Source organism: Phaethon aethereus (genome assembly GCF_964289735.1).
Source record: "Phaethon aethereus genome assembly, chromosome: 1".
Lineage (NCBI taxonomy): Eukaryota > Metazoa > Chordata > Aves > Phaethontiformes > Phaethontidae > Phaethon > Phaethon aethereus.
This window is the reverse complement of record NC_138575.1, coordinates 109,706,848-109,778,936: the sequence shown is the minus strand read 5'-3', so window position 1 is coordinate 109,778,936 and position 72,089 is coordinate 109,706,848. Positions and strand designations below refer to the sequence as shown.

The following is a 72,089-nucleotide window of genomic DNA, read 5'->3' as shown; positions in this document are numbered from 1 at the left end:
GCCAGGACATAACCATTGCAAACAAGCTCTTAGCTGCCATTGCGAAGGAGCTTCGAAACTGCCCGCCTGCCATGGGCAGCAAGCCGCCAGCTGCCAGGCCAGGCTGCCCGGCAGCTCCCATGCTGCCGGCCAGCCCTTGCAAAGCGGCCTCGCCCCTCAAATCTTCCGCACCAAGTGCCCAAAGAAAGGGCAGGAATGGTGCTCGAGCAAACCGTTCTCGGTATGTGCATGAAAACAAAAGAAAAACCCTTGCCTTGATAACCGTTTCTGAATTAAGATAAACACATCCCCCACTCGCTGCGTGTGACTGAAAACGTTAACACACTCTCCCTCCTCTGACCCTGTTTCTGTCACTGGCTGGTGGCAGCCACCCCCCCTCCCCAGACCCATCCTTCCCATCCGTGCGAGGCTCCCTGAGCAGGGCTCCAGAGCTGCAGTGGACTGGGGAAACCGGCGGCCAAGCTGCAAGGCTTGACTCCTGGCAGGCCAAAAGGGCAATGGTGAATCCTCACTAAAAATGGTGGGGTGCATCTCACCCGAAGGTGGGTCCTCGGCGGCGCTGCCCACGCACTGCTCTGTGACATGGGCTTGCGGCAGTCGACCTGGGTTTGGTAAAACCTTGGCACTTGGTTCTACCTGTGAAGTAATGTCGTGGTGACATGGGGAGACAGCGGTGAAATTGGCAGCCTCACACCTGCATGAGAAGGACAGCCCAGCTGAAACCTCCTTGCCAAGCCAAGCCCTCACAGCCCCAGGTCACGGCAACGCCCATTGCCATTACCGGCACACGGGGGCAGGGGCGAGGGGAAGGCATGGGAGGCCACAGGCCCTGGGCAGGCATGGGGAAAGGGAGCGTGAGGCCGTAGCGCGATCGTTTGTGGTGAAGAGCACCTGCGGGGCGGGGTGAGGGACCTCAGAGCCTCCTGGACCTCCCCAAGACCTGACAGCTCGGAGCCGGGTGCTCCTCCATGCTGTAAGAGGTTGGGGAGGGGAGTGCCTCTCCTTTGGAAAGGGGGATAATTAAGACATCAGGACTTAATTTATTTGTCTTTGCCCTAAAAATGTTGCATTAGAAAGTTCCTGTTTTCTGTGGAGTTGTAAAAGATAACAAATGGGCGGAGGCCAGAGGACCGAGCTCTGGCAGACAGGGCGAGAGCCACGCTGAGGAATACCTCATGTTACACAAGGAAGATAATTATTCTGCTCTACTTAGCATCGGCTAAGCCTTGTTCGGAAAACGACATTCATTTTGGGGCACTGTATTTTAAAACAGACAGAGAAACGGGAGAGAGTTCAGATGAGAGCAAGAAAAATGATTAAAGACTTAGTAAATAAGACCTCTGAGAAAAGGTTACGAGAGCAAGGCCCGCTCGGTCTAGAGGAAAGAGGACTGAGGGGAAGCATTACTGTCTACAAATATGCAAAGGGCTGTTATGGAGAGGATGTAGACCAATTATTTTCATTAGAGAACAAGGACGGAACAAGAAGTAATGAGTTTAAGATGCAGCAAGGGGGAATTTAGATTTAATATTAGGCAAATGTTATAACTACTGGAAAAGTTAGGCAACGGAACAAGTTTACGGAGAAGATTGAGGAATCGCCCTTACCAGAGAAATATGCAGCTGAGATTAGAGACTCCTCTGTCAGGGCTAGGCTAAGACTAATGAAACTTAGAATCTTTCTCCAATGCACAGGGATGTTCCTGAGCCCCTCAGGGGCAGACAGTGAGGGCTCCTAATAAACAGAAAGCTATCAATACAGAGGAAAATGAGAAGTTTGTGTATACGCACATGCACGTGCATGTATATGAATACAGCTGAAATTAACACAATACAACAAAAGAAATGTTATCGGTAGTGAAAGCCCTTATTGCTATCCCATGTTTTGTCCCAAAACGCTGTGCTTCCTCATCTGTCTTTCTCCGGCACTATGGAAACCATGGCTGGGACATCAGTAAAACTGTATATACATTTTTGGGTCCCAGTTCTGTGTTCTTTTTCCACAGGATGATGAGCTCAGTAGGAAGCTCACGGAGCTTGATTTACAACCAAAAGAACGCACCACGTGGAAGTTATCATGCTATTGCCATGGATGCTACTGTGACAGCTCCATCATTTTCACCCCTACGCCTAGTTCAGATACAACTGCACAACTAAAACCAGGTCCTTCCTACTCAATGACTACCTTAACTGCAAGCTAGAAATCATCAAAGGCACAAGCGGGGAACCACAGATGGTAATGGAAGCACTGAGTCACTCCTACTACTACCTGCACTGTTTGAACACTGTAGAGCCTGATAAAGGCCACTTTCTTGCTATGAAAACAGAGTGCAGAGAAATAGCAGTATCTGAAACTCAAACATTCCCTTATATTTATATTATCACTACCACTTCAGTGAAGTCCTAAATGCTTTGAAAATCAACATAAGCAACCACTGTGCTTTAGAAGTTTAATAGCTATCAATATGTTCAGTAAATTTTTTATAGAACAAGAATTTCACCTTTTGCCATTAAAAGAATGTCCAACACAAACCAAAAAGGCTCACACACTCAGTCCGCCCTGAATCTTCAAAGGCTATTCTGATAATTTTGAAAATTTTGGACTAAATAATACAATTCATTGCAGGCAGGCAATTTATGTATCATTAGCCTAGAGCGAGGTTTTATGCTGAAGCTATAAATTCATTTGAAACAGAAAAAAAATGAGGTGGAGCTATTATAAACAAAGTGTTAGTCCAACTGTGAAACACTGAAAAGGGTGACAGTGTCCAACTGTGAAACACTGGAAAGGGTGACAGCATAGTCAAGTGTAAGCACAAACTACTTATTTGCTAATATACTGTAGTCATCTGGAAACACTCCTCTCCCTGCTGTAGGTCAGTGCTCTGCAGAGGTTATCATCACTGACCAAGCTCTTTGTAACATTTTTTGAGGCTATCGTAAAGGCAAGCAAGAAGCATGTGTTGATAAAGAACTGATTTGAAATGTCAACCTTATGGGAAAAGGTGCCATCAGAGCTAGCTGGCCTTTTTTTCTTAATAAGTACAAGAGGATTAAAACCTTCCTGGTCGGGAAGCAAACCTGAGGAAAAGACGCCAAAAGTCTGACAGGGCTGTGAACCTCACAGCCATAGCAATAATTTTGCAAATGACTAATAATAAGGAGTCGATAATCCAAAGGATGATCTCTGAAGTGAAGAGCACCAAATTACTTCAGGAAGAAAATCAATTATCTCCAGTGCAGTTTTCTGGCTGCACAGCCTACGATATGGAAATGCACATAGTCACAGAAACCTGAATATCAAATTTAAAAGAAAAAAAATCCAAGGAATTTCACAAGAATCACTAAAAAACCATCCTCCTCACGAATGGATGCAGATCTGCTTTACTGACACAGCTACAGTGTTATTCTAATATTCATCACAATGGCTGACAGCTGTCTAGAGATGTCAGCATCTATGAAAGAGATGCTGCACTGTGGTGAACGCAGAACAGGGTGACTGGGTCTGGGAGTTAGTACAGAAATCAAATTATCATCAAATAGTGTGGGCAGATTTTTAACATCTTTTCTCTTGCTGAGTGGTGTCTTACTCCATAACTGGGTCACTGAAATTAATGGAACTACTTGCAAGTAAAACAGTACTCAACGTGCCTTAGAGCATCAGAGTCTGACCCACAGTACATATGCAAATGTCACCTTGTATTTTAATGTGTCTCAGACTTGAGGGTTTTTTTAAATTATTATTAATTTAGCAATAGATTCCTTATTGGAATCAGGCTCTTTTTTTCACTAGAAACACAAATGTCTTTAGAGGAGACGTATGAACATTTGTCCACTTGTTACTAAAAATCCCATTTCCATGCATGTGTAATCCACACTCCCTGAAGGTTTTGAGAGCAAGGAGCTTATTGTTGATGAAAAGGCAGAAGCACAGCCTAAGGGCTGCTTGAGAACTCCAGATGGACGGAGGCCTCCAAAGGGAGGGTGCATTCCTTCAGCATCTGCTGGTGAGCCAGGAAAACGACTGTATGGAACAGACCTCATTTATGTTGCAGTTAAGCATTGGGTTTGGGCACTTTGGTTAAAATGTATTTAACCTTTGGATTTAAGGGTAATAAAATACTGTTATCCCTGTTGGGGGATAATTGGCAAAAGGACTGTATCAATTGTGCTTGGATTTAAGAGTTTCCCTAATTGTAGGCACCGCCTTTACGACCACACATGGGAAACCTCTTGAAAAGGCTGGGGAAGAAATGAGACAAGAAAAGTTTCTTCCATTATTTTTACTATTATATATATAATATATAATATCCATTATATTATTATTCCTCCTTATTTAGGAGCAGGGATTTTTCTCAGCCTCGGTATATCACTGGTATTTTCTAAAAATGGGAACAGAATGGTGTCAATTCTGAGATATTGAAAAGAGATGAAAGTACTTGGACTGAAGCCATGGAGAGAGAGCAACCTAACTGAGGGACATGGATAAGGATCTCCTGGCCTTGTTACAAGATCTGAAAGAAGGGACAGACACTTCTCTTGTGGGTTTTTTTGTTTTTTTTTTTTAAAAGGCAGCAAGAGATCTTTATGCCCCACAGGTGAATTTCCCCAATTCTGGAAAATACATTTTTAGACATAACAGAGAAGGTGGAAAAAGTATTTGTGAATTGCCTCAGTACTTATGTCTGTGAGAGATGGACTGGGTTTAAGACTTCACTTGGCAAAGGAAATCTCACCTAATAACATTTCACTGTTTTTCAAGCTTATTCTCTGACCCCTTTTAACCTGCCAATAATGGGCTCTTCAGAGACACTCACTGCCAGTGAACATGTGGGGCTGAATAACACCTTCTGAGATAACTTCATTTAATGTCCTAAGCTGCTGGGATAGGGCACTAAGCTGGAATTATTTAAATAATAATAATAAAAAAAAGTAACTCCTAAAAGCTTGAATGCAGACCATAATATTACTTGTACTACTTTGCTGAAAGCATGGTGAGTTATAAGAAGCTGCAAACTTGTCCAGTCCAAGGTCTACTCAAGCACCCCAGGTGTTGTGGCTTAGCCTCAGCTGGCAACTAAGCACCACGCAGCCACTCACGGTGGGACGGGGGAGAGAATCGGAAGAGTAAAAGTGAGGAAATTAATGGTTTGAGATAAAGACAGTTTAACAGGTGAAGCAAAAGCCATGTACGCAAGCAAAGCAAAACAAGGAATCCATTCACCACTCCCCAGGGGCAGGCAGGTGTTCAGCCATCTCCAGGGAAGCAGGGCTCCATCACGTGTAATGGTTTCTTGGGAAGACAGATGCCATTGCTCTGAACATCCCTCCACCCCTTCCTTTTTCTTCGTCCCAGCTTTATATACTGAGCATGATGTCATATGGTATGGAATGTCTCTTTGGCCAGCCTGGGTCACCTGTCCTGGCTGTGTCCCCTCCTAGCTTCCCGTGCACCCCCAGCCTTCTTGCTAGCAGGCCAGCATGAGAAGCTGGACTGTCCTTGACTGCTCAGCAACAACTCAAAACATCAGCACGTTATCAGCATTTTCTCATCCCAAATCCAAAACATAGCCTTACACTGGCTTCTGTGAAGAAAATTAACTCTACCCTGGCTGAAACCAGGACACCAGGCCACATGCCATGAAATCAAAGATTGCCTCCACGGATGGTTTAGGTCAGCCTATGAAGTTCTGGGCTTTCAGACACCCTCCCTGCTGGGGTGTTGTTGCTGAGTTAATTTTCAGTCCTGAATTAACAGACACTGCACCAGCACAAGCATGAGCATGAAACGTCTACTGAGGGAACTCTTCTTTTTTCATCAGGTATAAAGTACGGCTGAGTGATCCTCAAAATAAGCATTCACGGAAAAAAAAGCAGTCAGTTGTGTCCAAGACAGCTGGTTGAGAACTACTGTGTAAGCAGTGCCTCAGCTCCACTCTTCACTGTTTTGGAGCAAAACTGAGTTATGCACACTTGCTTGCTATAGTATATGACATGTTCTAATATTGAAAATAGTTATATGGAAAGAAATACTAACAGCAAGATGTAGAGATGACATACCATACTCCATGCCACTGGGCATTCCCTTGCTCAGGCTCATTAGTAACAAGAATTACCATACTAGAGAAATACATTGGTCTGTCTAATATAGCAAGTGAAAAGAGCTGTCTCAGAGGAGGTGCTATGAAATACTGACATATATTAATTCTGTGAAGGCACTTATGGCATACATAGGCCTTAGAAAAGTTTTGCCCTAAGACTTATTTTGTACAGGTTGACCAATACTCTGCAACTTGAAAATCATTGTCCTTCCTACCAGCTTCTGTTCTTACTCTATTGTCAACCTGAAAGCCCAGTCTGCGGCACCCAAAACATTTAGCCTTTTAGAAGACAGAACTCATCAAGAATTCAGTTCACCAAACCTTGACAAGAACTTTTTTTTCAAGTAGCAGAGGGAGTATGTGTACATATATATATAAAGATAACATGGGAGTTGGTTGCCTTAGTAACAGGATGTTTCAGCCATTGTGTTTAGTATTTACTCAGCACTGGAAATGTACACTGTATTGAGAAGAAATGTGGTATTTTTATTAGTCTACCCCTGTGTATATGCCCATCAGAAGCAAATGCATGCTGCGTAGTTTGACTTTCCATTTCCGAGTTATGTGAAACCTCTGAGAAGAGAGCATGCAGAAATGAAACCAGGGCACCTGGTGCAATGTATTTTTTTTACAAGTACTTTGAGAGAAAAAACTGTTGTCAGAGTTTAAAGATATTCCTTGTCTCACAGTTGTATCTCCAGCAGCAGAGGAGTGTAAAGGCATTTCTATTCCATGGTTTCATATTCTGATGAACAAATCTACAGAAAATAGTTATGAAGGAGGATATTTCTACAGTGCCAGTTTCCACAACTGTATTAATGTGCAGTACAAATTAACAAGCGCTGTGAAATGCTGTTTTACCTGGCATTTGGGGTGGGGGTAGCAAGGGAATAGACATTTAAAGGGCTGCTTCAAAGCCTGCTTCAATCTGGGAGAAGCAAGGCATCAGTTACAGCTGCATCAATTAAAATGCATGAGAAATTAGACAGAACATATCCATTTAATTTTGGGTCCAGCCAGGGTGCCAAAAGGTTTATATCCCTTCTTTTGCAAACATGCCATGGGATTTTTCATCCTCCCAGCAAGACATCTGTGTTGCCTTCAGATGCTAAGCAAAAATCTACCACCTCCAGCTGCCCAGTGCCTCCTGCGAGGATGTGGGGACGGAGGCCAGGCTGACTGGGGACAGTGTGCCACCTACCGCAGCACCGAGCCCCCTCCTTCCCCCCGGGGCTGTGCAGAGCCTGGCATCAGTTTGCTATAAAATCACAGGCAAAACTCCCCTTGGCTTTGACGGATTTTGGTTTAAGCCCTTAAGGACTGAATCAGTCCCTTCCCACTGGGCTAGCAAGAGCCGACGGGATCACAGCGTGCTGTTGGTGGTGCAAGAGCTCATCACTTGAGCCTTTACAGTCCCAAATACACGGGGCTGTTGCTGGAGAAGACTTAATTGCATGAACTAACCCAGCATCCTGTTTCTTATAATAGTCTGGGCATTACCTCTTGCTCCTAGGATAACCCAGCTCTTGCAGCAACAAGCAAGTCACTCCTGGGCTGCTCTCCCTCATTATAATTTCAGATAGTGTAAAACACTTCTGTATTATATCAATTTAATATCTGATATGGCCTCTGTCACGGTATTATATCATACCCTTACAGGATGATGGACTCCAGTCTAATACGGCTTTTCTTTAACTACTGCAATTCTCTATCCATTTTGCTATTCAGATGGAACAGAGCCTGCTCAGATAGAAAAGCAGAATGTTATAGTCACATAGAATAACTTAAATGTAATGGCAGACAGAACATTTATTCTATACTGAAAGAATAAGAGCTGGAAAACAGACATGGAAAGGTGCTATGGTGGTGAGAGCAGGTTGAACATGACAGTTCAGCTGGTTAAAGCACTATCCAACAAATGCAGCCTTTTTCTTTCATCATGAACAGTTTTCTCCCCAATCCAGACCTTCTCAATTTTGTTTAGCTCTAAATATTATTGCATTGATTGGTTTGCAATGGACTTTTTGGTTAACTGCTGAAAATGAGCAGCAGTTAACTGCTTTTTTTCTTGATTTCTTTTGACGTCCTTTTGTGTATAGGGTAGAGTAAGCTTCATGTTTCTGTCAAAAGAGGAAAAAAGACAAATAATATACATTGTTTAGAAATGGTATAGAGATGGTAAACTGACTTTCCTGACAGGCCTTCCATGAACTATCTCATTAAGATTATCATAGTCTGCAAACTAAACCACATTTTTCTCAGGACTGCCTTTTACAGGAACAGCTCTGCTCCTAACTGTTTATCACACATTTGAGCTGTGGGAAAGGTTTCAGCTAGTGAAGTTTTTTGTCTAATGAACTTTCCAGAAAAAAAAAAATAGGCTTTGCTTGTCCTGATCAGATTTTACAGCCACGCAACTCAAAACTAAAATATATAAGCCAGTCACACAGAAACAGGCATATCTATAGCATCCTTACCCACATACAGAAATCAGAATGAAGAAATGGAATAGCAGTGAATTACCAGCCCTCAGTGACTGCAGGTAACAGTGAACTCAATGTTATTTTATGGGAGATCTACTGTACGAAACCAAATTACCAAAGAGGTTTAACTATTTGGCTCCTAGTCACATACCCTTTGGAACTCTCTGGACATGCCATGTTTTCTGTATATTGAGCCAAAATGTGTAATTCAACTTCAAAAAGCTGCATAATACTAACTGTGTCCATACACAGCATGATATACAACTACTGTTTTGCTTTAAATGAATGTAATAGCAACAAGTATGCAGCCATAGAACTTTCAATTTGGATTATTTATTACCACTGAAACTGCAAAACCTTTCTTTACCATTTGTTTTGTTGTTTATTTTGCTGATCTACAAATATGTGATGTGTAGCAGTTGCCTAACTACATTGTTTCTGAATAGCACATCGTTCTGTATCTGTATGTACCCTACAGTTCTTCTGTCATATCTAAGTGTTTTTGAAATGAAAGCATGGAAGATGGTTACTGTAGCATATGAAAGACAGAGAACAACAGGTAGCACATTGTATTGTTCCTTGGATCCTTTTCGGCAATGTGAAGGTAAAGTACTGATGTCGCATATATGAGCTGAATCTACGTCTCCTTGTGAGAGAGAGGACAGCTACAGTGGGAGTAAACAGGTAAGGAAAAAAAAGGAGTAAGTTTGTTGTTCCTGCAGCTGAAGCTGTCAAGGTGCTTAGAAAAGGCAAAATCTGCAAGAATCGACATCTGTCAGCTCTGCTCATTTTGGGACTGACTGACATCAAGAAGAGAGCTATTATACTGAGACTGGAAACACTTGGGGCTTCTCCAGAACATATGAAGAGACGCACTTTCTGTCCCAACAATTCAGCAGAAATTAATATAATTCTATTACACCTTCTTGAGATTGCAACATCCCTCTCTCGCACTGCTGTTTAATTCTTATTATTGGTATTGTGGGAGAACCTCAGCATGTTGACAGCGCCAGCCCCCTTTGTGCTATGTGCTAACAATAGGAAAAAAAATAAAAGCAGTCCTGCTCAACGAGACTGTTTGCAAGTAGTCAGAAATGTTTCTTAGAACCAAGACATAAACATACTGTTGAATTTTTATCAGTACATTAATATTTCAGTAGAAATATTCTGAAGCTTAAGGGCTCAGTGCCCACAAATATGCTGGCATGCAGATTTCACATATCTTGTACAGTCTGCTACTGTACTGGTGTGTGCATACACAGTAGCTGATTTTTCAAATAGGCAAAAGCACGCACTTGCATATCTGAGCAGCAGGAGTGAGCCAAAAACATGGCAACAAATTACTGGCTGCAAGAAGGTATTGATGCAGTCCAGCGGACCTGTACACAGCACAATTGTTCAAGAAAGAGAGAAAACTGGCATGGGACTTCTGTTTTATTGTGATTGCACAGGAAGACTCATTTCTGCTTCTGTGGATGGACCATTTTCCTTAGCGGTGCACACTTCCTCTAGAATGGCTCTAACTTTACAGTATCTGCTTCCAACAAACTTCTCTCCAGGCTAAACAGACACTTGCTACTCACAAGACAGTGCATGGGGGAGTGATGCTGAGAAAAGAAGACATGCTGTGACTAACATCTTTGCTTGTCTTGTAAGAGTAATCTGACTAATGTCGAAATGATTTCATCAATATTGTCAGAAATACGTTTAAGAGCCCTCCAGGTATGTTGCAAGCCTTGGCACAGGCAATGACTAATGCGAAGTGGATGCCAGTTGACCAGAGGTTCTGGGAAGGTACAAAGCAACACTAAGGACCTTGACTTAGGCTGATGAGCCCGAGTTTTCTTCTCTGTCTCAACATTTCTTACCCTATTTCAGACAGACTAGAGTATATAAGAGGCATTGTGGGATATACTGTCAAGTGCTATTGGTTTCATGCATCACACTCAGAAATAAAACCAAACCGAGTTTGTATAATGCTAGATGAGCTTGCTCACATCTTAGTCATATTTGAACTACATATCCATTAAACTGAAATATGCTGGATATGCATACAATAATGACAACTCTGGTTCCTGCAGGACAGATACATGCTATAAAGATCATTAGCAAATGCCACGACCACTTTGCCCAAATAGCAACTATAAATGAGGACACCTCTCTCCCGTCAGACTTTTGCTGACCCTCCTTAAGACAGATTCATTTCCCTCTAAGAATGGAAGAAGGTTGATGTTGTCAGGAGTTCTCTTGGAACAGTGTTTGAGACACCTTGCTTGAAACTGTATTTGCCTCCAGGCTTGTTGCTTGTTCTTGAGTCACTGAATTTCTGTGTTCCTCTGCTTCACACTGTGTAAAGAGGAATAATACCTTCTCTTACCTGTTATTTCTCCTGTATACTTGGATTAGAAATAATTTGGGTCAGGGACTAGCTCTTCTGTGAAAGAAGAGTTCTTCATGTGAAAGCATGGCATAGTTGCTCCTAGACTGCCGTAACACTATTTATAAGGAATAATTGAAATATATCTTCTGTGTCAGTGGAAAGATACACCGTAAAGGCACTAAAGTTCTCATTCAGTGTACAAAGCCGCTGATATACTCCAGGTGATATCTTCAGGAAAAGAACAACCGTAAACTAGACACTCTGAGACTTTAGCCTCAGTACCCCACAAAATGAAAAGCAGGACTTCTCTATCCAGACATATTGCAATACCTATTTTCCTCTGTCTGGGGAGCTAGCTGTTAAAGCAGCTATATTTGAGCGCATTCCCCTGTTTATCCTTTTGTTGTCATTCCTAATAGATAAAATTGACAAGCCTGACTGGCATCTGTATGGATTTCATATACACAGCAACAACGTGAATGAGAAAATGTCCTCCTGGGAGACTGCTGGGACTCTTGTTCATTATCATTATCACTATCGTGATTCATGCAGATGATGAGACTCCCAGCCATATCCTCCTCCTTGTGGTCTAGGCTGCACTTTGCAGCACCTTGTTGTCACCCAACGGTTGTACAGGCAATCAGTTTTCCTGTCACCCTTGGAGTTTCTGCAGTATCATTGTCCCTGCTTCCACACAGGACACCTGAGCTGAGCAGAAGGTGAATGATGTGCTCCAGACATCAGCAGGAATCCAAGCCAAGACACAATTCAGTCCCACTAACCCAGGCTGCTGGTGGCTGGGGAGAATTCAGCCAATCTCACAGCTGCCATTCAGCCGTTGGCCTTGCAACACCTACCCAAAATGGCACTACGGTGAAGGAGGAAGAGAAACTCTCAGTTACCAGTAAGTGCCAAACCTGCTCTGCCTCTTCAATAAAAGGTCTCTGCTTTCTTTTAAACACCACAGTAAGCTGTATCAGCATGCAGATAACTGAAATTCAAGTAGAGAAGTGGGAGAAAGATCTGTGAAAATCTCATTTCTCTTGCAGACTGTTTTTCCTGGACTTCTACTGGGTTACATTATACTGTTACCACTGCAACTGTATTCATGAAAGGGGAAATAGTAGTTTCATTGTTAACCTCAAAATGATTCAGCGAGGGTTCACTGAAATGGGTATGTTAAGGGAATTAAATAAACGGTAATGAAAAATGAGGCACCGTTTTCATGACTTACACTTTTACAAAAATTTGGATAGCGATTGCAAAAGGTTAATACGCTTTATATGAATCTGCAGGTATCTGTCAAACACCAAAAGCAGTTCAGGGAAGCAACACTGCATGGCAGAGACATCTGCTGGAAGCGTCTCACAGTTGTCTCACGCCTCATGGTTCAGCTCTTTGGGGCTACAAATCCTCCAAGCAGCCCCAAGCTGCTCCTGCTGCCTCCGGCTGGGGAGCGGGTCTCTGGCCAAAGAAGAATTCAGTGCACACCTCCCTGGCAATGGCCAGTCAGCCACTCAATGGGAGCCAGAAATCTTTAAGCTATACACTGAAATTTAAATGGAAACTTGCATCTAAATTGAAGGTTATTCTTCTCTTCTGACATTGAACTGCCCATCAGAGGAAGGCTGGGCACTGGTGAAGTCCTTCCCTTTCCCAACCATATACAGCAGAAGATGAATGTTTTAATTAGGGAAAGGATTTGTCAGTGAAGTTCTCTGTAATTTTGACAATGTGACTGCACTAAGGCTAAGAACCTACTTTTACCTACATTAAAAACTGAAAATGAGGTTTCAGATTTCAGCACCTAAATAAATTGCCTCCCTTCTCACAGAGACATTGACTACCGTCTCCACCTAAGAAGTGGATCCAAACCTCTCTCCCCCTTCCTCCTTCACAGTGGGAGAACACAGTTGGATCATACTGGGTCGCTGGGATCAAACTATGTTTTGACTTACATCCTGGCCCCCTGTCTTTCGGTTTCAGACACCAGCTTGAAAATTACTGAAACAGTGTGGAAAGCACTCAGTGAGCAAACCCTAGTAAAAGGAAGCCTTGTGTTGTACAACAGCAGAAAAGAGGACGCTTTGCTCAATTCCCTTTTCTCAAATTAAATCTCCAAGTGCGAGGATACAGCTGATGCAAAGCATTCTACAAATGAAAACTAGCTGTATTTGATTCCATGCACACCAAATGCTTGAACTGTGTTTAGCACACCACAGATCTATGGTTTGAGCGATACTCCCCAGTGCAGCAGCTTTTTTCCTGCAGACACCAGTTTACATCTGATGGGAGACCATTTTAAAACCAGCCTCTGCTCTTACATTGTAAGAACAGCTCTCTCCCTCAACCTACTTGCAGACAAAAACATGTTTACCTCCACCTATCAAAGCACCAGGGGAAAACAACAGCCCCTTGAAGGAAATTAATCCCCAAAAAAGCTTTTGAAATGTTATAAACAGCTTACTACCAGAGTGAACAGATGCACTAATAAGGATAAACAAGTACTTGGCCCAGACCCTCAGAGGGTATTCGCTGCATGCCCACCTTCCACCCAAGTCAGCGGCAGGCGAGTGTTGAGGGCCCGGTGGGTGGTCACCATGGGCTGGTCGATGCTGTGCAGCCAGCACAACCTGGCTATCCAAACCAGCAGATACCAGAAGCTGATCAGTCCTAGCAGCCCACGTCACCACAGCACCTCACTTACCCTAATTAAGCTACATCCTGTGAAGCTTTACCACAGTGATGGGCTTTTTAAAAGCAGCAATATGCGCCTTGCCTGCCATTACAGGGAAGTGGCTAAAGCACGTTGTTTCAGGAAAAAAAGGGCCACCTTCCAGTGTCTGCCCCTAATCACATTTACGTATTCCCCACGAGGCAGTCTATGCGGCAGGGGCTACTCATAGCTTTCCCCTCCCAGCCAAACAAGCCTCTCTCTGTAGACCCATGAATATTTAATTATGCTGTGCAAAATCAATCCATTTCCTCCAGAAACACTAAATCTTCCCTCTGCTCCTGAACAACCGGCTCTGGGTGTAGCACCCCCTCAGCTATGGGAAAAAAATTGAAACAGATCTCACTCCCCTGGACAAGAGCTCTGTGACGGTAGGTAAAAGAAGCTGATACAAAAGACACTCTGGTAATGCCCAAAAAACCAAGGGCAAGCTCACTAGGGTTAGTTCTGCCAATTTTGCAGATGCAAGACAAGTCAGACATCTCTGTGCAGAGCCCAGGAGTATCAATGAGCAGGTCCTGATAGGTCATGGAGAAGATGTGAGAAAAAATTAGGCACTTCTGGACTTCATCTGAATGTGGATGCTGAAGATCAAATGTTGCCTTCAAAGAAGTACAGAGTAGGTATGGTGGATCCAGCCTTCAAAGTACACAAAAGCCAAAAACAGCTACAGCGGGAAGGTGGCTTCTGATGGCTTCTGGCATGACACACCTTTGCCGCAGGGCAGAAAGCCTGCTGAGATGCTCTCCTTGATTTGACTCCCGGGCAGGTGGTCTGTGCTGTGTAATTCTGCAGGGAAGAGCCAGGCCCTCCAAGGAGTCAGATTTTGGTGGGGAGGCCTTGACTGATACACTGAATTCATCAGGCAGCTCTGTTTTGAGGAAATAGAATGGAAGCTATAGAGGAAAGGGCATTTGAAGTCCGTCCTTCAGCAGGTACGTTATCAAGTGATCCCAATGTCTTTTGGAGTTTTAACCTCAAGGACAAAAAACAGACCCTGGCCTAAGCTTTAGAAAAGGACGAACCTTTCCTGATATAAAACCGCTGAAATGAGGCTTTGTATCAGCATGTTTAAAAAACATCCCTATGTAGCTGCATTCTGCAGTGTGACATTTCAGGTGCTCCCTATGTATTAAAGCACCTAGTTGCTATCAAATATCAAAAGTATGAGCAAAACCCAGTTTAATCATATGCCCTTTTTCACTAAACCTTTTTTTTTCTGCTCACCATCAACTGACTTACATAACTGACTTGCATAAAATACAAAGTGCCTGCTCTTGAGTTATACAAGTGAAGAAACACTGTAAACAATGATTACAAGTTTTCCCCCACTTAAATAACATAAGAATGACCACAATTACAAAGGTGCCACCTCAAGAATCATGATTAAAATATTCAACTCTGATGTATGGAAAAGAAACTAGTTAGATACGTAATTAGAAAACAGTCAGATCATGAATCACTAAGAAGTCTGAATGGCTTAACCTTCTCTTCCCTTACCAAGGAATTTCCACCTTCTCATGCAGAGAATGAACCACATCACTATGTTAACAATAAATGGAGGACACATACATTTTTTACTATGAAGTTAAAGTGGTGCTGCCTTTTGCATATAAAAGTTTATAAGAAGTCCCTGGGAATTGCTTTTGGGTTATGTGTCTTTCCATCACTTAGGAGAAACAGAGGTGCTAGAGATTGTAACTGCAATAGAACTTACTCCTAACTTTTCCACCACTATACTAGTTACCAGCTACTAATTTATTAATATTGTCTATTTAAAAACATCTACCTTAAATTGCATTAACACTAGATTTTCACAATTAATTTCTGCCTGAAACAGAAACCTGATCTGCAAGAACCTGAATATATGTTACTCCTTATGACAGCAGAGCTTAGCAGAGGCACAGCTGACAAGAAGCAAATCCATATTGTACTTCACGTTGCATTTCTTGGATTAGTTACTACTTCTGCTCCTCTAGGATGCATTTGAGGGGCGGGCTGCATCTGCATTCGCCTTACTTGTCTAAATGTCAGATGGACAAGAAGGAAATCTCTCCTCACCATTGATATGAAGAGGTAAAAGTCTCACTGTTGAGCCATTACATTCGAAGAACACGAAGTTGCAAAATCGCATCAGAGCACTTCAGGGAGAGGAGAGGAAATGTTTTTAAAAGGGAAAGCGCAACCTCAGCACCGGAGACCCTGGTACTCTCTCCAGAGATAGCATGAGAGAGCAGATGAAACACGAGGACTCCGCTGCAGCTCAACACGTTGGATCAAAACTCCTTCCCAGGTCCCGGATGATCTCGGCCTGCTGCCAGGACTGGTGCTAGGAATTAATGTCGGGCCCTCGAGCAGGGGCTTTCCTCGTCCATGGTCAAGGTCACTTCACCACAGCGCCCAGCACTTTTCCAAGATGCCGCAGCTGCAGTATCGCCCTGTTGTGCCACAGCCGGGCTCACTGCTTTACCATTAGTTTCTGCCCCGAGGCTGACAGGGAGGGCAGTGGCCCACCCATCATTAGCAAAAGGTTCTGAAACACGAAAGCCAGTAATAGTATCTATTAAAACAAAGAGAAATAATAATTGTTATAATTATTTTTAAAGGCCTAACAGTTTTAATCTGTGCTAATCTGGCAGTTCTGGATCTACGGTCTCTTAACGCCTCACGCCGGTAGCAGAGTGCTGGCACGGCGGCGATGGCAGCGGTGCCTGCCCGGGCGGGGTCCCCGCGCCACGTCCCTGCCCAGCACCGCGGCGTGCCGCTTGCCCGTGCCCCCAGGGGGAAGAGGGCCCTGGCACCAAGCAGCTGGCATGGCGCCCAGCAGCGCCCCCACAGCGACGGCGGCCACGGCCGGCGGTGCCGTACCACTACCAACCGAACTACCGCTCCCAGCAGGCACCGCGACCCGGAAGGCGCATGCGCCGAGAAGGCATTGAGGCGCATCCTCTCTCGTTAACTACTCCTCTTCTGCGTGCCGAATGACACTCCTCTCAGCCCATTTGCTGGTGTCCGCCGGAAATAGGCGAGCCCCTGTGCCTCCTGGGAGTTGTGGTTTTCTTGCCCCCTATAGCAGACGAAGGTCATTGGGGTGGGCGTGCCGCGCGTACTACCAGTCCCGGCGTGCCGCGTGGCGCGGCCCGGAAGGAGCCGTCAAGCAGTCGGCGTTGGCGGGCGCTACTGGAGCCGGCGGGCAACGATGGCCGGGCAGATGGCGGTGCTGGGTGAGCGGGGGGCATGGGGCCTGGTACGCCCCTCGGACTGCTGAGGGGACGGTGCCCGGCGGGGCGGGCGGTGGTGGAGCCGGCGGAGCAGTGGGGATCCTCCGCCTGGCAGGGCCCAGGCGCGTCTCGTCACCCTGCCTCAGGCGGTGGCCGCTGACCGCGACGGCGTGGTTTTGCTGGGGCTCTCGCAGGCTTGCTGCCAGCGTTACCGCCACGGACAGGCTTTTAGGATGTCACGGGTTCCTGTGGCGTGTTTAGTGTGTGCCTCTGTTTGGAAAGCCGAAGTGCTCAGTGGCGTATTGCTAAGAAATGCCTTGGGGGATTCACGGCCAAAAGTAAACCTGTTCTTTCCCGCTCGTCTGTTTTGAAGCACAGCTGTGACCGTCCTTCCCTGCTGGGAAAAAGAGCTTATCCATTCTTGGAAATTTAAGCAATTCAGATTCTTTCTTGAGATTTTGTTTGTTGGTGCTTTTTTGCTCCTCTGAGGCATTGCTTTATGTTAGATTTTTTGGTTTCTTGCCTCGTCTGTTGATTATATGTAAAATTAAAAAAAAAACAGCAAACCTACTCTGCACTTTAACTAGTCTACCCCTTGATTTCAAGGCACAGAAGAGATTCAGAGGTGTGGGAAGATGCTTTTGGGGGGCTATGACTGGAATAAGAGGAGTTTGCATGGTTTCACATCTCCTTATTTTTAGACTTCCAGTGAAGTTGGAAGGAATATTTGCATTGGGAGTTTGTCATTTCACTGTGATTTTGTGCAGCCTCATTAACTAGATGTCCGTTAGGGGTCATTCATAGGCAATTCCCCCCAAAATGCTAATTAGCCTATATTTCTGAAGTACCTTGCAGAGAGAAAAAGAATTCTTAGAGAGTGGTGATATTTTTGGCTTTGTTGTACTTCTTGGGCTTTTTAAAATCAGTTTAATATTCAATGCCTAAGATTTTTTGACTCTTCTAACCACTCTTTGTTGAGTTAAGAGACCTGAACTTGGCTGGTGACCTTTGAAGAAATTGAAAACTAATTAGGTAGCTAAACAGGCTTCAGAGCATGAAATAAAACAGTATGAGGTGTCATGTGTAATACCCTGTAATTTGCATTGACTTCTAGGTTTGCAGCAGTAGATAACTCTAACGCTATATTTTAAAATACTGTTGTTTCAGGTTCGGCTATTTTGGCTCTCTTGTTAGCTGGCTATCTAGCACAGCAATATTTACCGATGCCTACGCCAAAAGTAATTGGGATTGACCTTGGCACGACTTACTGCTCTGTTGGTGTCTTTCTTCCTGGAACAGGGCAGGTGAAGGTTATTGCAGATGAAAATGGGCACAACAGCATACCGAGTATAGTCTCTTTCACAGACAGAGATGTGTATGTAGGATATGATGGCCTAGAACTGGCTGATTCAAATCCTCAGAACACCATATATGATGCAAAAAGATTCATTGGGAAAATCTTCACTTCGGAAGAACTGAAAAGTGAAAGTAGCAGGTATCCCTTTAAGGTAAGTAGCCATCATCTTCAGGTCTCTCCAGGCAGCAAGCTATAAGACGCTTGAAACATGTAGTAGGTGACCAGTGCGTCTGACCTTGAGTCATTCAGCTGAATCTGATATGCCTGAAAACTGCAAGAGGTGTCCAGAGAGGGGAAGAGGAAACGGTTGTGGAAGTCACATACCTCTGCATGAGAGCAGACAGTGATTTTCCGGAGAACCCTGTCCTCTGCTGTGAAATGTGTTTCTGGGGAACCTTTCAGCCCCTTCTCTTATACTTTAAGTTTCAATTGGAAATTCTAACTGTGCTTTGCTGAAACTTCACTTTTTCCCTGGGATTAAAAAAAAAAGGAAGTCACGTCTTCTCTGTCACAGTACATTTTTTTCTCTAGCACTTTTCTAATACATACTTGACCAGCGGCAGATCTTGAAAGCTGCTTTTTAAAAAAAGTATTGTATTAATTTAGCATGATGCAGTATTTGCTGAAAAGAGACAAATTTTCAGGTACTGCAATCAGTCTCTGAATTCATCACTTGTTAAGAGAAGCTGGTACCAACCTGTTTACTTCCTTTCAGAAAGAAGACACTGTGGGAAGCTTTATCAGTAGGGTAATCCTAATGATCAAAAAGCACTACTTTTATCTTTGAATATGGTGTTGATTACACAGTCACTAGGTCTTAACTTTTTTTAATGTGTCTTACCCGGGCACAGCAGGTGTCACTACTTTGGATATACTTGGACCCCTTAAGTGGCATGTTTTGCATAATACTCGTAGTCAAGGAATAAAAGTGATTCAGGAATTGGCAAATGCACATTCATAGTTTTCCAGAAGGAACAGACTATATGCAAATAAAATATTTGTCAGGAGCAGGGTGGGAGAGCATAAGAAAAAGATTTCTCACCTGTGGGTGGTGGTGTTTTTCCTCCCAGATTTTCAACAACAATGGATCAGCTGAATTTTCTGTGACAACTAACGAAACCTTTCGCATCACTCCAGAGCATATTGGCTCTCAGCTGCTACTGAAATTGAAGAGAATGGCAGAAGACTATCTTGGCATGCCTGTTTCAAAGGCGGTCATCTCTGTGCCAGCAGAGTTTGATGAAAGGCAAAGGAATTCCACCATTAAGGCAGCCAACCTTGCAGGTGATGTCTCTCTGTTCCAGCGTTTTTCTATGAAATCTTTAGGTCTCCTTTACTAACAGTAGAGTCTTCGGGGAGGTGTCCTTGTTTTGGCTGGGATAGGGTTAATCTTCCTAATAGCAGGTATAGTGCCATGTTTTGGATTTAGTATGGAATAACGCTGAGAACACACTGATGTTTTAGCTGTTGCTAAGTAGTTGTAGTGCTTGTACTCAGTCGGGGATTTCTCGGCTCCCCATGCTCTGCCAGTGGGGAGGTGCATAAGAAGCTGGGAGGGGGCACAGCCAGGATAGCTGACCCAGCCTGGCCAAAGGGATATTCCGTACCATATAATGTCATGCTCAGTATATAAACTGGGTGGAGTTGGCTGGGGGGTGGGAATTGCTGCTCAGGGATAGGCTACCAACCGTCAGGTGGTGAGTAATTATTGCATTGTGCATAACTTGGTTTTGTATATTCCTTTATAAGTAATATTATTATTTCCTCTTTAAACTGTTTTTATCTCAGGCCACAAGTGGGTTTTTTTCCGATTCTTTCCCCCATCCCACCTGCAGGGGGAGGGCGAGCAAGCAGCAAGGTGCTTAGTTGCTGTTTGGAGCTAAACCACAACAGGAGGATACAGAAGCAGTGCATCAGTGACAGACAACCTTAGAATGGAATTATTTTTTTACAGACCATTAACGATTGTGAGAAACGGTAGACAACTCTTGGGTACCAACAGGTGCAGCTGACTAATGCAAACATAGATAGCTAGAAGTAATAAATTTTACTTCAGGGAAAATAGTGGTTTTTGGTAATCTCCAAATAGAGAGACTATACAGAGCACCCTTGGACAATATTTTAAACAGAAATAGAACATTTGAAATAAGTTCTTTTAGCAAGGTTTCTCTGGAAGAAATGTGTTTGGGTAAATCATGGTTTGTGACTTCACCCTGACACTGAAGTAATACTACTTTAGGTTTAAATAAGGAGAAGAGTTCATTGAGTATTACTGCTTAGAAAATTATTTCCTTCAGATCTGATGTTTTGTTTCAGATAAGTCTGATTTTGAAAAAAGGGGAAAAAAAAAAAAAAACCCAAACCAAAAAACACAAAACCAACTAATGGTAAATACCATTTATGATGTGAGAACTGCAGTTTTCTGAAGTGTACCTGACTGTTGCTTGGTATCTTTGCTGTTTGTAGGGCTAAAAATTTTGCGAGTGATCAATGAACCGACAGCTGCAGCTATGGCTTATGGACTCCACAAAGCTGATGTGTTTAATGTTCTGGTGGTGGATTTGGGTGGAGGAACTTTGGATGTGTCCCTGTTGAACAAGCAGGGAGGGATGTTCCTCACACGAGCCATGGCAGGTGAGAAAAATGCTTTACTTTCTCAAGGAGTGGGAGGAAAGGAAAGGTGTACCTAAAGTCACCGTTAAAGGGACTTTTTAAAACATAGCCTTGTCACAAAGTGTTCTCCGAATGTGTTCGCACCTGCCTTTCATGCAAAATTAGATTTGTGACTGGTTTCAACAATTAGGATAAATTCACAGGTTTTGGCTGACTCAAAGGAGTAAGTTGTTTCATTTTATCCATGGCTATTAACTGTTGTGCCTACTAGTAAAGTGCTGGTGTTTATTACAGTTACTTTGACTGGACTTTTGGGGGCTGGATATGTTACAAATCTGTTACCTTTGTCTAAACTGGAAATACTTGCCAAATCCTTGACCACCACTTTAGAGCATCCTCACCTTGTGTTTGGCTCCAGCTCAGTGGGGCAGGGTTTGGGAATGCACGTGCTGTTAACCAGAAGTAAGTCTTGTGATACGTGTATGTGTGCCGGAGGGATTCATCACTTGGCAAAGAGTTCTGGTAGCAATGTTTGGTAAAACTGTAGTGGATATACAACTGTTTTTCTGATGACCTGGATTCAGACAGGTCTGAGATACAGTGTGAACTGTCTGTGTTGCCTTCAATGAACAAGTTTTGATGTGAGCTGCTGCTCAGTCCAGTAAGGGTGGAACAGCAAGAAATATTCGGCAGCTTCATTCTGATTTATTTAGATAGTGGTCCACTAAGTGAATTCCTGTTTTAAGTCAAAACAAAACAGTGGAAACTTTGAGAGTATTGTTCAACCCAGATGAAAATCTGCAGGCCACTTTTTTAAACTCTGTTGAATGGAAAGCATGAATAATTGTTTGAAAGGTTTTGAAAACATGGTGCAAGAATAATCTTTCAGTAGAAATTGGTTATATATTATACTTTCTCTCTCTCTCTCTCTCTCTCTGAAGGCTAATAGAAGATACAACTTTTAATAGAGCTTGAAGTTCACTGCTTGCATTTTATCCCTTTGGCTTTTCGCAGTATACAGTATATGTATATACTTCAGTAGCATGGAGTTTTTTGTCTGGGTGCACGAAGACATTGAATAATTTGAGACTTAAAACAGTAATCCCAATAAAGCTGTATTGTGGAAGTGCTAAGAGAAAAATCCATTCTGGGCAGAGAGAGGAATTTGAAACTGGGAATTTTCAGCTGGAAAACAATTTGCTGTGAGAGATTGCACTTCAGTTACAGGGTTCCAGGTACAAATTGATCGTTACATGTTTCCTTCTGTAGAGAATACCTCCGAGTTAACAACCACTAGCTTTTCTTCTGTTACAGTGTAGCAGAGCAGTTCCAGGGGAAGAACATTGAGGGGGATAGATTGTAAGAGAGTTGCTAAATAAAAATCTGGAAGTTGCTATCCATCATGTGTTCTTTGGTTGACAACAATTATGTCTACTTTTGCAGCTCTGTGAGCTCTTGTGCTATGCTTATGGTCCTGGTATCATTGTTCTGGCCCTGGAGCACCATCTCCCAGTAGGAGAGAAGATGCGTGCTGCTTTCTGAAGTTTTGAAGGTGATGTGTCTGATGCCTTCTGTTCTGATGTTTCAGGTAACAACAAACTTGGAGGACAGGATTTTAATCAGAGGTTGATGCTATATTTATATGATCAGCTCCATCAAATCTACGGTTCTCTGCCAACAAGAAAAGAAGAAATACATCGCCTCAGACAGGCTGTGGAAGCAGTTAAATTAAATCTGACTGTTGATGAGGCAGCTACACTAAGGGTGTTGTTGACTATGCCAGAATGGAAGCTTGCAAAAGAACTTCCAGAAAGTGAGGTAAAAACAAACACTGTGCTAAAAGGCAAGCCTGCACAAAAAACAGATGATCTGAAAAATCTTGGAGACACTTCAAAAGTAGAGAACAACTTTGTCAAAGTTGTGTTTGAAACAGAAATTTCTAGGAAACTATTTGAGATGTTAAATGAGGACCTTTTTGAGAAGATTCTTGTGCCCATTGAACAAGTGTTGAAGGAAGGCCACCTACACAAAGCAGAAGTGGATGAAATTGTGTTAGTTGGAGGTTCCACCCGGATTCCTCAAATACGCAAAGTTATTCAGGATTTCTTTGGGAAGGAACCTAACACCTCAGTAGATCCCGATCTAGCAGTTGTAATGGGCGTAGCTATCCAAGCAGGAATTGTTGGAGGATCCTGGCCTCTTCAAGTCAGTGCTATAGAAATTCCTAATAAGCATTTACGGAAGACTAATTTTAACTGAAAAGAAGCTCTTCCCCATTGCATTCCATCTCTCCAAAAGTGTACTCCGATGGTGCATACTTATCTGACTGGCAGTAGAGCCTAATCTTTGCTGTGTTATATTCATTTTTTTATCTATTCCAACTAGGTGTTACTGGACACCTAACTATGTTAAAGCTAGATCTTACTTTAAAGGTACCAGTGATTTTTGAAGTTCTGAAGTGTCCTGTATTTGCTTGTAGACAGGATATTGGATGAAAATGCTAGTGATGACACACGCATGTTTTCCTGCTAAATTTTATTAGCAAATCCTGAAGAGATGTGTGTTTAAGATACAAAGAGAGTGTGACCAAAGGTTAGCAACAATGTGGTATGGTACTGTAGGGTATTCCCAGGTCCAGTATATTTACTTCGGAAAAATGTGAAGCAGTGTTAACGCACATAGCACTAGCAGTGTTGAGCTTAGATTTATTTGAGTCATTTGAGCATTTAAGCACCTTTCTAAAAGGCATGTTGCAGCTTGAATGAGACTTACGCATTCACTTGATTCTTCTGCTGTTCATAACAGCATAATGGTATTACTGAGGCTATATGGCAAATTGTCTCACGTTTCAGCCAAACCACATTAAGAAACATAGCTCTTGCTAATGTAGAGTTACTTAGTGTGTCTCCAAGGGCTTACTTCCTGATCTGGCTTTGGTGGTTAACATACAGGTACTGCTGTCATACCACTGATGTTCTCCACAGAGAACAAGGGCGTATCACCAACTGTTTATCCCTCCTCCCGCCTTATTTGAAAACTGCACTAATTTTACGTATCTTAAAGTCACACCTGTATATCTTCCCTTAAATTTGACCAACATGAATTTCATTGTTGCGTATCTACAAGCGTGTGACATATTCCCCGTGGAGTACCTCAAGCTGTACTGTTTTCAGGGAGAAAGCGTGGGACAGAAGGGACTGCCTTGGATGAAGTCTAGTTCCTGTAGTCCTGGTAAATGAAAATTCATCCGACTGTTTCATACCTTTTAGCTTGAATCTCTGGTTTAAATTTTGTCATATTCCCACTCTACAGTCTCTGAACATAGATCTCTGATGTTCAGAGATTGTAGCTGTCCTTTTGGGAAGGAAGCAGTGTGTGTAACTCAGAATTTGAGGTAGCCCTTCTTAAGACTTTTAGGCGAATAGTTTGCTACCCACCTATTTAGCAAATGCATGAGGAACAAAAACTTAATGATCTGAAAAAAAAAAAAAGGGTGACAGTTCTGCTGTCTTTGGAGGGTTAAATCAATACTTAAAAGCGTGTAGAACTTTCTACAATGAAAACACTTCGTTCAGCTAAGACTGGCTTCAACATCTATCAACCCAGTCTTAATCAGGTAAAGCTGTAGTAACAGGTGGTGCTAAGCATTTTCTTGTATGCTCCAGAATAATTTTGTTTGTATTAAGTTTGCCAAGATAAAGTGTGGGACTTAGATTTATTGTTTAACCTATGACTATATTAAAATAGGCTGCTTATTCTCCTGGCAGTAGCCCTGATTTATGGCACTGTCATAAATCAGTTGTGCTGATTCACCTGTTTGCATAGCTATTGTCTAAATATATCTTTGAAGTAATCCAATTAAAAACCTCTTAAATTGAATCATAGTTGCACACAACCATTCCATCCACGTTGTTTAACTTTACAGAGGATTCCCAAAGCACTGCTAACATCTGTTTAATTTCCCTGAGTTGAAAACCAGAGTGATTTTTTTTATTTGAAGATTTTTCTTCTTTGTACCTCTTTTGAAAGTGACCCTGTCTAAGTCTGTATGGAACTTTCAGTAACTAGAACTCCTGCATTGGAAGAAGTGCCTCTTCAGTGGAGTCATGGATGAATGCCAATATACAGTGTGGTTATCGTACGCCGTTGCTATTTGGGGCCTTTACTTTGCAGATTTAAATGTATGTATTTAATTCAACATATATTCAAATGTCTTTGGAGTCACTGTGGCCTTTCCTTCTGCCCTGCTGTAAATTCATCTGAAAGTCTGCTGACGTTACAGTAGGTCATTAGTCTTCATTTATTTTTTTAATGCACTGTGTAAAATGAGCAGACCTGTACAAAAATAGAACCACACCACAGTGAAGTTGAACTATTAAAAGCTTTTGCAATTTTGGGACAGGTTAGGCAGGAGTGTGTGAGTAACTTCAAATGGTTAAACTCTCCATGCAAATAAATGAAGTACTACTTTTCCTTTTGCATACTCCTTCACTCTGGAGGAGTTAAATCTCCTTCAGTGTTAACCTGGGAATTGTAAGGGAAGGGCCAGTTGTTTACTTGTGGGAAAAAAAAAAAAATCACAAAAGGGTATTTATTCAGATTTCTATACAGGGTTTGTTTTGGTTTTGGTTTTGGGGTTGTTTTTTTTTTAGAGAACTTACTATATGTTGGGTATCTCACAATGCTTTCTTATTTATTAAATAACTTCTGAATTCTGCAATCAAGTTATTTATATTGTGTCTTTTTATTTTAATACTGTATTTTGGCACAAACAATTGAATTTTAAAGATGAGTCTACTGTACTAAGTGGCTATTTCCAGGTATGTGCATGTACTGCTTGCCAAAAGTCTCTCATTAAACAAATTGGTATTTGAAGGCTGAAATCTTTCTACAAATCTTTCTACAATCTTGAAATTCGAATATGGTTGCCTGTGGTTAGGTGTGTAACAAATTTATATAGCTAAAGCTTGTTTTGTGGGTTGAAATTATGAAAGTATAAGATGCCTCACCAATGGTATGTTTCTGAATTGTTCCCAAGTGCAGATGATAAAATGCATTTTATAAATAACCCTTAAGAATGTTTTTAATAAAAGCAATTTCTGCCCTTTGGACATGTCTTGTTTCAGTTTCTCAGGGAAATACTGTAACAGCACTATTTTCCTGCCTTCCTTGAATTCCTTTGCAGGTTAGAGGATGAGGTTGTAATCCCTCAACTTGTCAAGGAGGTGTTAGACCCTGGAGTGGTGTGTCTCCTCTAGGAAGTGGCACAGAGGAGTGTTAGGAACTGAGGTGGCAGGGGAAAAAAACCCTTTCTCCTCAAGCTGCAGTTTGGGGTGGAAGAAGGGAACTGAAAATAAAAGTTCACTCGATATTAACCAGGTGTCAGTATAAAAATCATATAACAGGGCTGCCTGAAACTTTATTCATACACTTTGAGGTGTTTTTTGTGTGTTTTGTTGTTTTTTTTTTAAAGAAGTTCATGGGGATCTTCTCTTAGTTTTTGAAGATAAGACTGCATTGATTGAGCTGGTATTAATTTTGAATAATTTTAGGAACTGTAATAAATATAATTAATTTTTATATATATATATAACTGTAATAAATAAAAATGAATATTTATGTGGCCTACAAAAGCATAGGCATGTTTAACTGACACGTTCGGTAAATGTATATAACCTGTCCTACCACTGTAATTAGTATGGAGGTTTGCATTAAAATCTGCTAGCAAAAAGATTGCTGCACCTGACCCCATTTTTCTGGAATATTTTCACAATGTGATTTTTTAATGTTCAATTAGATATATAAGACATGGCTTTCAGTTATTTGAAATAATTTTTCAGTTTATGTAAACAATTACTCAGAAATCACAAGATCAAAAGGAAAATTAACTTAATGGGGCAAGTTTATTGCCTCAAGAATAACCTAAGTATACATGCAAATATGCATGTCCTAAAAATCAGCACCACGTGACATCTGCCTGTACGTCCACCCAGAAAGGAGTTCTGGTTTTTTATGAATTTGCCATCATAATAAGAACTTATTAACTAAATGGGCATAATGTCAGAGCAACTTAATTAAGTACTATTTTTTTAATTAAAAACAGCATGTGAACAGCAAGATTTATTTTTCAGTCTTTACTAGTGTAACAGTTAAAATATGCCAAGGACTTTACTGCTTCATTATGTTGTTCCAGTGCCAATGTGATCAAAATACGTGATTTGTGTAAAATTAGAAAGTCATTTTAAGAAACTTGATCAATATATATCCAGATTGTAGCTGTAGTAAACGGCAATGCTGTGAGGAGCCTTTGAGCAAGCTAGTTGTTTTATGTGGAATACAAGATACTATATTCACATAATGGGGACTCTGAATAAGCCAGATGGAATGCTAAACCACTTTTTATTAACGTTCAGTGTAAAAGTTTGGATACTCGTGTGTGTTAGCTGTGGTGTATTCCCTCTAGAAACTTCCTCCTGAAAATGATCTGTCAAAAAAATTCAAGTTGATATTCAGTACACTCCATTTAAAACCTGCCCCTTTGCTGCTGAAAGCTTCAGTATTTGTCACGTAGAGCTTAGAGTCCTTTTAGTTCAAGTGCCACCCTCCTTACAGAACTATGCCTCCTTTCCAGGTTTGGGGTTTTTTGGTTTGGTTTTTTTTGGTTTGTTCTGTTTTGTTTTTTGGTTTGTTTTGGTTTGTTTTTTTTTTTAATTTAAATAAATGAGCACTGTTCCAGTCAAAAGTAATTAGGTGGTGCATTAATTCTGTGCCCCTCCCCCCCCCCCCCCATATACCTATTCATATACTTGAGCTGAAACTAGTCTCCTTTGGCTTCCCATATAGCACAAGCCACAGGACTTTATATAGTTGTGAAACTTGTACTACCAGAACAATTCTACTTAGAGTGATGGGAGAAATGTCAATTTCATGCTGATACTTTCTGAAGTAAATTCTCTGGAAGGAACACATAGTTTTACAGTACCAGAAAATAACTGCAATAGCACTTCCTTATTTATCTACCTGAGATTTTCACCACCTTCTGAAACCTCACGAAGGAGCTTCTTTGGGAGTGACTGGACAAAATCCTCTAAGTCAGTCACACAGTTCCAGTACCTCCCACAGTTCAAGATCAGTGTTTTCCAAGTGGATTCAAGTTTGACTGCAGTGTCCCAGAAAACAGGATGGGGTCCCACATAACAGCAGCATGTGAGTGCACAAATTCCAACACAAACCTGAAACAATCTGCCATAAATCCCTACATTCATATAGGAAATTGGGACAAATAATTCTGGAAATGAAGCTTTGCAAGGGAAATTGTAACGTTTTGAAGCTGGTGGATGAAAAGAAAAATCACTTGGGGTTTCAGTGTGCTCAGTTATTCATTAAGGTGAAATGTGAAGAGCCAAAGATTTCTAACGCATTTCTCCATGCTACCAGTTCTATAGCTGACTAAAGACCTGCCCAGCACCTGGCAACTGCAACAACGTATGAATTATTACTATTGTCAAGTTTGTGAAGCACTGGGTACTACATCCAGGAGCACTGTTAAGAAAAATTAGAAGGCTGTGATTATTAGTCAAATATTCTTAATTTCCTATAGGAAAGGGCACATATCAATAAGAACAAAAGTGGTTATTGCGTAAATGAGCATCACTAGCTTCTGTGCACTGAATGGAGCAGGGAATGTCTGGAAAGGCACACGTAGACTGGTACATGCCAGGATGCCTATGGGTCATACCCAGCCCTTACGACTGTAGAAACAAGTGTTCAGTACTTAAACACTTTTTTTGGATGGAGGCAAAAGCCTTTTTCTTCAAAAGGCAAATTTAAGAAGTCAGTACTTGATAACATATGATTACCTGCACAGATTTATAAATAGGACTGATGTTTTTAGAGGCAGTGAACAGACCCATTGACTAAGTGCAGTCACAGTGCTTGTGACCCAAGAGGTAGACTGTAAAAGGCCAACAACATTCACTAGTAAGCTACATGCAGGTGGAACGGTGAATTTTGAGGGAGCTACGTGACCAAAAAGGACTGTTAAAATGGTATGAGTTCTTGTGCATGTTCTTCATTTAAACTTCATGTGTCTTGCATTAGAACATCAGTTAAGTAATTTGCAAAGCTGTACTTTAATATCATTGTTGAAAACTGTTTGTATGAGATACATTTGACTGATCTGAAAAAGTATGTGCACACAGAAAGTTTTGGTATCTTGCCATATCCTTTTTTCTCTCCCAGACTTTTATCTTCATCTAGTTCATTCTCCTGATCTACGCAGTTCAACACTCCAGGCTCCACCTACTCTCCACAACCTCCACTCTCCATTTTTCCACCCCTCCAGTCCTAGTTTCCTTGTCTGATCCCAGCTTCTTAGTTCACTAAACTTTCCTGTACCTCTCTCAATTTAATTGCCTTGATGTGGATCCACTATTCTCTATCCACAGTAAATCAGACCTGCAACTGCAGTTGAGAAAATACTGTGCAATTTACAACTGCCAGACGTTGGGCAGATTCGTAGAGTATTAGCTGCTTGAAACAAGAAAATGTACCGTGCATGTATGAATTGGTGTGTTTTGAAGTCCTGCAGCATAGTCAAATTTGGTTTAGTATTGTCATTTCTGACTGAAAAGTTGTACCAAACCCTGTAAATTTATCATTCCCCTGAGCAAATATATTTCTCAAAGGAAAAGCAGCCAAGGATTTGAAGGAATATATACATATTTTTTTCTATTCAGCTCATTCTTGGAAAGACCCAAGCTGTTTTGATTTAAATACTAGCTACTAGCCTCATCTCCATGCACAATCTATGGTAGAGACACACAGGACACATTACCAGGGTTAAAGCTCCACAAAAGCAAGAAAAAACCAAAACTTTCCTTTGGAAAATGTCAGATAAATTTATTATAAGTGATGTTAACATCAGCCTTGCACAAAAATGGTTTTATGAATGGCATTCATAAAATGTAAAAAACATGCAAAAAGTCTCCAGGTGACCATTACATTTGTGTTTTAGGTTTTACTTTATACTGGAGCATTTCAACATAAATCAGCTTACCAGCATGAACACAATCCTAATGATATGTGAATTAATCTTGAGTTTCCTGCCCTGTTCTGAAGCAAGCAGGGACAGCTTTACATGACAGACCATAGCAGATTAATTTAAATACATTTTACATGATTCTTGTACATATCACTTTATTCCCTACATTCTTTAGACATAATTAGAGTTATTTTAAAATATTTTTGCCTTCAGGCGGGACCTAAAAACACCATATACATACAGATTCTGGAGAACACGAGTTATTCTAGCTAAGACTGTTAAACGAAACCTGGCATAATAAAACATAATGTCATGCTTGTGGTCTCCCTGTTTTGTGGCTTCTTCCATATAATTGCCAACATGCAGTTGTGACATTTTTCAGGATAGCATTATGCCAGCAGTACTGAAGAATACTGTCTAATCAAATAGCTAAGATTCTCAAAAATTCAATTCTAAAACCTGACAGGCCAAACCAGAGCCTGTTTTCAAAGATCAGTAAAATTCTATTGGAGTTTTATGCCTCTGTCTCTTGTCAGCCTGTGGACTTTGGGGTTATAATTTCAAAAAAACCAAAATGTGTTTTGTGTTAATAAAAAAAAAAAGTTCTCTCTAAAACACATCTCACCTGTGGAATAATGTTAAGATTTCCATGTAGGTCATGGAACCCAATAGTTGATACATCAATTCCAATTGGTAATTATTTTGCCTTCAGATCCCTCTAGAACTCTAAGCAAGCAATTTGTGAATGCTGATTTACCAGCTCCTGTTCTTCCAACAATTCCAACCTGAAACAAAAAGTTTTCTGATAAAGACTATAACTTTCCATGCTAAACATTCTATATGAAAAATGATTAGTGAATTCAGTTTCAACTTTCAGTTGAAAACTTCAGTTTCTTTCACCAACATGCAATCCTATAGGTGGATAAAACTGTTTAAAACTCACTTTTGGAACACATGACTCTCAATCACAGCTCTCCCTCAGAAGCTGTACAGCCTATGCCTGGTTCAGCGGGAATCCTTTCCATTTCCCCTCACTTTTGTCTAGCACTCCTCAGCTCAAACCAATGACTGTAAACTAGGTCTTGCTTGGCGTTCCTTGATCCTAAACCCAAAGTTGATTAGCACTAATCTGTCAGCATTTTTCTCTTCATAAATATTCAACACAGTGGACAAGAAGTTTAATTTCAGATTTGGATCTGCCTTAAGACTGCCAAATTCATAAAAACTTCTTTCAGTTTCTTACAGGGATAAGAGTTTCTACATAGTAGGAGAAAATACTTTTCCTTTCTCATTTGTCTTTTCTTTAATGTCTTATCCACTTAACATCTTCCCTGTTCAACATCATCTTGTTGTATCTAGTATTGGAGTATACAGAATTTTATACCTCTGATTTATTTCTTATTATATACAGTACCTTCTCTTTGCTCTGTGTCTGAAAAGAGACATCATTCAGGGCTAAACAAAGATCCTTCCTATACTGAGCCTTGTAGTTAACAAACTCTATTATTCCTCTCTCAGGCCACCCCACTGGTAGTCTTTTTGACATTATCCATGGTTACTGGAATTAAAACCATTGGTATTTCAGTATATGACAGTAAAAATGTTACAAGTTAATAAAAACATTAGGAAAATTATGTTCCTAATTTTTAAGAATTCCAGCAAGTTTAGGATAATTCCAATGCAATATAAGGGAAGGAGAACCTACTTTCATGAACACTGGTCAGAAGCATTCCAGCTGGGATTTTTAGGGTTTTTGCTTTTGGGGTGTGGGTTTTTTTAACAACATCTTATACACTCATTTAGAAAAGTAAACTCAGTTTAACTGGGTAGTTGCTAATAGTCAGGTATCTGTTCCATCAACTGACAGGAACTGAATTTAATCTGATGCCTCATCTCCCAGATACTAAAAATGTGTATTTTATGAGAAACATTTTGTATTAAGAAGTAGAGCAGGAGAGAACAGAAAGATGGGAACAAAGGTTAAGAAACTTAAACATGGAGGAAGGGTAAAAGAGAATGAAGTAGAAGAAAGTCTTGTTTCCGAGACAGACCAAGGCTCTTATGACTCCGTACTTGACATGGGCACTACTTTCAGAAAAGCATAATAAACAATGCAAATCGGTTTGAAACAAATGTCTCTCCAGATATGAGGTGAGTAACAGTTAGGGGTCTGACAGGCCCATCATCCTCTCTTCCCCTCTTAAAATGCTCCTCTTGGTTGCAGATAGCATAGAGTTCACCTGAGCTTCAGCCGCATTAGCCTTACTACAAAATCTATTGCTAAGAAGGATGCCAAGAAATTTACAGGTCAAAATAGGAATAAAACTGCTATGACTGTAAGTGTAAGGAAGAATCTACCTATTATTTGCAGTGTAAAAAAAAAAAAAAGAGAAAAGATTTAATACAAATAAATACCAAATTTCATACCTGCTCTTACCACTCACCAATATTAAAGTCAATCTAAGTCAGTCATTTTCTATGCATGTAAATTAAATATTCAAGAGGAATGCTCACCATTTCAAGAAGAATGCTCACCTTTTCATCCATTTTTGCATATTCAGAAACTCTTTCAATTGAAACTGCATTAGTCTCAATTTCACTGCTTTACACACACAAAAATTTAGACTCTGAATTATCTGGGGAAATAGTTGCATCATAGAATGTAAAAAATTGATTCCACTAGAATACAGCATACTGACTTCAAAACTTACCCTGAATTTAATCATCTCATAAGCTGAATGCTTAATCACAGAAGCCAAATAGTGTACAGAAAATGATGGCATGCCAAATGAACTATCACTTAGAAAATGACTGATCTCAGCATTCCTCTGAGCACTTCTCGTCTGCCTTCAGACTCCCCAATGGCTATTGTAATTTCTGCTAACATAACAGCTCCAGAAATCTAAAACTACTTCAGGATCAACAGAAAGTGCACAGTAATTGTATATGTTGAAAGGAAAAACATATATGGCTCATATTGTGGGTACATTATTGCACTATTCCCTAGGTAATCTACCTATACAGAACAAAGAATTTCTAATGGAGATACCTATTTGGTCTACCACGTCTGCCAAATTTGTCATCTTCAAGCATTGGGAATGCTTCTGCAGACGTTCTGCGGTTAAATATTCCTACTTCTATAGGAAAAAAGTGAGCCAAAAATATTTCTCGAGTCAACCATTTTGAGATGCTGTATGTAACTAAATAAAGAATAGTGTCAATCTGACATTAGATGATGGTGAAAAACTGTGCAGTACCTGTGACTGTCATCACCAAGTATATGATGATATAAAGGAGATGATTGTTCTATCTCTGAATAACAGAAAATGGAACTCTTGTGGGTTGGGGGTGATGTGGATATGTCATGACAGGTAATTGTCTATATTTTTTTTTCATTTCTATTCATTAGTTTCTGTCAGCTGTGTTTCTGAAGCACTCACCACAGTAAGAACCTGGACACCACTAGACTCCTAAGCATCACAAGTTTAAACAAACTTGGATGCTTAGTTTGTCTATACATAATACTTAAGATTTATTTTAACTAGCAAATTATCAATACAGTTTACCTTACTTCAAGACACATTTCAAATGTGGCTCACATATTACTTTTACAAGGATAATGCCAAAGTAAATTATTTCATTAAACTTTTCAGTAAGCATTCCTTCCTACATAACATTCAGTAAGTGAACAAGAACAAGAAATCAAATATGATGTATAATTGTACATGACTAAGCTTATTTGGTTTAACAAAACACTTAAAAATAAACCATACCTAGATTCATTAACTTTATTTTTAAATCTGTTTTAATAATTATTATTTCATCTAAATTCAGAAGTGGAAAATAATTAATGTGAAGCTGTCCAGAATTAGTGGAATTCAAAGGAAAACTCTGTTCTGCCCATGGGATTTAGTTTCATTGATTCCACCGCGTATATTCACCTACTCAACTTCATTGTATGTATTCTTCCCTTTTCATATGCAAAGTGGTAGCAGCAAAAGTTTATACCATTACTTATGTTTAGAGTGTGGGATATCAATAAAGCCACTGTAGAAGAACTCACTGTATTTCCATGCAGTGCTACAAAGAGTGCAGCAAAGAACACTGTTAAATTTCCCAGAAATTCAAGCCTGACAGAAAACCACCTGTAGTCAATCAAGGCAAAGAAAAAAGGGAATTACCTACAAAATTTTTATACTACAGTGAACACATTGCTAATATAATGACTCTTTGAGATCATTATATTAGCAATTTACCCATTTTACAAAAGAGATAAGCACTATCATTCCCATTTTACAGATTGACTGGGGAGGGAATATGACAGATCTAGAATTGGTAGCACCACTAAAAACAAAATGCAAGTCTCTCAACGCCTGGCTAGTGCTTCCTTCACTCATATTGCTTTCCTACTCTTCCTGTCTGGAAAAGATTCAGGTATATGACTGAAAACCAAAACTGAAAATCTCCTTGCTGATCTCTGCCTGTAACTGAACTGAATCACAAAGGAAGGAGAGGAAATGGACTTATTTCCTTAAACCCAAGATTCCACTCTCAAGACCTACCTGATGCCTATAGGTACAGACACCAGGTTACTTCCACATGAACTACTGAAATATAAACGTGATTTGTTCATAAACTTGTACGAGGAACTCATAGTTGAAATGTAGTACAATCTATGCTCATGACCTAATGGTAAACTTTTTTTTTTCTTTTTTTTTAATAGTCTCATCCCAGACAGCATATGCATATTTTCTATAAACTTACTAGTTTCTGGTACATAAAGAAGAAATCATCCTAGTGCTTAGCCATAATCTATGCATTCATTACAAAGTGTGGTGGATAAATTGCTCTTATCCTTCTGTTTCTCAGTGGGTTTACTCTGAGTAAAGGTAAACACTTAGTTGTGGAATTCTACAGAAGAGGGTCTCAATCACAGATGCAGAACTGCTGTAAAGTACCTGTTTGAGATGACATTGTTGTAGAAGTAAACTAAGTTCTCATACACAAAATAATTATTTTTTTCTAATGAAACTCTCTTGGCGGCCAAATGCTCAAATTGTTGATCACGCTACAAGAGTCTCACTGAAGTGTGAGATCACAGGAGAATGCAATGTTCCTGCTAGCTGTTGAATTTGTTGTGAACTCACTATGTAATATTGCTAATAAAACAGTACAGACAAAACAGACGTTTTAAGTTGCTACAGTTTCTTTCACATTGTTTAAAATATTCACAATATTTATTTCCAGTTAAGTAATCTGTTATATAATTTCTGTAAATTTTGAATATGAAAAAGTTGGAAGTGTCTACACAGGAAAAAAGCTATTCACAAACAGTACAGAAAAAAAAATCTGTCTCTTGGGACACGCCAACGTTGTAATGCTGACATAACTGCAATATATAAATTACTGGCACGGTTAAAATATGAGCACATTCTTTCCAAATTCTATAGAAAATACACTATAGCACAAGAGGTATGTAAACAACCAACTAAAACTTCTATGTAAATCTTCAAATCAGAATGTCCTGCTTCTTTCTCAGATGAAAGACAACCTTTATTTCTCCAATGTAATGGTATCTGTATTTAAATTCCTTAGCAGAGAATTAATCCAGGCACTCTTTCCTTCCTCTGTATTCTTATTTTAAGACTCTTCTAAGGTCTTTAATTATAGACCATACTTTGAGCATCAAGAAACAGGAATGCAGCCATTGGTCTTTCTGAAAGATTCCGTTTTGGTTTCTCAGTAGCGTAACTGACACTCTAGAGAAAAAATAGCATAGGTAGTTTAGACATCTTTCTATTTTACATCTGCTGTTTCAGGGATACCCTTCAACTTCTAACTTTCACTATAATATACACACCATTTTTTCATGTAACTTCATCAAATTTCTCGGTGGGATCCATATCAATATTGTATCTTCCTAAGAAAAAGGAAAATATAAAGAGAAAAATGAAAGTCGTTAAAAGTTCCCAAGCCTTACAGGATATATTCTAAAAGTGTTCTAATTTCCTTTTCATTTGCTGTTACGTCTTTCCACTCCTCCCTGTCAAACCTCAGCAAATATTTGAGGATGCTGGCTCCAGGATTAGGCCCCCATCCCTGGAAACATTCAAGGTCAGGTTGGAGGGGTCTCTGAGCAACATGATCTAGTTGAAGATGTCCCTGCTCATTGCAAGGGGGATGGACTAGATGACCTTAAAAGGTCCTTTCTAACCCAAACTATTCTATGATTCCATGATTATAAACATCTCTAGCCACTTATCTGTTATAGGACTCTTCTGTGTCATGTGGAGAGATTCTGTCTCTCAAAATTAAATAACCACAATTAATCTCCTCCTGAAGTACAGGATGAAAACAGGTCAAACAGACTGCTTTGTCAATGTACCTGTTTCTTTCCTACAACTTGCAGGTACAGAAGTAAGCTGAGTCCCAATCCATGTGAATGATTTTTATGTATGTTTTTTCAAAGTACTATGCAGTATTTGTTTATGCTGTCTACTTACTGGCTGAAAGTATTTCATAAGAGTATTAAAAGTTGATTTATTTTTTTCGTCTATAAATAGACCATATTCTCCAACTCCTTCTGCTATGCTCCATGATTACAGCAGTCTAAGGTGATGGAAATGGGAAACATCCAATATAAAACAGGACATAATCATTGACACTGCAAGATTAATTTGAAATATCCTTAAGTTATTTATTGGGAGATAAATCCTTAGCAGAATCCAGTAACTTTACCAGGTAATTAATACAGTATGTAAAAGTAGAAAACAGATGCATAAGGCAGCTTTATCATACATTCATTAGTTGAAAGAGTAAACCATTTGATCTCAAGACATTAAAGCCTGACTGTTTTTCAGATTATAACCTCTAATTCTATAACAAAACATAGACAGGAATGCTCTACATTTTCCAGCAATTATTATTTTCATTTCCAGGAAGGGGAGGAGGAATATTTTGAGACAATTGAATGAAAAGAAAAAAATACTAAGCCAACACAGTATACAAATTTTCTCACCTTCCATTGGGGTTGTCTCTTCACTTGTATGCTCTGCACTGAAGACTTGAATAAGCTCAGCAAAATCAGCTTTCTTTGAAATGAGTTCCCTTACTATTACAAGATCAGTGTGAGGCATGAACATTGGGCTGAGTCGCCAATATACGAGCCTGAAACACAATGTTTTCCATTTTACCATGTAAATACAAAGTCCATATTAAAAATAGACATTATATTATGATAGCTGGAATGATATAACGGAATTTTTCTGGATTTTGCTCATTTAGCTGTCTGCTTTGTTACTGTTATGGTTATTTATTGCCTACTTTACTACATTACTCTCTTAATTGCTGATTGTAATGTCAAACTTTATGCTTATAGCTACTTACGTTTACTTGTACTTACCTGTTTCTTAATGTGTATCTTCTGCTCAGGAATGGTTTAGATTAGGTTGAAAAGAGAAGATACTACAGCTTTTATTATACTACATGTAGTTTGATAGTCTCAATATTAAAATCTGCTTACAAGCAGAACTAGAGTTCTTGCTTCTGCCAGATACTTATAACCCAGAAGCAGGTAAACTCAGGGGAAGAGGGAAAGCAAAAGACATTTACTTCATAGTAAGTAACGTATTCATAATAGTAAGTATTTCATAGTGGTACATGTGTTTTGCAGGCATCAGCCAGCAGAAATAATCTGTACTAATTCATAACACTGAGGAGAGATTTTTTACAAGCTATCTTACCTTCCCACATGAACAGTTTTTAAATGTGAGAATCTATTCCTTCTGATTCCATTTTCCCCTAGGAATTTCTTTGTTCAACAAAAAGCCTTTCTTACTATAACCTGTACTGGCTATAACCCATTTACCGCAGTGAGGCATCAAAAGTGACCACAAAGGGCCTGCTTTCTATATGCGGATCACAGCACTCCTCAAAAACTGCCAGTAAAGAAGAAATGAGCAGATATTATATGAATCTTTCAGACTTCCAGGCCAGACCATCTCTCAATCTTTTTTTCAGTCTGTAATATGTCTACCCTATAGGCTCCAAATTGGCACAATCAGCTGTGCTTTTTATTTAGCCTCTATATTCACTATAATTTTTATCAACACACTAGGTAAATTATGAGCTTTGGCAGAATGACTGGAACTTTTACTGTCTGTTGCATTATACAAAGCAGTTCATCCTCAAATTGAAAGGAATACTTTACCTTGCTTTTTGGGAGACCTGAAGGGCCAATTATCTTCTCAAAAAGATGTTTCCCAACATGTATATCTACAGCAGACAGATAATCTGTCTTATCCAAAAGATAAAAGTCAGCATTGCTGTACACAGCTCTGGTGAGACCCACTCTCTGCTTCTGCCCTCCACTTATATTGATACCTGTCCTGGTTTCAGCCAGGGTAGAGTTACTTTTCTTTATAGAAGCTAGTGTGAGGCTAAAGTGTGAGTCCTAAACTAAACTAGGAGCCCTAAGCTAAACTAGTCATAAAGTAGAAGTGCTCCTAAGAAAGTCTTAAATAATAAGTTGATTATTTCACTGCATTTAATTGAAACTGAATTTTTCTCGCTCACTGCTTCAAATATTTCAGTTATCAAGGTTACACACTGAAGGATGGCCTTAATTCTCACTTTCACTATTCTTGACGAATATTCCTCTTCACCTCTTACATATTCTGAGTTAAGCACTAGAAGATGTCAGTTTGTGTAACTGAAGTTAATGGTGGTCATGTATTCCTAACGAAGGATCCAGTTTGATCCATAGAATCATTTAGGTTGGAAAAGACCTTTAACATGACCGAGTCCAACCGTTAATCGAGCACTGACAAGTCCATCGCTAAACTGTGTCCCCAAGCACCTCATCTACATGTCTTTTTAAATACCTCCAGGGATGGTCATTCAACCACTTCCCTGGGCAGCCTGTTCCAATGCTTGACAACGCTTTTGGTGAAGAATTTTTGCCTAATAACTAATCTAAACCTCCCCTGGTGCAACTTGAGGCCATTTCCTCTTGTCCTATCACTTGTTACCTCAGAAAAGAGACTGACAGCCACCTTGCTACAACCTCCTTTCAGGTAGTTGTAGAGAGCAATAATGTCTCCCCTCAGCCTCCTTTTCTCCAGACTGAACAACCACAGTTCCTTCAGCTGCTCCTTGTAAGTCTTGTCCTCTAGACCCTTCACCAGATTTGTTGCTCTTGTTTGGACACACTCCAGCACCTTTCTTGTAGTGAGGGGCCCAAAACTGAACACAGAATTCGAGGTGCGGCCTCGCCAGTGCCAAGTACAGGGGCACAATCACTTCCCTACTCCTGCTGGCCACACTATTTCTGATACAAGCCAGGATGCTATTGGCCTTCTTGGCCACCTGGGCACGCTGTTGGCTCACCTTCAGCTGGCTGTCGACCAACATCCCCAGATCCTTTGCTGGGCAGCTCTCCAGCCACTCTTCCCCAAGCTTGTAGCGTACCATGGGGCTGTTATGACCCAAGCGCAGGACCCAGCATTTGGCCTTGCTGACCCTCATACTAGTGGCCCCAGCCCATTGATCCAGCCTGTCCAGATCCCTCTGTAGAGCCTTCCTTCCCTCAAGCAGATCAACACTCCCATCCAAGTTGGCATTGTCTGCTTACTGAGGGTGCACTTGATTCCCTCATCTACATCAAAGAGATTAAACAAAACTGGCCACAATATTGAGCCCTAGGGAACACCACTTGTGGCCAGTCATCAACTGGATTTGACTCCATTCACCACAATGCTTTGGCCTTGGCCATCCAGCCAGTTTTTTACCCAGCAAAGAGTACACCTGTCCAAACCATGAGCAGCCCATTTCTGTGGGAGAATGCTGTGGGAAATGGTGTCAAAGGCTTTACTAAAGTCCAGGTAAACAACATCCACAGCCTTCCCCTCATCCACTAAGCGGGTCACCTTGTCATAGAAGGAGATCAGATTAGTCAAGCGGGACCTGCCTTTCATAAATCCATGCTTGGCTGGGCCTGATCATCTGGTTGTCCTGTACATGCTGCATGATGGCACTCAAGATGATCCATTCCATAACCTTCCCTGGCACCGAGGTCAGACTGACAGAACTGTAGTTCCTCAGATTCTTCTTCTGGCCCTTCTTGTAGATGGGTGTCACATTTGCTAACCTCAAGTCAACTGGGACCTCCCTGGATAGCCAGGTGTCCTGGTTTCATTTGAGATAGAGTTAATTTTCTTCACAGAAGCTAGTGTGAGGCTGTGTTTTGAATTTGGGAAGAGAAAATGTTGATAAGGTGCTGATGTTTTGGGTTGTTGCTAAGCGGTCAAGGACTGTACGGCTTTTCATGCTGGCCTGCCAGTGAGAAGGGGGGACTGCACAGGAAGCTGGGAGGGGACACAGCCGGGACAGCTGACCCAGGCTGGTCAAAGAGAGATTCCATACCATATGAAGTCATGCTCGGTATATGAAGTTGTGACGAAGAAGAAGGAAGCGGTGGAGTGGACATTCAGGGTTATGGCATCCATCTGCCCAAGAAACCATTACACGTGATCGAGCCCTGCTTCTCTGGAGATCACTGAACACCTGCCTGCCGATGGGGAGCAGTGAATGAATTCCCTGTTCTGCTCTGCTTGCGTGCGCGACTTTTGCTTTACCTATTAAACTGTCTGTATCTCAACCTACGAGTTTTCTCACTTTTACCCTTCCAATTCTCTCGCCCGTCCCACTGTGGGGGAGTGAGTGAGCGGCTGCGTGGTTCTTAGTTGCTGGCTGAAGTTAAACCACGACACCAGGACTGCTAATAGATGATTGAAAGTGTCTTGGTGAGCACTTCCACCAGCTCCCTCAGTACCCCTGGGTGGATCCCATCTGGTCCCATAGACTTCTGTATGTCTAAGTGGTATAGCAGGTCACTAACCATTTCCATGTGGATTATGGGGACTTCATTCTGCTCCCCATCCCTGTCTTCCAGCTCAGGGGGCTGGGTACCCTGAGAACAACTGGTCTTACTATTAAAGACTGAGGCAAAGAACGCATTAAGTACTCCAGCCTTTTCCTCATCCTTTGTCACTATGTTTGCCCCTGCATCCAATAAAGGATGGAGATACTCCTTAGTCCTCCTTCTGTTGCTAATGTATTTAGAGAAGCATTTTTTATTGTCTTTTACAGCAGTAGCCAGATTAAGTTCTAGCTGGGCTTTGGCCCTTCTAATTTTCTCCCTGCATAACCTGTGGTCCTCCTGAGTTGCCTGCCTCTTTTTCCAAAGGTCATAAACTCTCTGTTTTTTTCCTGAGTTCCAGCCAAAGCTCTTTGTTCATCCAGGCCAGTCCTCTTCCCTGCCAGCTCATCTTTCAGCACATGCAGATGGCCTGCTCAGGCACCTTTAAGACTTCCTTCTGGAAGAATGTCCAGCCTTCCTGGACTCCTTTGCCCTTCAGGACTGCCTCCCGAGGTACCCCGTCAACCAGGCCCCTAAACAGGCCAAAGTCTGCCCTTCAGAAGTCCAAGACTGCAGTTCTGCTAACCCACCTCCGTACTTCTCAAAGAATCAAAAACTATAATTTCATGATCACTATGCCCAAGACGGTCTCCAACCATCACATCACCCACAAGTCCTTCTCTGTTCACCACCAAAAGGTCCAGTGGGGTGCCTTCCCTAGTTGGATCCCTCACCATCTGTGTCAGAAAGCTATCTTCCACACCCTCTAAGAACCTCCTATACTGTTTCCACTGTATTGTGTAACCAGTGGACATCTGGTAAGTTTAAGTCCCCCACAAGAACAAGGGCTAGCCATCATGAGACTTCTCCCAGCTGCTTACAGAATATTTCATCTGTCTCTTCATCCTGGTTGGGTGGTCTATAACAGACTCCCACCACAATATCTGCCTTGTTGGCCTCTCCCCTGATTCTACCCATAAACGCTCAACCCTATCATCACCATCATCAAGCTCTAAGCAGTCAAAACACTCCCTAACATAACAGGGCTATGCCACCAGCCTCTCCTTCATTGCCTATCTCTTCTGAAGAGTTTATAGCCATCCATTGCAGCACTCCAGTTGTGTGAGTCACCTCACCATGATTCCGTGATGGCAACTATATCATAGTTTTCCAGCTGCACAATGTCTTCCAGCTCCTCCTGTTTGCTGCCCATGCATGAACAATGTGACGTAATGAACACAGAAATGTCATATAGGAGCACTGCACTCAGTACACTGCATAACTTTCTAGAAAAACTGAATTTTTGTATCTATGGTGTAGAATGTAAGGACTGCTAAAAACCAAAGCTACTCTGAAACTGATGGTGAACTAATTTCAATAGGGCCAGCATTTAACCAAATACTCTGAATTCCTGAAACAATCTGACTGTTTTGTCGTAGCTTATTAATAGCAAATACAATTTTCAGTTTTTCCTTAAAATTAAAAATATTGAATAAAGCAAGAAACAGTTATATTACTCTTAAAATGTTTTTTCTCACTTCTAGATTTTGAAGATGTATATGTCTGACTCATATGATCTTTAAAGAAGAAAAAAGAAAAATGTTAAAAATGATTAATGGTCACAAGACATAACACACGAAATTGTTTGAAATAACATCCAAAATATTAAGTGACAGGAAGCTGCATGACTTGAGATAGTTGAGCTTTGAGTTCCTATTTTTGAGTGGAAAATTTCTGAAGAGGAGGGATCTCATTGGTGTTTATGAGCAGGTGATCTACAGTAATAACATGCGGCCTGCCATAAAAGAGGGAGGAAAATAAGCATGAAAGTGGCTACTTGGAAAACATCTTAAATGTACTACTGAATATTTGCTCCTGGAAATCTAGCAAATTGTTCTATCACAACATGGAGTATAAAAGAAATGTTATTTTCATTTTCATCTATTGCCAAACTTTACACAGAGAGGTTACAAATAAAAAAGAATAGCCTCATTTTGCCTTTTATATCCCATTGTCTAAAAATATTATCTATTGTGACGAGAACATTGTGCTTAAGTTATCAAAATATTAATGTTTTAAATAATGCCATTAGATAACATATAAAATGACTGTTACTGTGTATAAACAATGCTCCACAAAATATTGGAATATGATCTCTAAAAGTTGATTTTTGTACAAAAAGCTAACAGCAATCTCAGGCTCAGACTCTGGCTCAAGTCAAAATGATGGTGTGGAATGTAAGTGCGTGCTTTATAATTCTGTGAGCATCAATGAACATCAACAAGCAGTTTATTAAGTTCTCACATGCTAAACCAGGAATATGTTACTTTACTGAAGAAAAAACCATTCTCTTCAGGGCTGTGTTTCTCTTTAAAAAAGAAAAAAGGAAAAGGGATAAATGTTACTTGAAAGACTGAAGAAAAAGTTGTTTGTTTTTTTTTTCTTTTACTAAACATGTAGTTTTTAGGAACTATTTAATTCTGAGCTGTAATAAGGTTTATACTTACACTTCTTTGTCTGTTACCTTCTCCCACCAATACACTTTAACACAAGCTATGAAGAATGAGAGAAATCTACAGTCTTGTGAGTTACTAGAACAACTTATCTTGCTGTAAGGGGATATTAACCACCACCTTAGCCTGATTTTACACTAAATATGATCACACCAACAGTAAAGCATAGGAGTTGGACTTGATGATCCTTACGGGTCGCTTCCAACTTGAGATATTCTGTGTCCAATACAAGCAAACCTTACTTAAATCTCTGACAGTTAAAATCCTGTGGGGGTTTTTCCCCTCCATTTAAAAACCTAGATATTGGAGGTTATCAACTGCTAATACCTAAAGAACAGCAAGCTCCTTTCAGACTCTAAGAGATGAAGTACTACTAACATGTACTGTGCACATAAATGAGGAGAAGAATACGAGGCTTGTGCACTGCGCCCAATTTGATGAGCCATTCCCTGTAAGTGTAGTAGAGGCAAACAAATACGAATTCTGTCATGCTTCTTGAGGAATGTGTATCCACACCCAAGAATAACTTCAGCACACCTAGGGAGTAAATTCCATCCGTCAGTAACTACCCTCTTAAAATAATTTCTAACCAAAGATGCAATTACAGTTCTTTTCGGTAGGTGGTGGAAAAACCCCACCTACCAAAAATGTATGCTGCCGGTGCTCTGAGATCCTGTCTATTTTCCACAACAATTTTTCTTGCACTTTCTGTGAAACGCAAAGTGATTAAATGATAATCCAAGAAACAAATACGCAACAATGTAAATTGAAAACAATATGCAAATATGCCCTCCTTCTCTAACAAACACATGTGCTTCAGCATCTACTCACCCTTCACTACCAGCTGTAAACATTTGCCATGCATGGTCCAATACAATTTACACCCATCCAGCATTGCTTGCTTGAACTATTGCCTGTTACTGTTGAAGAACAGAGTAGAAGTCTTGGTCACAAACTTGGCCTGCTTAAACCCTGCTCCAATTCTTATCCGTGGCAAGGTTCCCATTTCCTTATGAAAAGAATGATGAGAAACATTGAATGGAAACCCTGGCCTTAAAGATTATTTCCTCCTTATAAATTCAAAGGATATACCCCAGGACCTAGCAGTTGTCAATAGCTGTCATTTTTTTGACACGGGCCTAACACTAGACCTACATGAAATCCCACCAGGTTTAATGCAGCCATCCCTCGGGCAACGGCAGCTGTGCCGGGAGGGAGCGGGAGGCTACTGGGGGCAGGGGCCGAGCGGCTGCTGGCAGCCTCCGGCTTCCTGCCAGGGCAGCAGGCAGGCCCCGGCGGAGAGACACCCCGCCCTCAACGCCGCCGGTAACGCCTGACCCCCGCTCGGTGTGTGTCCCCGCGCTGTCATCTTCTCGCCGGGGGGACTCGGCCTCTCGGGAAAGCCGCCCTGCTTGCGGCGGGAGGCGGTCATGGCTCCTTTCCGAGGCAGACGCTTCCCAAGGCCTCCCCGAGTCGCCGGCGGAGACCGTTAACGGCCGCCTCGTGCGGTAGACGCGGGAAATAGCCGTCGGAGGGGCAGGTGCGGGCTGGGGTGAGGCGCGGGGAGGGCGGTGCTGCCTCAGCCTCGGCCTTCCCCGCAGCTTGGAGCCCGTGGGGCCCGTCCCGTTCCCCAGCCCCACCGGGCCTGAGGCGCGGCCCCGGTAGCTCTGCCAGCCAGGCCGGGCCGTACGGGGCGCTATCCCCGCGGCCGCAGAGCCGGTGGTGAAAGGCTTTTCTGTGCCCTAAAAACGCGACCTGCAGCCGCCGAGGGCAGGGTCTGCCTGTGATTTTCGTCTCGTTGGTGTCATTTAAGGACAGGCCCGATGGGTGTTGTACTAGTGGGCAGCATTCAAGTAAAATAGAGAGGGCAGGAGAGGGAGTGGGGTGTGTGTATCCTATCTTATAACTAAAAGTATAAAAAAAACTTTTTTAACTAGCTCGTAGCTGAATGAATGTGTGCTACCAGAAGTTTTACTAGAGCATCAGAAAATGACAGACGACAACAGTACTTCTGTCTTGGAGTTGGAGGCCACAGAGCAAGCTGCTTCGTGACACCAGCTGTGCCTCCCGCTTAAATGGGAGCAACACAGTGCTGTTGCCGCTGAACAGATCCAACTTAAAACACTTTTGGATAAAACTTTTAAAAGCATGTGCTCACCATCAACAGAACTACGCCGCCTGGGATTGGCAGATGAAACTCTGGCCTGTCTCTGGAACCAGGCTGCTGTAGCACTGGGAACTCTGGCAGACTGCATACCCGATCAGCAAGTTTTGACCTTTGTTACTTTGCCATATTTTCTAATTTTACTTTTTGGAGGCTTCATACAGCTTGCTCACTAGTATTTAAATGTAAAGGTAGGTAGGAAGGAAGCTGTAATAGCAATTTCCATTGCTGTGTTTTTCCCTGAACATAAAGTTTTCCCAAAAGTTAATAAAAATCAGTATCTTGATTTTACTCTATAGTTAATATGGCACCCCCCCTTTGACTCTTGTTGACCTGGTGCATTGCCATTTTAAATGAGAATGCATTACTGACTGCAGTGATACTGATTTGTCCAAAGTTTGGGAGATTGTGATGGAAATAACTATGCACAGCATTCCATGTAATAAAATACAGAGAAACAAGTCTAAATGCAAGACCTATGTGATAGCAGGGAAAGCAAGGTCTTGTGGCCAGCCAGTAGCATGGGAAGTGAAAGACCAGAACAAAATAACAATAATTTAGAATCGGAACTAACATAGAAAACATGAAGTTCATATTCATAAAGAAGTGACTGAAACAGATAGGGATTTGAAGAAATATTTGGTCAAGGCCAAACTCAAGGTTTTTGTATTTCCAGCATTTATTTCCTAAACATGGTGGCAATGGAATTAAAATATCAACAGGGCCCTGACTAAAGTGATGTCTTAAGTTAACAGATCTACAAAATAAATTCTGTTATGGCTAAAGTAATTTTAGCCATTCCTACATGCCCAGCTTTTCTTCTTTTAAACACTGATAATCTGAGCTGTTAAAATGGCACCTCCCTCAGGAAAAATAAGACTGGGAAGAAAGAAGGTAAGAAAAATTATTTCTTTAGAAGAACTGTATTGATATTTTATCAGCCATATGCAATATGATCCTCCTTGACATTCCTTTTGTAGGGTATAATTGCATAGAACAGATTATCTTCTCTATCCACTGGGGAGGTCTGATAAGGACACATTAGCATAGACCTACCTAAACTTCTCTTTCTGTAGGCAAATTCTGGTTTGGGCATCCATCTGTTTTTTCTTTTGTCTCGTGAACTTCACTTCTAACTTAAGCTAACATTAACATATTCTTCTGCTACTTGATTATACTTAAATTTCTTTAACACAGGGAACAGGTTTAAAGAAATCCAGTGTATTTTACTTGTTAACTTTTTCCATTATTGTGGCAACTTTTGTGATCTGTGACTTACTGGTATAATGCCAGCAGTATCTTCTAACAGGAGTTAGATTACATCTACATAGCTTAGTCCTAAAGTTATTGGTGGGGAAAAAACAATAACCAAATAGATCAAGGGGCAAGTGTTTGTGTAAAAGGGTAGAGGGGAAAAAGGGAAAGCAACTGGGCAGACTTAGCAAGTTTCTTAAAACTAAGGTATAAATCTCATTTCAGGCACAAACCTTTGTTACATAAGTTCTTTCCAGAGAAGGCTGAATTCAGTTGCTGATGACCTTTAAGGGGTGCCATACTCTGGTGTTAGAGGAATGTCTCTTAGGCAAAAGAAGCAATCCATTTGGGAAGTTAAAAGCAGTGTCTTGAGAAAGTGATTTTATTAGCTGTGATTTATGTTATCAGAGAAAAGAGACATTGTTGCAAGTAAATGTTCTTCCATTTCTGAAATTCATTTGGGCTTGTAAAACACATCACCTTTAAACCGGTGAACTTGGATATTCTTTCTCAATACCCGTGTAAGGATGAAGAGTACTCCTTTCAAGCAACCCAATGTTACAACCAAGAAAACAGAGTTTAATAAAACCAAAATCCTTTTTTACTGTCAGGTTCAATTTGAAGCCTACTTCTAGTCTGAACAGAAGACTTAACTTTAAGTAATATTAAGTAGCTGAAAAATAAGTGTTTTGCTTTCTTATATAACAGGATCTTAAAAGTGTTTCACCTGTACTTGGTATTGTATAAGACAATACCTGTGTATCTGTCTATAGGTTGTTGGTTGCCATTGTAAAAGATGGAAAATAGGTCATTTGACTACTTTGATTCATCACGATATGAGATAGTTTATTATTCCTCTGCTAAACAAGGGAAAAACTTTTCTTCTTAAGAGGTAGTACTAACTCCACTGACTCATGCTTTTGTACTATCGATTAGATGAGATACTCATTAAATCTTTTCATCCATTTGTTAAAATTAACATTTAGATTCTCAAATAAGCAAATAAAACACTAGAGAGCAACTTTATAGAAAGATGCATATATATGAATGTAGTTCTAGTCAGTACATTAACTGCAGCCATAAATTACATACATTCATTTGAGTATTGATACATACATAAGTCTTGTAGTTAGTGCAAATGGCCCATATTCTACCTCAATTTTACTACTGGATAAAAACAGTACCAATAACCGTACAAGGTGATCCTAACTGAAAGTAACAACATAGCTAAATCAGAAAAAAGTTATAGGGGTTTATACTTCAATGATGAGCACACCTCAGATGTGACACTTAGAATTTCTATCCCGCTCACTTCTTCAGTGGCTCCAGAAAATTATTACACCATTCACAAAAATACATTCCATAAGTAATGGAAGTGATACATACACTTCATGAATGGATGAAATATGTACTTTCATAAATTTCCTATATTAGTGAAATAACAGCCTTCCATGATTCTTTGGGGAGTAGGGAAACAACTAGGTTTTTTTCCTTTGTTAGGAAAACTTTATCTTTTTAAATGTTTCTTATACCTTAAATAGTACTTTCCTCTTCAAATAGGTTGAGATTAAATAAAGTATCGGTATACTTTATGCATAACACATTTCAAAAATAATATGAATCTTGAACATTCCTTTTTTAATAAAGTGCAAAGATGAAGGATTAAATTTCTCTCAAATAAAAATAGGAAATTTAATTAAAAAAGATGAATCCAGTTACACAGTATTAATGCATCTTTTTCTTGGCTTTGCGCTTCTTGTATTTTTGGTCATGTTCTTTTTGTCTCATTTTGTCATCCTCAATACTAGTGTCACTGTCACAGCTTTGCTGTTCTCTCTTTCTTTTAGAGGTGCTTTCATCCACCTGGTGCACTTCACAGTAACTTGAACATGGCAGGGCCAATTCAAAAGAACTCTGTGTAGACTTTAAATTTGCAGCTTGCTTCTGATAGGGAGAAAAGGACAAATTTGAAGGCAGTGGTGGAGTCATCTGATAGTAAGGAAATTGTTGACCCACTGGACTCTGTACTGTGTACTGCTGTGCTAAAAAATGGTTCATCTAGAGAAATAGAAACTTGAGTTGTTAACACTGTAAAGAGGAAGTTCTGAAGAGTTTAATTTTGCATGCATTACATCTTATACAATGAAAATACTGATAAATTATAAAAGAATGTAACACAGAATGATTGAGAATAAAGCTTATATATTTTATTATATCAATTAGTATTGTTGGAAAAAGCAGACAATTTTTTCATGGCAAAGTTAGAACACAGATGTAATCTGATTTAAGATTAAACAGCCAGTTAGTCCTTGTGTAAGGTAATCAAACATGGCATTCCTTACATTTCTTCATCTACGTAATTTATAAACATTTGTAACTGCAGTGCCTATTGTTAATGCAAAGACATGCACATCTGCAATTTTTTTTAACCTGGTTTAACTAATTTTAATGTGGACAAGGCATTCCAACAAGGTACAGTGAATCCATACATCAAAGTACTTGGAACAACGCAGTAAGTGCCCAGCTTATTGTTACAGTCCCTAAAGTATCCCAAGAGTCCCTCTCATACAAAATGCACAGCCCAAATACAGAAATAGAATTACCAAGGTCAGAAAAGAGTTGCTTCCTACTGACTGTCAGTAACCAGAAAAATGATGGGGAGCATGTCCAAGTACGTTACATGTGCAAGCAGACTCCTAGTGAGTAACCTGCCTGGCTCACCCAAACAAAGTTGAGGTAGATGTGTGACGAGATTGTGTCCTGCTGACACTGCAACAAACTATCATTGGAGACATACTGCAATACCATCCCTTCTAGCAAGCAGAAAATGGGATGATGTTGGTTGTGTGTGCTGGTCTGCTGAGTTTGGTCTTTCAGTGTTTATGTACTGCATTATTACTGAGGAGCGAGTTCACTGGTGAGCACAGCGGGGGAGATGTACGCTCCCGAGCCTTCCACCACAGTGGAGGGGATGGGAAAGTTTGTGCAAGTACCAGCTCTTCTGAGGGCAAGACGGAAGGTGGGCCACCAGTGCATGCAACAGGGAACAGACCCTCTCCATTTTCCTCCTCAGATTGACACTGGCAAGAGTAATCTTGCCAGATTTCCAGATCCAGACTTCGCCCCTTCTAACATTACAAAGGACTGGCCATTCCCCAGACAGACTGGGTGGCAGCAGTCCACAGCTGGTACCTCACATTAAATGCTGAGTTTCTTCAGTCCTACTGATCCATACTCATCATATTCAGAAGCTCCATGATGTGTTTGTTGAGTAGTGTTTGGCCCACAGGTTGCCATCTGGAGAGACCACTTCCCTTGCTTTGTGGAATATCTCAGACAAAACTGATTAGGACAAGAGTGGCCCAGTGTGCCAGAGTCTGTTAGAGGGGAAGTAGAATACAGGTTCTCACTGTGTACTGCTGTGGAAGTAAATCATGAATGTGAGAGCTGCAAGGGGCATATAAAGGTTCAGGCCAGAAACCCTCAAACTGTTGTTGCCCTAACTTGGGCAGCGGTGATTTGTTGGGTGAGTTTTAGGTTTGGTTTTAGGGCATTTCAAACTTCTGCTGGGCATTTCTGAATCAAGTAGAAGAGCTAAGAGTTTCCCTGACTAAATTATCTGTCTATGAAGAAGCTATTGCTTGCATGGTTGTAATTTTTGTCTCATAAAGGGGGTTTGATTTGGAACACAGTACAGGAGAGAGCTTCATCTGTAGACTGATATTTTTAGCCTCCCTAAGCTATATACCTTTAAGACATTGCTGCAGTAAGAAAATAGTTTGGTTTGGTAGATCCCCTGTTATTATAGTATCCTTAAGAGCTAAAATAAATAGCCCTAATACTGTCAAAGTTAACAGCCTAAACCACATTTTGAGACATTAAATAAACACTGTTGTTTGCAGAAATGCAGAATACATTCAACTTTGTAAAAAAAGCTTCCAAGTTTTTGACTTTTAGCTCAAACTCACCATCTTTTGAAAGCCTGAGTATTCATGAGGTAAACTACTGTTCATTGGAAAAGGAGTAACAGGAAATGGAGGATTTCCATAAGGCTCTTGATACCTAGGAAAAACAAGCAAATGTACAAAGACTAGACGTCCACCACATACTGCTTACCAGAGTGCTGAGACTTAACTCTTGGGCTATAATGAGAATATCCAAGAGGAGAACTGAGATATTAACAACTGGACTTCCATGGAAAAATTGATAAAACAAGAAAAACAAAGGCTCAATTAATGAGTAATCCTCACATGTACTTAAGTGCAGATGCAAAAGAGTTCTGGACTTCACCACGGGAGTTTAGCTTCCATAGAGACTTCTGTCACATTTGTAAATAAAAATGTTGGAACACTGAAAAATACTGTATCTGAGGTGTTCAGACTTCGATTATAACAGGTTTATACCTGTGCATTCATATGTGCCCAACAGCTGCTTGTAAATATACACACAAAAAATACAGATATAAAGTCAGTGGAGTTTAAAAAGATTACCTCCATTTTCAGATTTCTTTCCCCTAACAACTGTGAACATTGTTAGTACAAACATTGTATTTCAATATTTTCTCATGGTCCTCTATCTTGCAGGAACAAATAAAGAATGGAAAATTCAAGCTAACTGAAATTCTGGCAAGCTAAACAACCAAATGTCAAAATTAACTACAGCCCACTGCAAGTCATCAGTAAGGACGCGATTAAAGCATACAACAGCTGTTTTAATGAAAAGTCTAAAGATTGCTCTACCACATCAACTAATTTTCCTAAGAAGATTTTTTTAAAAATTATAATCATACAGTTCATTCACAGGTGATCTTTTTTACCTATATGAAGGTGAATATAAGTCAATATAGTTCTCAAAACCATGGGTAGGGCTGTTTAGTTCTGATGAGTGAGAGCTCCCTGTAAATAAGACAAGAGCATAATGACTATTCAGTCACAACTATTCAATTAACAAGTTCAAAACACAGAAAGTGTTGTGTGTCATCTGTAGTGTGCTAATAGTATATCTAAGGTAGTATATAAAGGTAAGGTGCTACTTTATGGCAGATAACATATAGCATCATTTCACTGCTTGAAAACATTAATTTATAATTTATTCACTTACAGAAGCATAAATCAGGGCTGTTGAAGTAATCCAGAAAAGAATAATTCCCACTCTGTTACAGACCTGGGAGATGCTTCTGATTTTAGGAACCTCGGCCGTCCTACTTAAACCCAGCAACTGCTCTGTACAGCCTTTGCAGGAAGAAGTGGCACAGTGCCTAGTGGGAACATGATGAGTCCTTAATGTTTGAGTTGCAAATGCTGCCTGATCATTAGCTTAGTAGAAGGTTTATTCTCATAAACATAAAATAAAGAATATGACATAATTTGACTATTCTTTGAGCTACAATCCCTTCCACTTAAAGCAACAGCTCTGATAACTGTGGCTTTAGTATAAAAACAATCAAATTGATAACTGCTGCACTTACTGAATTGACTTTTCCTGCCACACTGCAAATGAAAGTCACACCCTGATTCCTAAATGTAATCTGGCGTGAAAACCTGCGTTGCTGCTATGTTTTCCATACAGTGTGCTCTGAGCTGGCTTGCAAGTTATGCTATTCTGATCCAACCTATTGTATTCTCTTAGTAAACAAAAAATACAAAGACTGAATCCTTCCCTATGCAAAAGCCACAAGATTTTTTTTTTTCTTAAAAAAAACGGACTGTAATTTGTTCTAACTATAAATCAACAGCTTTGTAAAAGACTGTAGGATTCAAAAATAGTCATTAAAAAAATTTACAAAGACTTAATCACCAAGACTACTAAACGTACCAAACCGATACTGCACTTTAATTGGTCTTCCATACAAACGGATTCCATTCAGCAAAGCTACTGCATAAGGCACTGATTCTTTGTGCTTAAAGCAGACAAATCCAAAAGACTTAGGTTTTCCTTCTTTGTCCTTACAAATCGTCACTTTAGTTAATGGTCCAGCCTGAAAGAAATTTGTATTATTTTCTCACAGAAATTAACAGAGATTGACACTTCATTCTGTTCTGAATGTTTCATAATGATGTATATTTTGCCATAGTCAGAAACGGTGCAAGTTTCTCAGTATAAGAATCTCCACTTAATTTTGAAAATGTTTGTCCACATTCCTCAAGCTCAAATTTTGAGCCTTCTACAAACAAAAATGAGCTCCACAAACACTAAAAGGGAACCAAGCATCAGTCCATGGGTGATGTTTAGTCTTTAATAATCAGATTTTTTTATTATTTTTAAAACATGATGACAGCTGCTGCAAGGGGGAAGACTAATTTACTGACTCCGTAGCAAAAGTTATCCTGTGCGTGTACAGCTACTAGTACAATTATTACAGAACTTTTTTGCAGAGCTAACATAACTAAGCAAGTTGATAATATCAGCTATGTGAAAGTGACCTACTCCATTAATATGCTTCTATTTTACTCTTGCTTAAATTCCTAAGATGGGCAGCATCAACACTGTGGGAAACAAAACCTGAACACAGAATAGTGCTTCTGGAACCACCACAAAACAGAGGTTTTTTTGTACTGCCTAACCCTCAACACAACTGCATGGCAAGGAATCAAGAGACCCCATCATCTCATCAGAGATAAGGTACTGTTTCTGCCCTGCCCCCACCAAAAAACCCCAAAATCCCACCAACAAAACCCCAAACCACACCCTTTGGCTGAAATATCTTCTTTGAAAAGTTCCATCTCTGCCTACACGTACCATTTTAATCCTTGCATAGTACTTCTAGAACCAAATTAAAGTAGTGATATTTCATAAATAGTGACTCCATTTTCAATGAAACTGTCATTTTCGTAATAGAGATCAAAGGTGACAAATTTTCTCTACACAAGATGGAATCAGTGTATAGTCTGCAAATTAACAGCTTCTCATCAGAACAAACTATGCGTCTATACAGCCAATTCAGCCCAGTGAAAAGGAGTGACCAACAGTCTCCTGCCACAGCTCGGGAGTGTTAAGGATATAACAACTTAAGTTTAGGAGGATATAATATCCAGATGAGCAATGAAGTGAACATAAGGTACAAAAAAATCCACCAGCAAAAATAAAATACTGAATGTCTAAATTACTGTAGTAGATGGAGAATTCATTGTTCTGAATCAAAAAATAGCATTCATCAGTAGAACTGGGATCCACTACTACTGCTGATACAGTATGTACTTTTCAGTAAAAGTCGCTCAGAAGTCACCTATAGCTTCAGGGAGACAGAAGTTAACTTGTAACAGCTTTGCAGCAATTAAACTGCATTAACAGTTGAACATTCAAAATAAACACACAACATATGCTCAGATGAAGAAAATAAACCATAGAAAGTAATCTACTTTATTATTCCGCGTTTTCAACAGTTACTGTCAAACAACAAATCTGCAGTTTGTCTGCTGTGAGCATTTAGAGTGATGATGTGGAGCCATCTCCCTTATTATACCCTCCATGTTGTCAGACTGAAGATATTAAGGATTGTCATCTGTGATAATAATGTCTGATTGCTGTATGCTTTTGCCAGCTGTGTATAAACTAATCCTAAATTAAATAAGATGCTTTTGCTGAAAAATGAAACCCCCCCACCCCCCAAGCCTGGTGAAAGTAGAGAAGTCATATAGACAAACACAAAGGATCAAAAATAATGTACAGTTTTTTATTATTGGTGCAGAGGGTGATCAGGCTATACAGCAATGGAGACTACCTAGGTTGTCCTGTGCAGGCAAATCTTCAAAATGCTGATCTCATCTTTCCAAATATCTTGAAGTTTGCTCGGGTTTTTTGTTTGGGTTTTTTGTTTCTTTTTTTGTTTTAATTTTGTTTTGGGTTTTGGTTGGGGTTTGTTTGTTTGTTTGTTTTTAAAGAAGGGATTTCAGTAAGATTATGAACATATTTATTTTTGCTTGAATTGGCTACTTAAGGCATTTTTGTTGTTGTCCTGCACTACACTGCAGTTTTTAAAAAAATTACATATATCCAGTCTTCTGATTATTATTTGCCTAACAAGGAGGATCTGGTTCTTCAAGGACTAGAAGCAACAAACTCAAAGTCCTTTGCAGGTCAGTCTTTTAAATATGTAGTCTTCCTGTTCATAAATAAAAATATTAACAGTTTAGAAGTAATAATAGATACTTGCTCGTAATGCAATGGGGAAAAAGCTACAGGTCAGGAGTGCATCTTAAGGACTATGCGATAGCAGGAATATTGAACTGTATACTTTCCAAGAAAGGACAATACTGCAATGAGAAGCATATACTGTTGCAGCAAAAGACAGAGAAACCTGAGTGAGAACAAGATGAAGAGAGGAAGAAAGATAAGTAGAGTTATTGGGACGACCTAAAGACCCAGATAAAAGTTAGCAGTTGGATGACTGCTGCACATTATGCAGAAGAGTCATGAAAAATTGCATTCTGAGAGCATCTGCTTATTTGTATCACTTTTGTAACAGAATTTGTATGGTATTACTCATGTCCCCTGGTAAGATAAGGCTTTCGTAACCTAACATTTACACTTATACAGCAGACTACTGTTTAGTACTGTTTCCAGTACTATGGAAACGGCATAGAAAATAAGGGGAGGGGGAAGGAGAAACAACTGTTTCTTAGCTAGTTTTAGGGAAAAGTTAAAAACTGAAAATTAGGAAGAGATGGAAACAACTAAAAACCCAAAGGCCTAGAACATAGCAAACAAAAATGTGTTTGAATGCAATTGGGTAGCATGCTGAGGTCTTGCCTAGTTAACAATATCTGATTAATCAGTGGAATAAAACTGGTGAGTAGAAATAGTTCCAATTAGCAGATGAAACCGCAAGAGAATAGATGATGCTGACCACCTCTTTTTTTGCACTCATTATTTTGCAAACTCACCAGAAGGAAGCAAGGTTCATTCTGAGACTGGGAGGAAATTAGTGGAATAATAAAAGCATGTTTATCAGCATGCTGTCAGCTAGACTGTCCAATCAGAGTCTGGGACCTTTTAGCTTGACAGAGGCTGACTGGATCAAGACAGGAGTTAAAAAAAAACCCCACAAAACAAAACCACACAACAAACATACCATAAACAAATTCAGGAAAAGCCCATGATCAGCATCTATTGTCAACGGACCTTGAAATGTGATGCTTGCCATTAGCGATATAATGCTCCCTCCTCTCCATATCCTTCCCCCCTTCTTTCCTTACTACTTTCAGGTTAATAAGCCTGGCTTAGCCAGAGATGCTGTCCTGCAAGATGAAAACTGAAGCCAAGTTAGCGTCTTAACATTTTCTGTCTCTGCCGTTTTCTTTCTTCCTTGGCATACCTTATTTACAAAGAAAGAGAATTAAGCTCCGGTTTGAAACAGGTCCAGCTGGTTAGTATTTTACCATCACCCCCCTGAAAATCCCACCGATGGAATTTTTAATACCTTCTCAAGCATTAAAAGCTAAAACATTTTGATAGAAAGGTCATTTACAAGTGGAAGCCCAGAGCCCCACCTGCACATCACTGCTACTGCCTCTCGCACTCTGTTAATAGTTTTAACCTTGCCCAACACATTTTCAGGTTTTACGCTGATTTTTCTTAGTAAAATTATGTATCAAATTTTTTTTGCTCAGAATATATTAGAAAAAGCGTAAACTGTATTTTTTTTCCCTCAAGGATTTTAAAAACACCTTTGAAATTATTGATTTTCCACACTAAGCAGGGCCCACTTCGCGGGGCACCAGAACTCGCACAGCCGGGAGGAGACCCAGCCGAGGAAAGGGCGCCGGGCGGGACAGGGGCCGCTCGGAGCCGCAGAGGCGGAGGCACCGGGAGGCCGGGTACGAAAAGGGTCCCCGCCGGAGGCCGTGCGGCACAAGCCCCGCCCGCCTGCCCGCCGGCTTCGCGCTTTACGGCCTCTCGCTGCGCTCCGCTCCCCAGCCCGGAGCCGGGCTTGGCCTCGCCTCGCCTCACACCCACCCGGCCCCGAGGACCATACGGCTAGGCCCCGCCGAGGCCTCCCTCCTGCGGCCCCGCCCTGCTCCCGGGGGCCCGACCTCCACCTGCAGGAAGAGCTCGTAGAGGATCTCCTCCCGCACGCGGCTCTCTAGGTTTCCCACGAACAGCGTCCGGTCCGCCTCCTCGGACCGCCCCGGCGAGGACATGGTGGCGATGGTGGCGGTGGCGGCGTCGCCGCCGCCGCCGGGTCCCACCTGGGCAGGGAACGGGGGAAGCACCCCCGCTGCCGTCAAGCGCCGCGCGTTGCTAGGACACCAATCCCGCACCCTAGCAACGCGGGAGCGCGCGCGGGCTGCTTCCTGTGAAGGGCGGAGCGTGCGCTCGCGGCTCACGCGCAGCGCGGCGGGCGCAGGCCGTGCCACAGGCAGGAGGAGGGGAGCGGCAGGGCCTACGAGTTTACATGTAACGGCGCTTTCGAGAGGCGCTGAGCGTGCAGCCGGTTGGTGCCAGAGGGGGCAGGCGCTCGCTAGTGCTGTTATTCTGTGGGGAACTTCGACGTTAAAACTCAAATCTGGCCACGGTCATAAGGGACAACAAAAAAATGTTTTTACAAATATGTTAACAACAAAAAGAGGGCCAAGGAGAATCTCCATCCTTTATTGGGTATGAGGGGAACACTGTCACCACGGGTGTGGAAAAGGCTGAGGTACTTAATGCCTTCTTTGCCTCAGTCTTTAATAGTCAGACCAGGTATCCTCAGGGTACTCAGCCCCCTGAGCTGGAAGACAGGGCAGGGATGGAGAGAAGAATAAATCCCCCATAATCCAGGAAGAAGCAGTTAATGACCTGCTACACCACTGGGACACACACAAGTCTATGAGGCCTGATGGGATCCACCCAAGAGTACTGAGAGAGCTGGCAGAGGAGCTTGCCAAGCCACTCCATCATTTATCAGCAGTCCTGGTTAACAGGGGAAGTCCCAGAAGACTGGAGGCTGGAAGTGACACCCATCTCCAGGAAGGGCTGGAAGGAGGATCCGGGGAGCTACAGGCCTGTCAGCCTGACCTCCGTACCGGGAAAGATCATGGAGCGGTTCATCTTGAGGGTGCTCACAGGGCATGCGCAGGACAACCAAGGGATCAGGCCCAGCCAGCATGGGTTCATGAAAGGCAGGTCCTGTTTGACCAGCCTGATCTCCTTCTATGACCAGGTGACCCACTGAGTAGATGAGGGAAAGGCTGTGGATATTTTCTCTCTGGGCATTAGTAAAGCTTTTGACAGTGTCTCCCACAGCATTCTCTTGGAGAAACTGGCAGCTCATGGCTTAGACAGGTGCACTCTTCGCTGGGTAAAGAACTGGCTGGATGGCCAGAGATTTGTGGTGAATGCAGTTAAATCCAGTTGGCAGCTGGTTACAAGTGGTGTTCCCCAGGGCTCAGTTTTGGGGTCCGTCTTGTTTGATATCTTTACTGCTGATCTGGATGAGGGGATCGAGTGCTCCCTCAGTAAGTTTTCAGATGACACCAAGTTGGGTGGGAGTGTTGATCTGCTGGAGGGTAGGTGGGCTCTCAGAGGGATCTGGACAGGCTGGACAGATGGGCAGAGGTCAACTGTATGAGGCTTAATAAGGCCCAGTGCCGGGTCCTGCACTTCGGTCACAACAACCCCATGCAATGCTACAGGCTTGGGGAAGAGTGGCTGGAAAGCTGCCTGATGGAAAAGGACCTGGGGATGCTGGTTGACAGCCAGCTGAACATGAGCCAGCAGCGTGCCCAGGTGGCCAAGGCCAACAGCATCCTGGCCTGTATCAGAAGCAGTGTGGCCAGCAGGAGCAGGGAAGTGATTGTACCCGTATACCCGGGTACTCAGCCGCACCTCGAATGTTCAGTTTTGGGCCCCTCACTACAAGAAGGACATTGAGTTGCTGGAGCATGTCCAGAGAAGGGCGACGAAGCTGGTGAAAGGTCTAGAGCACAAGTCTTATGAGGAGCAGCTGAAGGAACTGTGATGTTTAATCTGGAGAAGAGGAGGCTAAAGGGAGACTTTATAGCTCTCTGTAACTAGTGATATAACGAGAGGAAATGGCCTCAAGTTGCGCCAGGGGAGATTTAGACTGGATATTAGGAAAAACTTCTTTACTGCAAGAGTGGGCAAACACTGGAACAGGCTGCCCAGGGAGGTGGTGGAGTCACTGTCACTGCAAGTGTTCAAAAAATGTGTGGACATGGCACTTCAGGACATGGTTTAGTGGGCATGGTAGTGTTGGGTTGATGGTTGGATTTGATGATCTTAAAGGTCTTTTCCAACCTTAATGATTCTGTGATTCTGTTTTAGGATGCTTACTATGTTCTTTTTCTTTCCTGGGTTTTCCCTGCAGACCGGAGGAAAAGATTACTGTTGTCAGTACCTACCAGTAGGCACATGTAATGTACAGAAACGTGACCTGGGGAAGAAGCATGTGGGCCACTGGACTATTTCCATCTCATCTAAGTGAAGCTGTCAGCAAGCAGTGAAGAGCTGGAAGAAGACCGCACAGCTGTAGGAGGCCAGGGCAGAAAAGCTCCCTTGGCTGCGTGCGGCAGGTGGATACTGCAGCACCTGGAGTAGGGCTGGGTGGCAAATGCCTCAAACACCTTTAAAGCCCTCAAGTCTTCTAGTTATCAGTATGATAAAGCATTGTGATAGTTACTACTGAAATACACATGTGAAATGTCAGATGTTGTACTATTCTCAGTTTTTAAAAAGAACTGGAACGTGAAATTCCTAGGCATTTGGTGGAGGGGAGAAACAATATGTATTCCCCGTGAGACTTTAACTACCCTTGAACAAGTAAAAATGCCTGGAAACAAGGAGTTGCAACATGCCCTAGGCCTGTTGGTATTTTGGAGAAAAACACATTCCAGATTTTCCCATCATAGCATGTTCCTTATATGATTTGACGTGCAAAAAGCTGCCTGGGACTGGACCCCAGTTCATGAGGAAGCCTTAAAATTGTTAATTTTTGAGGCTGGAGTACATCAGGCTTTAGGGCGAATATACCCAACCAAGATCCATTTCATATTGAGCGGGGTTTTGCAATCCATGGATTATCTACACATATGTGGCAACATGGACCTGACGGTCCGACTCGTCCCATAGGATTTTATTCATGCAGTTTTAAAGATGCAGAGAAGTGATACTCAACTTGGGAGAAAGGCCTTTTTGTAGTTAACCTAGCCTTTCAAGAAGCTGAAAAAAATCATACGACAACAGTCAATTATTTTAAGAGGACCCTTTAAGGTTTTGAAATCGATACTAGCCAGAACCCCATCTCCTGTTGGAGTTGCACAGTGAGAAACAGTAAGGAAATGGTATGCACAGTTAGGCCACTACTGTCATACACACCGGATAGAGGAAGGATTACCTAAGATGCTTCAAATGAAGAGAGTTGGTCAAGCATTGGAACAGGCTGCCTGGGGAGGTGGTGGAGTCAAAAACCATGTGGATGTGGCACTTCAGGATACGGTTTCGTGGGCATGGTGGTGTTGGGCTGATGGTTGGACTTGATGATCTTAAAGGTCTTTCCCAACCTTAATGATTCTGTGATTCTGTGATTCGGTGATTGCTGTCTTTAAAACTGAAGTTATACCTGCCTTATAACCCACTATTGCGTGGTTGCTACAAACAGGTTTCAAGCACGTACACATGTTTAACATTCAGAATATATTTTTAAAATGTTATTTTACAAAGGAGTGCATTTTCAGGAGTCACCCTGATGACAGCAATGTGAAAAATACTATTAACGAATTTTTTTTCCTAAGTATAGATGGTGCGCTTTGCCTCAGTGCCCATTTTTTTTCTAAGGGAGGCTCAGTTACTGACTTACCAAGTCTATTTAGAAAGGGATTATCGATTTACAGGAATTACAAGCCTCAGTGTAGAATACATAATGAGTCTCAAATTTCTTCCAGCCAGCGAGGGTTTTTCCCTTTGTAGTCTTTAGACAGCTTTTTTTCATAGTTAAACATACTGCATTGCAAAAGCCAGGAGTGCCTTCATCTTACCTGAAAGGGAGCAGCGCTCTTAAACTAGTGGTTAGAGAAGATATTTTCCGAAGTGGCTTGATTCATAAGGAAAATGAGAATTCTTATGAGAATGGGATTTCCCAAGATTACAAAACCCTTGAGGGTAGAGAGAAGGTTAGAAGGGGAAATATATTTACATGTGGCCACAGATCAGGATATTGAGGCTTGCGTAAGAATTCAATCTTAATCTTGAAAACCATGCTGTAATGTTTTTAGCTGTTACTTTATCAGAAACTTATGAGGGTAAACTGAAGTGTAAAAGTGCCATTCATTTTGGTGGCCCTCTTCTGGAGCCGCTCCAACAGGTCTGTGTCTTTCCTGTGCTGAGGGCTCCAGAGCTGGACACATTACTCCAGGTGGGGTCTCCCCAGAGCTGAGTAGAGGGGCAGAATCATCTCCCTCGAGCTGCTGGCTGTGCTTCTTTGGATGCAGCCCAGGATAGGGTTGGCCTTCTGGGCTGTGAGCACCCGTTGCCGGCTCATGTCCAGCTTTTCATCCACCAGTACCCCCAAGTCCTTCTTGGCAGGGCTGCTCTCAATGCCTTCATCCCCCAGCCTGTACTGATACTGGGGATTGCCCTGATTCAGGTGCAGGACCCTGCACTTGGCCTTGTTGAACCTCATGAGATTCACACAGGCCCATTCCTCGAGCTTGTCCAAGTCCCTCTGGATGGTATCCTGTCCCTCAGGTGTGACAACCATACCACTCAGCTTGGTGTCATCTGCAAACTTGCTGAGGGTGCACTCGATCCCTTGTCTATGTCCTTGATGAAAGTACTAAACTGTACTGGTCCCCGTATGAACGCCTGAGGGACACTGATCTCCATCTGACTGTTGACTGCTACCCTCTGGATGCAACCATCCAGCTAATTCCTCATCCACCCATGAAATTCATCCCTCTCCAATTTAGAGAGAAGGATGTTGTGGGGGACCATGTCAAAGGCCTTGCAGAACTCCAGATAGATGACATCGGCAGCTCTTTGCTTGTCCACTGATGTGGTTCCTCCATCATAGAAGGCCACTAGGTTGGTCATGCAGGACTCACCCTTGGTGAAGCCATAGTAATCATAGTGATCTTGTGCTGTAATAAAATGCAGTTTTTATATATTTTTTTCAACTTGAATACTTGTCCAGTCTTGAGGGATTTTTAATAGCTGGTGGACTGCAGGATCTCCCCAAAGCATCAGGGTTCATTCAGGAGGTACATCTCCTATGAGTCCTGAGCACTGTGGGGGACAGTCAGAGTGCTGAAGAGGCAGTGCCAGCATCCTCCACTAGTTTGCATAAGGCACTTTTGGAGTAGGTAGCTCTGAATTTCAGTGCAAGAAGAAGTGTATCCTTGTGAGAAAAGCAGTGGACATAACAACATGCAGTGAAGCAGGATGGGCAGTAGCTGAACTTTGAGGGTCTCGCATCTGGTTGTGACAGTGTACCTGAAACTGAGTCGCCTTGAAAGATTTACCTGACAGTGGGATGTCAGTAGAAACTACAGTGTAAACGCAAACAGTAATTAAGATTTATGAATTTCTAGGAGGCATAAGTACCACCATTGGTGAACAAAGTCCCCTTGGCATACGACGGAGAGGTGAGTCCAACAATCAGTTCAACAGCCTGATTCATATCACAAAACTTTCCGGGTGTTGATTAGAGGAGTCCTTTCCTGACACTGATTTCAGAGGACTTTAAAACTGTTTCATGGGTCATTATATCAACATGGGTAGCACAGTACTCTACCCACATGTGAGCTGGCCTTACTGGTTTTCAATTCAAGAGGGAACTTAAAATTTCCTTTCTTTTCCCCATTCATGTATAAAAGAACAAGTGTTTATTTATTGACAAGTAGTGGCATTCAGTATATGTAAAGGTACATATGTAAAATTTTCTTCTAACATCAGGTGACTGGCTCTTGGATAAGCACAGCAGATATATTACTCGGGCTATTACCAGTTCATTTTCAGTGCTGTTGAGCTCTCCATGCTTTAACTTGAATATGAACATGTGCTGGGGCTGCCTAACTGGTGGTTGCTTGGGTGCACTAAGTTTTTGTTGTAACAATAATTTATATTAAAAAGTAGAGAGGGGAAAGAGCCAAACTGACACTATACCATTACTGGTTCTGAGTAATACATAACGCCAGTAGGGCTGTGCTTTTATAATAACAGTCGGACAAAGTGTCAAAGATTTGAGATGAAGAGGGAATGCAAAGGAATAACAAGAGCTGCCTTGGTGAACTTTACTGAGAATAGGGTGACGAATTTGAGAAATGAAAACAAAAAAGTAATAAAAGGTCACTGATTAAGCTCAGTTGATTTTCATATGAGTGGGCTTACTGCATCTTCTCCTTCTGGCTGCATTCAAAGGGGAAAAGACTTTGAAGAGATTTACTAAAGGCTTTCTGCTGCAGGAGCTTGTGTAGCACAGCTTTGTTGAGCTGCTCAGAATCACAAAGCGAGGTGAAGAGGCTGATCACTTAAAGGTAAATAGTGAAACACACACCTCCCCTTAACTGTTGTGGATGGAAAAGGAGACAAGGAGACCTAGACCTTATGTTTGGAGGCACAGTGAAGGATACACTATGCAAAAAAACATTTCTGGGATGCATGTCTCTGATATTTGAGTGGTTATGGTTTGTTCTTTCCCCTCCAGTGGAAGTAATTGGGGTCCAGATATAGGCAAACTGAGCATCCAGACATCTCACTTGAATAATGCAGAGTTTATCTGTCCCTTTGCCTCACTGGGAAGTCCAAGAAACTGAAGTTTGTCCTCTCGGATTTACCCAGTGAATTGGTTTGTAAATAAATGAGCTTCAAAAAACCAAATGTTTCTTCATCTGTTTTGTAGCTGGGGACACAGAGGGAATGAAGTTCAGTTACACATCCAAAGCACCCAGCAAGTCAGTGACTGAGTGAGATTCTTGGGACTCTGAGCTCCATCTCTCTCCCATGTAAGTGCTTTCACAGACCGCCTCTGGATTTAGATTAGGGAATGACTCCTTGGAAAAAGCTCAGAAGATAATTTTGTGCAAAAATAAGCCGTGGAGATACAGTTATCAGAATTATTTTCAAGTTCTTACAGAAAAATCCTTCTGTTACCAGGATGACTTTTTGTTCTAAGTTTCTTTTGCCCATCTCGGTGCCTCTAATTGCAGCTGAGTGACACACTTAAAAAAAAAGATGCACAGTGGGTCTCTACTGTGATGTACCACTAGTTACTCTGCTTCCTAAATTCCATGCATGTAAGAGAGTTGTCAGTAATACATAACATCCGTTGCTTACGTGTAAATCTGCTGATAGCCAAAGACAGAGGGAAATAGATAAGAAACCAGTCCCAACCCTCAAAGACCAGAAACCACCCTACCTACTGAAGTCATTCAATAGGAGGAGTCATGAATTGCAGAAGCTTGAGTACAGCTTTGCTTTCTGCTTCCTACTCTACATGTCACTTACTTCATTTGTGGCATTCAGTTAGGTTAGAAATTTAAGCGTACTATAAGGAAACACTAGATTTGCCACTTGTCTGTGGATATTACCTATTGCTTTTCTCCATTTCCACATGCTGAAATGGTGTTTCTTCATCTGTTTGATATACTGGGTGAAATCAGGTAAGAACCATGAGCTTATTCTTTGCTATGTAGTCTCTTGGCTTTATTCAAGCATAAAAAGTAAATATTCCTTCGTTTAAATTGATCTAAAGATTAAACCTTGTGAATTATGCCTAATGGAGCAGACGATTAGTAAAGAGAATTCGATCACTTTGAAGCTGAGATGTAGGTTTTCATTTTAAAGTAAATAGAACAAAGCCTGATACTTTATCTCTGGCTGTACTTTGCACAGAGACACACTCAGGTATGTGCACTTTGTACAAAGACGTAATTGTGAAATAGTTTTAACGTATTAATGTAAGTTTATTGTTTATTGCTGATTTGATAGGTTGACAAGTTTTCAAGTTATGCGTTATGCTTTAAATAGCAAAATTATTACCAAAAAAACAATGTGCACTTAAGATTTTGCCCTTTCCAACCACAGAAGATACTTACAATGCTGCAAACATACACAGGACAGTTAAAATTGTATATTAACTGAGTTAAACTGCATATGTAACTGCCCAACCCTGATCTGCATGTTCTGTCTTTACAGAAAAGTGTATGTGAGTACTCCCACAGGTGTGCACAAAGGGCAGCTGGATATTCCTTCCAGTAATCAATCAGAAACAAGAGTTTGAAAAACCTCCTCTCGATGACTCCTTGCTAAACAATTCAAAGTATTAAATCTATGAATCTATTTATAGTACTTATCTAATTCCACAGTAAAGACATCATCTTTTCTGTTTTCCTCTGTTTATTTTTCAAAGAATAACTTGCTGTCATTTCACAGCCATAAGTAAACAAGTTGTTTCCCTTTGACATTTGCCAGCTAGTAAATAGGTTTCGTCAGTTAAAATAATTTCCTTGTGATAAATTTCTCACCTCCATGGACCAGACTGTGTCTCTGTTTTATGTCACTGTCATTCCACTGGCTTTAGAAAAAAGAATTCTTATTTCTGCCAATCAAATGATAACAAAACAAAACAATTAAATTGATATGGAGGAACACTTCAACAATATCATAGCATGAATCTTTAATATGTTAGATATGCAGGAGTGAATTATAAGGATCAGTGATTAAACTTGGATTTAAGAACAATATTAGGCAAAAATGAAAGAGTTTCATGTTGTAGCTTTGAGTCTGAATAGCAAAGATACAATGAAGTGGCTGTTTATTATCGTTTAGCTTTGTATCTGACATTTGTGTAATAAATTTCTATTCTAGTTTTATTGTCATATGTCATTATATGAACATTAGAGATTAAATGTGACACATTCTATTAACATCTCAGTATCATGTCACATGTATGACATTTTACCAGGTCATACACCATTATTTTCCTTAAATTCAAGGCAACTGCAGCTGAACAGCTCTTAATTTCAGAACTTCTTGGATAAGTCTCAGCAATGACACTGAGATGCCTCCCTGTGTCAGTAGCTAGTTGATAACCTTTCCACTAATCTCAGTAAACGTTACTTAAATGATTCAGTGTCCAAATGAGGAGAACAGTGATACTTATTTTGAAATGTAGATAAGTCTAACTTTTCCCAGATGGAATAATTGTAGCTATTGTCATAGGTGATGATAGGCATGAAACTTGGTCTGGATGATTTGAGACAGGATGTTTCAGGCCATTTCGAACATTCTGTAACTTCAACCCTGCTCCACTTTGGAAATATCCATTATTTTTTGTGATGTCCATTCCAGAGGTGACTGGTCTAGTCATTGTAGATACACGGTTCGACCTAGAGGTGATTGGTCTAGTTCCCTTAAGTGGATTAGTGTCTTTACCAAATGAAGTGCTGTACTTCATATTGTTTAGCTTTGTTTAGATCTGCAGTATAGTATCAAATACATTTTTCAGATACCCTGCACTTGCCCTTCGCAGCTTCATAAACTGGTGAGGGCTCTCTGTCTGTTGCAGATGTGCAAATGTGGTGGATTCAGTTCTGCCTGCTAGCCTCTTGCTGGGAAAAGAAGAGCTAGAACTACCTCTCCTATAACTCAAAAATTCTAAGAAATTTGGGTTAGTTTTTTATTATTTTTTAAGGAACTGAGTAGGTGCTATTCCTCTTCCTATTTTTGCTTTCTTGAAGTCGACTGACTCTTGTGTTACACAGCTGTTGATGATGGAAAAATTGAGAAAGCTGCCATCAGATATCAGACAAAAGTCTGTGTAAAGTAGCTAGAAGTCAAAAGATTTGCCCAAATTTCTTTGGCCATAAACCAGCTAACACCATAGCAAAGGTGAAGAGTCTATGCAGTAGAACTGTGACAGGTGTCAGTGTTGTGCCCAGAATCCTGAAGGGGCATATCCACACAGTATGACCTCAACAACTAAAGGATACTTTTTAAAGTGTTAACTGTTGATGTTGATAAGTTAACAGGGGAAAAATTAATTCTTTTTAGATTCTTCTGAAAATCTCCATCCTCTTGTTGATCCTGACTATCTGCAGCGTAATGTTGTATATCATAACTGTCCAAGGTCAGAAATGCCAAATACTACATTTTTTCTTGTGCCATTCTGTACATTGATGTTACAGACTCTTACTTTTTCAAACTCAGAACAGGATCCTTTGTTTCTTCTTTCTTTGTTTCTTGGTAATGGTATCCTGATGGTGATCCAAAACCAGGGAAGGGTTCTGTGTCATCCTGTACTGTCAGGCAATTGTTTCTTATTGCTAGATCAAGCAATAAGGGCTAAGGATTAGCAACTTCGACACCCTGGCTGAAAGAGGAAGAAACAACCACAGCACTCTTCCTGTTTATACAACACACACTACTTGTGAAAAAATTCTGAGAACCTAAATTTCATGATTAAGCAAAGGATCTTATCAACGCAGACCACTAATTTGTATTTGTTATGGAGAAATATATATGACTCAGGAACAATTAGAAGGGTTAATTTTGTGTTTGAAGGGTTCAGAGGAGCATGGTGATATCTGCAGGGTCTTAGTTAAAACATGTCTCCTTGTTCAATGCACATTCTAGCACCTCATTCCAAACGTCTGGAGTGGATGAAATGGTAGTTCTCCACTTTTACTGGGAAAATGTGGAAAGAAAACTGAAGAGGGCGTATTTCAGGTGGTCTAACTCAACAAATGACAATCTAACATTTTCATCTTTTTCAGATGAGGAGGAAAAATGTCCTGAATTTACAGATCTTAATATAGGCAATGCTTTGTCTGGAACAAAACTCCAAGTCCAGCTACTGCTATACACAAAGGAAAATCCAAATTGTTCTGAGAGACTCATTGAACATAATGTTACTGCATCCAAGTACCTTAATATCTCCAAGAAAATTGTCTTTGTTATTCATGGCTTCAGACCAACAGGATCTCCACCGGCATGGCTAGGTGACATAAAAGAGTTTTTACTGTCTTCAGAAGATATTAATCTCATTGTAGTTGATTGGAATCGTGGTGCTACAACTGTGAATTATATAACTGCTGTTGAAAACTGCAAAAAAGTTGCAGAAATACTGAAGAACTATGTTGATCAGATGCTGGTAAGGCAGAGAGTTGTATCAGCTCTGAATAAGTTTAAATAGCATAGTTTGGGTGGGAATGGATATTTAAAATACATCTAAAGAGATGCCTAGTGAACAATATCAAATGACATTTCTTTACCAAAGTATTTACTAACTTTGCATGCAGTTATTACTGCCTATCTTTAACGCCAGCTGAGTTCTTACTAACCTTTCATTGAAGTATGTCTAAGAGTCCATCTGATTTCTTTAGCCAGCTGGAAGTTTTAGGTCTTCTGGAAAGAGTGAATGCACCAGTGGGGAGGTGAAATGAGAGATGTTCAAATAGTATGCAGCATTAAAATTTTACAGAAACATTACACTACTTTTTTCACTATTAAACAACTATAATAAATGATTTTAAATGAAAAAGAAATCACTGACAGAGATATAAATATTTGTTCCAAAATAATATAAACTTGTAATTCTAGAGGGAGTTGTTGAAAGAGTTCCTGATGCCAGTGTCTTAATTGGGCTTTAGATTTATTGCTTAATGAAATGAACAAAACATGTTATTTAATTTATGGCATTGCTAGATTTATCACTTGGTTTTTCTTCTATACTCACCATTTCTTTTCCCAGCCATTCTCAGAAATTTTGAATGCTGTGCAGTAAGAAAATGTTTGTGTGGAATTTGAGTAAAAACCCCATCATTCTGAGAAAGGATGAGGTGAAAGAAGAGAGACCCTATCAGAATCTGCCCTCTGGGACCAGATGTAGTGATAACAATTTGTAATTATAACAGTAGATCTATTGTTATGGGATAGAAAAATAAAATAGGACTATAAGAACAGTCTCTAATCCAGAGTGGGTTAAGAAGGTGTATTTTGCAAATTTCTTGATACAGATTTTTGGTTAATTGCTGCTTACAGATATGTCTGGCAAAGCAATGACTGCAGGGTCATGCTTGGGCCGATCTTGTTGTGCGAGTCATCAAAGTGGTGGCGGGGGGGTATGTTGTGTCCCACAGCTATGAGTTTCATACTTGCAAGCTGTCATGAGGCCTTTGTTAATTCATTTTGAGATGCATTAATATTTCAGACCCCACATATCATCCCATCACTTTGCAGAGATTCTAACAGGTCTGCTGATACTATTTCAGAGTTCGGTAAATTTTTTTTTTTTTTTAAATACTGCCTACTTTGTAGAATGGGCATCTTAAGGTTTTCCTGCAGGTGTGCATTTGGCACCATTATTTAGCAGATCTGTCTGAAAGGACATCCCTATCCCTTGAAAGGATAAGGGAGGGGGAGATAGATTTTTTGGTTTGTCTTTCTTGTATCTGATGTCTTCCTCTTCTCTCCCCATGCTCCCTTTCTAATTTGTGTAACAGTTTGAAAGAAATGTGACTCAAGCTTCCTTTTTATGTTTTTCTAGTCAAAAAAGTTCATAATTACTACACTGTTTAACTAGTACAGAATGTTAAACTGAAAAGAACCTTGTAATTCCCATTTGTTTTTAAAGTTAGAGAGATAGAAATATACCTTAGAGTGCTGGCAAAAAGTGAAAAGTTTTGTTTTCAAATGGAAAATCACTCTACTGATGTCTGTTCAGTTAACCATGTGTGTGGTTGTGCCTTTGGTTGGTTTTTTTTTTTTTCTTTCCCTTGATAGGTAGATGGAGCTTCTCTTGACATGGTGTATATGATTGGTGTTAGTCTTGGGGCTCATATAGCTGGTTTTGTTGGCCAGAAGTATAATGGCAAAATTGGCAGAATTACAGGTAAGTCTTTTAATCCCGATACACATATTCTAATGTACCTTGTATTGTTGTCATAGTTGTGAATCACATAGATTCTAGCACTGAAATATCGACAACTGAGAAATGATTATTTAGTAACATACACAAGGAAAAATATATCCCTGATAGAAGTTCAGAAAATTGCAAAAGTCTGCCATCAAGACATAAGTTACAGCTGAAATTTTCCAACCTGGTTACCTCTAGTATCTCTAATGAAAATTGAGTGCTACATCCAAATGCCACTTAAGTTAAATGACATACTACCTGAGTTTCTGTCTAGTTGATGGAGCAAGTCATGTCCCTCGGAAGGGAAGTTCAAAAGCTCTTGGTGAGACCACAGGTGAGACCACAACAATTTAGTTTGAGTTTGAGGTATCTGAACATGATGCAGGCTTTGGTACGTCGAGCTATCTGCTACACGGAGCTTAAATCAGGTGTCTAGCCCATGTATGGATACTGCAAATCTTACCTCATACTTGTGACATTGTCAGCATTGTCATCTGCTGGATGTGGTGCATACAGTGAAAATTGGAGTACTGTCATTTGGGTACATCTTTCAGGACCAGGGTTGCGTGAGGTTTAGGATTAACTTTTAGATGCTGGTTCCTAGGGCAGAACCCACAGTGCTAATTTGGATGCACAGGCTCCAGATACTTCTTGTGGTGAAAGTGCAAAACTCACTGCAGCCAGCGTGTTGAGAAGGAAGTTTACTAAGCTATCAGAAAAGGTACTAAGGGGAGAAGGAACTGTTGGATCCTGACAGTGTTTTGGATTTAACAGAGCAGCTGTTTTCAGGCTGAAAGGAGGCAGTTACCTCTCCTTGAGATTCATAGCTCGAAACACTCTCTTCAGAGTACTTAAATAATTTTTTTCCCAAAATGTGAAGAGGAGCCAGTAGTCAGCCTTAAGAAAGGGAATTAGAGACTCCTCCCCTTTTAGTACAGTAATCTTAAAGTCAGGGCATTTTGTGAGAGTGTGATAGGCTCCAGCTATATTCTTTTTATTAAGAATACTCATTTCCACTTTACACAATTCCCTAGAGTTTGATGGTGTCACTGATTGGAGACAGTCTTGATTGTAATGCTAGGCTAGCAGGTCTGTGCCCTCTCTGTACAGTAATTGGGAGCTAGGAGATCCATGTCGTTTCTGAGGTCAGATGCTCGTAGGTATTCCAAACACATAAGGCTCATAACCTCTTAAGTGACTGTTTTGATACTCTTTCTTTCAAAAAAGTTGAGCAGATGGCCCAAACTGATGTTGGAAAAATGAAATTTAAAAAAAAAGGAAGAAAAACATTTTTTTCTTCACTGTTTGGAGGTTTCTGAAATATAAAACTAATTAGTGGACTGAAATTATGACCTTTGTCACCTGGGGTACTATGAATGTGAATTCTTGGCATTCCATGATCCCCTGTGATAGTTTGGGTCTTGGTTATCCTGATCTTGAGAGAAAGCCTTCCTAGACTAGTTCTTAAAGAACATCTGCCAGTTAAATCGTAATACACATTTGGATAAGCTAATGTCATAGTATGTCCCTGTTTCTCAATCAATGAGAATGCAATTAGAAGTCAGTTAAGTGTAGGAATATCTTTTGCCATGAGAGTTGTATTTTCCATCCTTGCTGCTTTTTCATTTCCCCTCTTTGTCTGTACTTTTGTCGTCAAGAAAACAGAAGCAGAGCAAACCTCAGCTAATGATTTCACTTTCCTGTGAAAGACAGAAATTACCATCTTGAAATTCACCAGGGCTGCACAACATAATTCCCTATCCCTGAAATTAATGAGAATATGTATTGTTTATGTTTTAAATACTCTACCACCCAAATCCCCTCCTCCTTGATACAAAGTTGGACTGATGATCTTAGACATCTTTTCCAACCTTAATGATTCTATGAAGGTGCTTCTTGTGGATCTCAGCTGGAATCTCTTTTGTCATAGTTGAGTTTTGATTTGAGTAAAAGATTTCCGTACGCCCTTCAGGTGAAAATGTGGTTGAAAACTAGTGTTTTACTTAGTTGTATATAACAATTGTTTTTCTATAAGTAATTTCAACACCAACTGATAAAGTGATTGAGGCATGTTTGAAATTGTCTTCATCCAAGATGCCTTCATTTTGTGTTCTGGTGGTGAGAGTGGTTATATTGTGTGTTTTGTTTTTATGAAGTACGTAATAGGTATGGTATTTTCTGGGGAAAAGGACAAAATTAATAATCCTGATTTGATCCCTAATACTGTTGGCTTATAATTCATCTGGAGGACTGGAAGATGTGCACAACTAATTAGGGAGAGAGAGAAATTAAAAAATATGAGTTGGTCAGTGTTGTGGTAGGAACCCTTGCTTTGCTTAGTGAGCTGAAGAATGGAAACTTAAGAATAATTGTGCTGGGTTTTATTTTTATTATTATCCCAGGAAAATGAAGAGTCATTGATGAATAATGCTCAGATGTTGGTCTTGTATATATCTG

The 72,089-nt window shown here is 40.8% G+C and overlaps 3 protein-coding genes and 1 pseudogene across 4 annotated transcripts in view; 2 read left to right on the top strand and 2 right to left on the bottom strand.

Annotated features, from left to right (window-relative positions):
* Window positions 1-16,896: 16,896 nt before the first annotated feature.
* On the top strand, window positions 16,897-23,147 carry HSPA13 (heat shock protein family A (Hsp70) member 13; the record flags this gene model as incomplete). Its single annotated transcript, XM_081999187.1, has 5 exons — window positions 16,897-16,921; window positions 18,086-18,426; window positions 19,346-19,559; window positions 20,742-20,909; window positions 22,477-23,147. The coding sequence occupies 5 exons, from the start codon at window positions 16,897-16,899 to the stop codon at window positions 23,145-23,147; spliced, it is 1,419 nt and encodes a 472-aa protein (XP_081855313.1).
* Window positions 23,148-27,223: 4,076 nt separating this feature from the next.
* On the bottom strand, window positions 27,224-41,664 carry LOC309411622 (ATP-binding cassette sub-family C member 2-like; annotated as a pseudogene). The gene is made up of 10 exons: window positions 41,448-41,664; window positions 38,136-38,313; window positions 36,950-37,098; window positions 35,808-35,851; window positions 34,890-35,090; window positions 33,950-34,076; window positions 32,467-32,567; window positions 31,346-31,489; window positions 30,557-30,716; window positions 27,224-28,077 (listed from the first exon to the last, which is right to left on the bottom strand). The product of its transcript is annotated as an ATP-binding cassette sub-family C member 2-like (transcript).
* A 6,841-nt stretch (window positions 41,665-48,505) lies between these two features.
* RBM11 (RNA binding motif protein 11) lies at window positions 48,506-56,919 on the bottom strand (the record flags this gene model as incomplete). Its single annotated transcript, XM_082005523.1, has 5 exons — window positions 48,506-48,838; window positions 50,749-50,842; window positions 51,597-51,675; window positions 52,595-52,757; window positions 56,818-56,919. 5 exons carry the CDS (start codon window positions 56,917-56,919, stop codon window positions 48,506-48,508), a joined length of 771 nt encoding a protein of 256 aa, XP_081861649.1.
* Window positions 56,920-64,328: 7,409 nt separating this feature from the next.
* LIPI (lipase I) overlaps window positions 64,329-72,089 on the top strand; it is a gene marked incomplete at its 5' end in the record, with an annotated part of 19,903 nt that continues 12,142 nt past the window's right edge. Inside the window, 3 exons of the mRNA XM_081996522.1 lie at window positions 64,329-64,377; window positions 67,492-67,868; window positions 69,500-69,608. Coding sequence (XP_081852648.1) covers window positions 64,329-64,377; window positions 67,492-67,868; window positions 69,500-69,608 — 535 coding nt within the window. The remainder of the gene's footprint in view (window positions 64,378-67,491; window positions 67,869-69,499; window positions 69,609-72,089) is intronic.